Genomic DNA, 72,089 nt, shown 5'->3' with positions numbered 1-72,089 from the left:
ATCCTGAGACACTTCCTATAGCATGAGATGTTTCTCACTGCTTATAACAAACCTGAGACCCTTCCTATAGCATGAGATGTGATATCCAATCCTTCCCATTCCAATCCTGAGACCCTTCCTATAGCATGAGATGTGATATCTCAATGCTTCTAATATCAAACTTGAGACCCTCCCTATAGCATATGTGATATCCAAGTCCTTCCCATTCCAATCCTGAGACACTTCCTAATGCATGAGATGTGATATCTCAATGCTTCTAATACCAAACCTGAGACTCTTCCTATAACATGAGATGGGATATCCAACTCCTTCCCATTCCAATCCTGAGACCCTTTCGATTGCAAAGATGTGATATCTCAATGCTTATACCAAACCTGAGACCCTTCCTACGGCATGAGATGTCATATACAACTCCTTCCCATTCCAATCCTGAGACCCTTCCGATAGCATGAGATGTGATATCTCAATGCTTCTAATACCAAATCTGAGATGCTTCCTATAGCATGAGATGTGATATCCAACTTCTTCCCATTCCAATCCTGAGACCCTTCCTATAGCATGAGATGTGATATCTCAATGCTTATACCAAACCTGAGACCCTTCCTATAGCATGAGATGTGATATCCAACTTCTTCCCATTCCAATCTTGAGACCCTTCCTATAACATGAGATGTGATGTCTCAATGCTTCTAATACCAAACCTGAGATCTTTCCTATAACATGAGATATGATATCCAACTCCTTCCCATTCCAATTATAAGACCCTTCCTATAGCATGAGATATGATATCCAAGTCCTTCCCATTCCAATCCTGAGACCCTTCCTATAACATGAGATGGGATATCCAACTCCTTCCAAATCCAATACTGATACCCTTCCGATAGCATGAGATGTGATATCCCAATGCTTCTACCAAACCTGAGACCCATACTATGGCATGAGATGTGATATCAAACTCCTTCCCATTCCAATCCTGAGACCCTTCCTATAGCTTGAGATGTGATATCCAACTCCTTCCCATTCCAATCCTGAAACCCTTCCTATAACATGAGATGTGATATCCAACTCCTTCCCATTCCAACCTGAGACCCTTCCTTTAGCATGAGATGGGATATCCAACTCCTTCCAAATCCAATACTGATACCCTTCCGATAGCATGAGATGTGATATCCCAATGCTTCTACCAAACCTGAGACCCATACTATGGCATGAGATGTGATATCAAACTCCTTCCCATTCCAATCCTGAGACCCGTCCTATAACATGAGATGTGATATCCAAATCCTTCCCATTCCAATCCTGAGACCCTTCCGATATCATGAGATGTGATATCTCAATGCTTCTAATATCAAACTTGAGACCCTCCCTATAGCATGAGATGTGATATCCAAGTCCTTCCCATTCCAATCCTGAGACCCTTCCTATAGCATGAGAAGTGATATCTCAATGCTTCTAATACAAAACCTTAGACCCTTCCTTTATCATGAGATGTGATATCCAACTCCTTCCCATTCCAATCCTGAGACCCTTCCGATATCATGAGATGTGATATCTCAATGCTTCTAATATCAAACTTGAGACCCTCCCTATAGCATGAGATGTGATATCCAAATACTTCCCATTCCAATCCTGAGACCCTCCCTATAGCATGAGAAGTGATATCTCAATGCTTCTAATACCAAACCTGAGATCCTTCCTATAACATGAGATGTGATATCCAACTCCTTCCCATTCCAATCCTGAGATACTTCCTATAGCATGAGATGTGCTATCCAACTCCTTCCCATTCCAATCCTGAGACTCTTATGATAGCATGAGATGTGATATCTCAATGCCTCTAATACCAAACCTGAGATACTTCCGATAGCATGAGATGTGATATCTCAATGCTTCTAATACCAAACCTGAGATCCTTCCTATAACATGAGATGTGATATCCAAATCCTTCCCTTTCCAAACCTGAGACCCTCCCTTTAGCATGAGATGTGATATCCAACTCCTTCCCATTCCAATCCTGAGACCCTTCTGATAGCATGAGATGTGATATCTCAATGCCTCTTATACCAAACCTGAGTTCCTACCTCTAACATGAAATGTGATATCCAACTCCTTCCCTTTCCAAACCTGAGACCCTGCCTATAGCATGAGATGTGATATCCAAGTCCTTCCCATTCCAATCCCGAGACCCTGCCTATAGCATGAGATGTGATATCCAAGTCCTTCCCATTCCAATCCCGAGACCCTTCCTATAACATGAGATGTGATGTCTCAATGCTTCTAATACCAAACCTGAGATCTTTCCTATAACATGAGATATGATATCCAACTCCTTCCCATTCCAATTATAAGACCCTTCCTATAGCATGAGATATGATATCCAAGTCCTTCCCATTCCAATCCTGAGACCCTTCCTATAACATGAGATGGGATATCCAACTCCTTCCAAATCCAATACTGATACCCTTCCGATAGCATGAGATGTGATATCCCAATGCTTCTACCAAACCTGAGACCCATACTATGGCATGAGATGTGATATCAAACTCCTTCCCATTCCAATCCTGAGACCCTTCCTATAGCTTGAGATGTGATATCCAACTCCTTCCCATTCCAATCCTGAAACCCTTCCTATAACATGAGATGTGATATCCAACTCCTTCCCATTCCAACCTGAGACCCTTCCTTTAGCATGAGATGGGATATCCAACTCCTTCCAAATCCAATACTGATACCCTTCCGATAGCATGAGATGTGATATCCCAATGCTTCTACCAAACCTGAGACCCATACTATGGCATGAGATGTGATATCAAACTCCTTCCCATTCCAATCCTGAGACCCGTCCTATAACATGAGATGTGATATCCAAATCCTTCCCATTCCAATCCTGAGACCCTTCCGATATCATGAGATGTGATATCTCAATGCTTCTAATATCAAACTTGAGACCCTCCCTATAGCATGAGATGTGATATCCAAGTCCTTCCCATTCCAATCCTGAGACCCTTCCTATAGCATGAGAAGTGATATCTCAATGCTTCTAATACAAAACCTTAGACCCTTCCTTTATCATGAGATGTGATATCCAACTCCTTCCCATTCCAATCCTGAGACCCTTCCGATATCATGAGATGTGATATCTCAATGCTTCTAATATCAAACTTGAGACCCTCCCTATAGCATGAGATGTGATATCCAAATACTTCCCATTCCAATCCTGAGACCCTCCCTATAGCATGAGAAGTGATATCTCAATGCTTCTAATACCAAACCTGAGATCCTTCCTATAACATGAGATGTGATATCCAACTCCTTCCCATTCCAATCCTGAGATACTTCCTATAGCATGAGATGTGCTATCCAACTCCTTCCCATTCCAATCCTGAGACTCTTATGATAGCATGAGATGTGATATCTCAATGCCTCTAATACCAAACCTGAGATACTTCCGATAGCATGAGATGTGATATCTCAATGCTTCTAATACCAAACCTGAGATCCTTCCTATAACATGAGATGTGATATCCAAATCCTTCCCTTTCCAAACCTGAGACCCTCCCTTTAGCATGAGATGTGATATCCAACTCCTTCCCATTCCAATCCTGAGACCCTTCTGATAGCATGAGATGTGATATCTCAATGCCTCTTATACCAAACCTGAGATCCTACCTCTAACATGAAATGTGATATCCAACTCCTTCCCTTTCCAAACCTGAGACCCTGCCTATAGCATGAGATGTGATATCCAAGTCCTTCCCATTCCAATCCCGAGACCCTTCCTATAGCATGTGATGTGATATCTCAATGCTTATACCAAACCTGAGACCCTTCCTATGGCATGAGATGTCATATACAACTCCTTTCCATTCCAATCCTGAGACCCTTCCTATAGCATGAGATGTGATATCTCAATGCTTATACCAAACCTGAGACCCTTCCTATAGCATGAGATGTGATATCCAACTTCTTCCCATTCCAATCCTGAGACCCTTCCTATAACATGAGATTTGATGTCTCAATGCTTCTAATACCAAACCTGAGATCTTTCCTATAACATGAGATGTGATATCCAACTCCTTCCCATTCCAATTCTGAGACCCTTCCTATAGCATGAGATGTGATATCTCAATGCTTATACCAAACCTGAGACTCTTCCTATAGCTTGAGATGTGATATCCAACTCCTTCCCATTCCAAACCTGAGACCCTTCCTATAGCTTGAGGTGTGATATCCAACTCCTTCCCCTTCCAAACCTGAGAGCCTTCCCATAGCATGAGATATGATATCCAAGTCCTTCCCATTCCAATCCTGAGACCCTTCCTATAACATGAGATGTGATATCCAACTCCTTCCCATTCCAACCTGAGGCCCTTCCTATAGCATGATGGGATATCCAACTCCTTCCAAATCCAATACTGATACCCTTCCGATAGCATGAGATGTGATATCCCAATGCTTCTACCAAACCTGAGACCCATTCTATGGCATGAGATGTGATATCAAACTTCTTCCCATTCCAATCCTGAGACCCTTCCTATAGCTTGAGATGTGTTATCCAACTCCTTCCCATTCCAATGCTGAGACCCTTCCTATACCATGAGACTAGATATCTCAATGCTTCTAATACCAAACCTGAGACCCGTCCTATAACATGAGATGTGATATCCAAATCCTTCCCCTTCCAAACCTTAGACCCTTCCTATATCATGAGATGTGATATCCAACTCCTTCCCATTCCAATCCTGAGACCCTTCCGATATCATGAGATTTGTTATCTCAATGCTTCTAATATCAAACTTGAGACCCTCCCTATAGCATGAGATGTGACATCCAAGTCCTTCCCATTCCAATCCTGAGACCCTTCCGATAGCAGAGATGTGATATCTCAATGCTTATACCAAACCTGAGACCCTTCCTATAGCCTGAGATGTCATATACAACTCCTTCCAATTCCAATCCTGAGACCCTTCCTATAGCATGAGATGTGATATCTCAATGCTTATACCAAATCAGAGACCCTTCCTATAGCATGAGATGTGATATCCAACTCCTTCCCATTCCAATCCTGAGACCCTTCCTATAGCATGAGAAGTGATATCTCCATGTCTATACCAAACCTGAGACCCTTGCTATAGCATGAGATGTGATATCCAAATCCGTCCAATTCCAATCCTGAGACCCTTCCTATACCATGAGATGTGATATCTCAATGCTTATACCAAACCTGAGAGCCTACCTATAGCAAGAGATGTGATGTCCAAGTCCATCCCATTCCAATCCTTAGACCCTTCCTACAGCATGCGATGTGATATCTCAATGATTCTAATACCAAACCAGAGACCCGTCCTATAACATGGGATGGGATATCCAACTTCTTCCCATTCCAATCCTGAGACCCTTCCTATAGCATGAGATGTGATATCTCAATGCTACCAAACCTGAGACCCTTCCTATAGCATGAGATGTGATATCCAACTCCTTCCCATTCCAATCCTGAGACACTTCCTATAGCATGAGATGTATCTCACTGCTTATAACAAACCTGAGACCCTTCCTATAGCATGAGATGTGATATCCAATCCTTCCCATTCCAATCCTGAGACCCTTCCTATAGCATGAGATGTGATATCTCAATGCTTCTAATATCAAACTTGAGACCCTCCCTATAGCATATGTGATATCCAAGTCCTTCCCATTCCAATCCTGAGACACTTCCTATAGCATGAGATGTGATATCTCAACGCTTCTAATACCAAACCTGAGACTCTTCCTATAACATGAGATGGGATATCCAACTCCTTCCCATTCCAATCCTGAGACCCTTTCGATTGCAAAGATGTGATATCTCAATTCTTATACCAAACCTGATACCCTTCCTACGGCATGAGATGTCATATACAACTCCTTCCCATTCCAATCCTGAGACCCTTCCGATAGCATGAGATGTGATATCTCAATGCTTCTAATACCAAATCTGAGATGCTTCCTATAGCATGAGATGTGATATCCAACTTCTTCCCATTCCAATCCTGAGACCCTTCCTATAGCATGAGATGTGATATCTCAATGCTTATACCAAACCTGAGACCCTTCCTATAGCATGAGATGTGATATCCAACTTCTTCCCATTCCAATCCTGAGACCCTTCCTATAACATGAGATGTGATGTCTCAATGCTTCTAATACCAAACCTGAGATATTTCCTATAACATGAGATGTGATATCCAACTCCTTCCCATTCCAATTATGAGACCCTTCCTATAGCATGAGATATGATATCCAAGTCCTTCCCATTCCAATCCTGAGACCCTTCCTATAACATGAGATGTGATATCCAACTCCTTCCCATTCCAACCTGACACCCTTCCTATAGCATGAAATGGGATATCCAACTCCTTCCAAATCCAATACTGATACCCTTCCGATAGCATGAGATGTGATATCCCAATGCTTCTACCAAACCTGAGACCCATACTATGGCATGAGATGTGATATCAAACTCCTTCCCATTCCAATCCTGAGACCCTTCCTATAGCTTGAGATGTGATATCCAACTCCTTCCCATTCCAATTCTGAGACCCTTCCTATACCATGAGACTTGATATCTCAATGCTTCTAATACCAAACCTGAGATCTTTCCTATAACATGAGATGTGATATCCAACTCCTTCCCATTCCAATTATGAGACCCTTCCTATAGCATGAGATATGATATCCAAGTCCTTCCCATTCCAATCCTGAGACCCTTCCTATAACATGAGATGTGATATCCAACTCCTTCCCATTCCAACCTGACACCCTTCCTATAGCATGAAATGGGATATCCAACTCCTTCCAAATCCAATACTGATACCCTTCCGATAGCATGAGATGTGATATCCCAATGCTTCTACCAAACCTGAGACCCATACTATGGCATGAGATGTGATATCAAACTCCTTCCCATTCCAATCCTGAGACCCTTCCTATAGCTTGAGATGTGATATCCAACTCCTTCCCATTCCAATTCTGAGACCCTTCCTACACCATGAGACTTGATATCTCAATGCTTCTAATACCAAACCTGAGACCCGTCCTATAACATGAGATGTGATATCCAAATCCTTCCCATTCCAATCCTGAGACCCTTCCGATATCATGAGATGTGATATCTCAATGCTTCTAATATCAAACTTGAGACCCTCCCTATAGCATGAGATGTGATATCCAAGACCTTCCCATTCCAATCCTGAGACCCTTCCTATAGCATGAGAAGTGATATCTCAATGCTTCTAATACCAAACCTTAGACCCTTCCTTTATCATGAGATGTGATATCCAGCTCCTTCCCATTCCAATCCTGAGACCCTTCCGATATCATGAGATGTGATATCTCACTGCTTATAACAAACCTGAGACCCTTCCTATAGCATGAGATGTGATATCCAACTTCTTCCCATTCCAATCCTGAGACCCTTCCTATAACATGAGATGTGATGTCTCAATGCTTCTAATACCAAACCTGAGACCCGTCCTATAACATGAGATGTGATATCCAAATCCTTCCCATTCCAATCCTGAGACCCTTCCGATATCATGAGATGTGATATCTCAATGCTTCTAATATCAAACTTGAGACCCTCCCTATAGCATGAGATGTGATATCCAAGTCCTTCCCATTCCAATCCTGAGACCCTTCCTATAGCATGAGAAGTGATATCTCAATGCTTCTAATACCAAACCTTAGACCCTTCCTTTATCATGAGATGTGATATCCAATTTCTTCCCATTCCAATCCTGAGACCCTTCCTATAGCATGAGATGTGATATCTCAAAGCTTATACCAAACCTGAGACCCTTCCTATAGCATGAGATGTGATATCCAACTTCTTCCCATTCCAATCCTGAGACCCTTCCTATAACATGAGATGTGATGTCTCAATGCTTCTAATACCAAACCTGAGATCTTTCCTATAACATGAGATGACATCCAACTCCTTCCCATTCCAATTCTGAGACCCTTCCTATAGCATTAGATATGATATCCAAGTCCTTCCCATTCCAATCCTGAGCCCCTTCCTATAACATGAGATGTGATATCCAACTCCTTCCCATTCCAACCTGAGACCCTTCCTATAGCATGAGATGGGATATCCAACTCCTTCCAAATCCAATACTGATACCCTTCCGATAGCATGAGATGTGATATCCCAATGCTTCTACCAAACCTGAGACCCATACTATGGCATGAGATGTGATATCAAACTCCTTCCCATTCCAATCCTGAGACCCTTCCTATAGCTTGAGATGTGATATCCAACTCCTTCCCATTCCAATTCTGAGACCCTTCCTATACCATGAGACTTGATATCTCAATGCTTCTAATACCAAATCTGAGATCCTTCCTATAGCATGAGATGTGATATCCAACTTCTTCCCATTCCAATCCTGAGACCCTTCCTATAGCATGAGATGTGATATCTCAATGCTACCAAACCTGAGACCCTTCCTATAGCATGAGATGTGATATCCAACTCCTTCCCATTCCAATCCTGAGACACTTCCTATAGCATGAGATGTTTCTCACTGCTTATAACAAACCTGAGACCCTTCCTATAGCATGAGATGTGATATCCAATCCTTCCCATTCCAATCCTGAGACCCTTCCTATAGCATGAGATGTGATATCTCAATGCTTCTGATATCAAACTTGAGACCCTCCCTATAGCATATGTGATATCCAAGTCCTTCCCATTCCAATCCTGAGACACTTCTAATACCATGTGATAGCATGTGATATCTCAATGCTTCTAATACCAAACCTGAGACTCTTCCTATAACATGAGATGGGATATCCAACTCCTTCCCATTCCAATCCTGAGACCCTTTCGATTGCAAAGATGTGATATCTCAATGCTTATACCAAACCTGAGACCCTTCCTACGGCATGAGATGTCATATACAACTCCTTCCCATTCCAATCCTGAGACCCTTCCGATAGCATGAGATGTGATATCTCAATGCTTCTAATACCAAATCTGAGATGCTTCCTATAGCATGAGATGTGATATCCAACTTCTTCCCATTCCAATCCTGAGACCCTTCCTATAGCATGAGATGTGATATCTCAATGCTTATACCAAACCTGAGACCCTTCCTATAGCATGAGATGTGATATCCAACTTCTTCCCATTCCAATCCTGAGACCCTTCCTATAACATGAGATGTGATGTCTCAATGCTTCTAATACCAAACCTGAGATCTTTCCTATAACATGAGATGTGATATCCAACTCCTTCCCATTCCAATTATGAGACCCTTCCTATAGCATGAGATATGATATCCAAGTCCTTCCCATTCCAATCCTGAGACCCTTCCTATAACATGAGATGGGATATCCAACTCCTTCCAAATCCAATACTGATACCCTTCCGATAGCATGAGATGTGATATCCCAATGCTTCTACCAAACCTGAGACCCATACTATGGCATGAGATCTGATATCAAACTCCTTCCCATTCCAATCCTGAGACCCTTCCTATAGCTTGAGATGTGATATCCAACTCCTTCCCATTCCAATTCTGAGACCCTTCCTATACCATGAGACTTGATAACTCAATGCTTCTAATACCAAACCTGAGACCCGTCCTATAACATGAGATGTGATATCCAAATCCTTCCCATTCCAATCCTGAGACCCTTCCGATATCATGAGATGTGATATCTCAATGCTTCTAATATCAAACTTGAGACCCTCCCTATAGCATGAGATGTGATATCCAAGTCCTTCCCATTCCAATCCTGAGACCCTTCCTATAGCATGAGAAGTGATATCTCAATGCTTCTAATACCAAACCTTAGACCCTTCCTATAGCATTAGATATGATATCCAAGTCCTTCCCATTCCAATCCTGAGACCCTTCCTATAACATGAGATGTGATATCCAACTCCTTCCCATTCCAACCTGAGACCCTTCCTATAGCATGAGATGGGATATCCAACTCCTTCCAAATCCAATACTGATACCCTTCCGATAGCATGAGATGTGATATCCCAATGCTTCTACCAAACCTGAGACCCATACTATGGCATGAGATGTGATATCAAACTCCTTCCCATTCCAATCCTGAGACCCTTCCTATAGCTTGAGATGTGATATCCAACTCCTTCCCATTCCAATTCTGAGACCCTTCCTATACCATGAGACTTGATATCTCAATGCTTCTAATACCAAATCTGAGATCCTTCCTATAGCATGAGATGTGATATCCAACTTCTTCCCATTCCAATCCTGAGACCCTTCCTATAGCATGAGATGTGATATCTCAATGCTACCAAACCTGAGACCCTTCCTATAGCATGAGATGTGATATCCAACTCCTTCCCATTCCAATCCTGAGACACTTCCTATAGCATGAGATGTTTCTCACTGCTTATAACAAACCTGAGACCCTTCCTATAGCATGAGATGTGATATCCAATCCTTCCCATTCCAATCCTGAGACCCTTCCTATAGCATGAGATGTGATATCTCAATGCTTCTAATATCAAACTTGAGACCCTCCCTATAGCATATGTGATATCCAAGTCCTTCCCATTCCAATCCTGAGACACTTCCTAATGCATGAGATGTGATATCTCAATGCTTCTAATACCAAACCTGAGACTCTTCCTATAACATGAGATGGGATATCCAACTCCTTCCCATTCCAATCCTGAGACCCTTTCGATTGCAAAGATGTGATATCTCAATGCTTATACCAAACCTGAGACCCTTCCTACGGCATGAGATGTCATATACAACTCCTTCCCATTCCAATCCTGAGACCCTTCCGATAGCATGAGATGTGATATCTCAATGCTTCTAATACCAAATCTGAGATGCTTCCTATAGCATGAGATGTGATATCCAACTTCTTCCCATTCCAATCCTGAGACCCTTCCTATAGCATGAGATGTGATATCTCAATGCTTATACCAAACCTGAGACCCTTCCTATAGCATGAGATGTGATATCCAACTTCTTCCCATTCCAATCTTGAGACCCTTCCTATAACATGAGATGTGATGTCTCAATGCTTCTAATACCAAACCTGAGATCTTTCCTATAACATGAGATATGATATCCAACTCCTTCCCATTCCAATTATAAGACCCTTCCTATAGCATGAGATATGATATCCAAGTCCTTCCCATTCCAATCCTGAGACCCTTCCTATAACATGAGATGGGATATCCAACTCCTTCCAAATCCAATACTGATACCCTTCCGATAGCATGAGATGTGATATCCCAATGCTTCTACCAAACCTGAGACCCATACTATGGCATGAGATGTGATATCAAACTCCTTCCCATTCCAATCCTGAGACCCTTCCTATAGCTTGAGATGTGATATCCAACTCCTTCCCATTCCAATCCTGAAACCCTTCCTATAACATGAGATGTGATATCCAACTCCTTCCCATTCCAACCTGAGACCCTTCCTTTAGCATGAGATGGGATATCCAACTCCTTCCAAATCCAATACTGATACCCTTCCGATAGCATGAGATGTGATATCCCAATGCTTCTACCAAACCTGAGACCCATACTATGGCATGAGATGTGATATCAAACTCCTTCCCATTCCAATCCTGAGACCCTTCCTATAGCTTGAGATGTGATATCCAACTCCTTCCCATTCCAATCCTGAAACCCTTCCTATAACATGAGATGTGATATCCAACTCCTTCCCATTCCAACCTGAGACCCTTCCTTTAGCATGAGATGGGATATCCAACTCCTTCCAAATCCAATACTGATACCCTTCCGATAGCATGAGATGTGATATCCCAATGCTTCTACCAAACCTGAGACCCATACTATGGCATGAGATGTGATATCAAACTCCTTCCCATTCCAATCCTGAGACCCGTCCTATAACATGAGATGTGATATCCAAATCCTTCCCATTCCAATCCTGAGACCCTTCCGATATCATGAGATGTGATATCTCAATGCTTCTAATATCAAACTTGAGACCCTCCCTATAGCATGAGATGTGATATCCAAGTCCTTCCCATTCCAATCCTGAGACCCTTCCTATAGCATGAGAAGTGATATCTCAATGCTTCTAATACAAAACCTTAGACCCTTCCTTTATCATGAGATGTGATATCCAACTCCTTCCCATTCCAATCCTGAGACCCTTCCGATATCATGAGATGTGATATCTCAATGCTTCTAATATCAAACTTGAGACCCTCCCTATAGCATGAGATGTGATATCCAAATACTTCCCATTCCAATCCTGAGACCCTCCCTATAGCATGAGAAGTGATATCTCAATGCTTCTAATACCAAACCTGAGATCCTTCCTATAACATGAGATGTAATATCCAACTCCTTCCCATTCCAATCCTGAGATACTTCCTATAGCATGAGATGTGCTATCCAACTCCTTCCCATTCCAATCCTGAGACTCTTATGATAGCATGAGATGTGATATCTCAATGCCTCTAATACCAAACCTGAGATACTTCCGATAGCATGAGATGTGATATCTCAATGCTTCTAATACCAAACCTGAGATCCTTCCTATAACATGAGATGTGATATCCAAATCCTTCCCTTTCCAAACCTGAGACCCTCCCTTTAGCATGAGATGTGATATCCAACTCCTTCCCATTCCAATCCTGAGACCCTTCTGATAGCATGAGATGTGATATCTCAATGCCTCTTATACCAAACCTGAGTTCCTACCTCTAACATGAAATGTGATATCCAACTCCTTCCCTTTCCAAACCTGAGACCCTGCCTATAGCATGAGATGTGATATCCAAGTCCTTCCCATTCCAATCCCGAGACCCTGCCTATAGCATGAGATGTGATATCCAAGTCCTTCCCATTCCAATCCCGAGACCCTTCCTATAACATGAGATGTGATGTCTCAATGCTTCTAATACCAAACCTGAGATCTTTCCTATAACATGAGATATGATATCCAACTCCTTCCCATTCCAATTATAAGACCCTTCCTATAGCATGAGATATGATATCCAAGTCCTTCCCATTCCAATCCTGAGACCCTTCCTATAACATGAGATGGGATATCCAACTCCTTCCAAATCCAATACTGATACCCTTCCGATAGCATGAGATGTGATATCCCAATGCTTCTACCAAACCTGAGACCCATACTATGGCATGAGATGTGATATCAAACTCCTTCCCATTCCAATCCTGAGACCCTTCCTATAGCTTGAGATGTGATATCCAACTCCTTCCCATTCCAATCCTGAAACCCTTCCTATAACATGAGATGTGATATCCAACTCCTTCCCATTCCAACCTGAGACCCTTCCTTTAGCATGAGATGGGATATCCAACTCCTTCCAAATCCAATACTGATACCCTTCCGATAGCATGAGATGTGATATCCCAATGCTTCTACCAAACCTGAGACCCATACTATGGCATGAGATGTGATATCAAACTCCTTCCCATTTCAATCCTGAGACCCGTCCTATAACATGAGATGTGATATCCAAATCCTTCCCATTCCAATCCTGAGACCCTTCCGATATCATGAGATGTGATATCTCAATGCTTCTAATATCAAACTTGAGACCCTCCCTATAGCATGAGATGTGATATCCAAGTCCTTCCCATTCCAATCCTGAGACCCTTCCTATAGCATGAGAAGTGATATCTCAATGCTTCTAATACAAAACCTTAGACCCTTCCTTTATCATGAGATGTGATATCCAACTCCTTCCCATTCCAATCCTGAGACCCTTCCGATATCATGAGATGTGATATCTCAATGCTTCTAATATCAAACTTGAGACCCTCCCTATAGCATGAGATGTGATATCCAAATACTTCCCATTCCAATCCTGAGACCCTCCCTATAGCATGAGAAGTGATATCTCAATGCTTCTAATACCAAACCTGAGATCCTTCCTATAACATGAGATGTGATATCCAACTCCTTCCCATTCCAATCCTGAGATACTTCCTATAGCATGAGATGTGCTATCCAACTCCTTCCCATTCCAATCCTGAGACTCTTATGATAGCATGAGATGTGATATCTCAATGCCTCTAATACCAAACCTGAGATACTTCCGATAGCATGAGATGTGATATCTCAATGCTTCTAATACCAAACCTGAGATCCTTCCTATAACATGAGATGTGATATCCAAATCCTTCCCTTTCCAAACCTGAGACCCTCCCTTTAGCATGAGATGTGATATCCAACTCCTTCCCATTCCAATCCTGAGACCCTTCTGATAGCATGAGATGTGATATCTCAATGCCTCTTATACCAAACCTGAGATCCTACCTCTAACATGAAATGTGATATCCAACTCCTTCCCTTTCCAAACCTGAGACCCTGCCTATAGCATGAGATGTGATATCCAAGTCCTTCCCATTCCAATCCCGAGACCCTTCCTATAGCATGTGATGTGATATCTCAATGCTTATACCAAACCTGAGACCCTTCCTATGGCATGAGATGTCATATACAACTCCTTCCCATTCCAATCCTGAGACCCTTCCTATAGCATGAGATGTGATATCTCAATGCTTATACCAAACCTGAGACCCTTCCTATAGCATGAGATGTGATATCCAACTTCTTCCCATTCCAATCCTGAGACCCTTCCTATAACATGAGATTTGATGTCTCAATGCTTCTAATACCAAACCTGAGATCTTTCCTATAACATGAGATGTGATATCCAACTCCTTCCCATTCCAATTCTGAGACCCTTCCTATAGCATGAGATGTGATATCTCAATGCTTATACCAAACCTGAGACTCTTCCTATAGCTTGAGATGTGATATCCAACTCCTTCCCATTCCAAACCTGAGACCCTTCCTATAGCTTGAGGTGTGATATCCAACTCCTTCCCCTTCCAAACCTGAGAGCCTTCCCATAGCATGAGATATGATATCCAAGTCCTTCCCATTCCAATCCTGAGACCCTTCCTATAACATGAGATGTGATATCCAACTCCTTCCCATTCCAACCTGAGGCCCTTCCTATAGCATGATGGGATATCCAACTCCTTCCAAATCCAATACTGATACCCTTCCGATAGCATGAGATGTGATATCCCAATGCTTCTACCAAACCTGAGACCCATTCTATGGCATGAGATGTGATATCAAACTTCTTCCCATTCCAATCCTGAGACCCTTCCTATAGCTTGAGATGTGTTATCCAACTCCTTCCCATTCCAATGCTGAGACCCTTCCTATACCATGAGACTAGATATCTCAATGCTTCTAATACCAAACCTGAGACCCGTCCTATAACATGAGATGTGATATCCAAATCCTTCCCCTTCCAAACCTTAGACCCTTCCTATATCATGAGATGTGATATCCAACTCCTTCCCATTCCAATCCTGAGACCCTTCCGATATCATGAGATTTGTTATCTCAATGCTTCTAATATCAAACTTGAGACCCTCCCTATAGCATGAGATGTGACATCCAAGTCCTTCCCATTCCAATCCTGAGACCCTTCCGATAGCAGAGATGTGATATCTCAATGCTTATACCAAACCTGAGACCCTTCCTATAGCCTGAGATGTCATATACAACTCCTTCCAATTCCAATCCTGAGACCCTTCCTATAGCATGAGATGTGATATCTCAATGCTTATACCAAATCAGAGACCCTTCCTATAGCATGAGATGTGATATCCAACTCCTTCCCATTCCAATCCTGAGACCCTTCCTATAGCATGAGAAGTGATATCTCCATGTGTATACCAAACCTGAGACCCTTGCTATAGCATGAGATGTGATATCCAAATCCGTCCAATTCCAATCCTGAGACCCTTCCTATACCATGAGATGTGATATCTCAATGCTTATACCAAACCTGAGAGCCTACCTATAGCAAGAGATGTGATGTCCAAGTCCATCCCATTCCAATCCTTAGACCCTTCCTACAGCATGCGATGTGATATCTCAATGATTCTAATACCAAACCAGAGACCCGTCCTATAACATGGGATGGGATATCCAACTTCTTCCCATTCCAATCCTGAGACCCTTCCTATAGCATGAGATGTGATATTTCAATGCTACCAAACCTGAGACCCTTCCTATAGCATGAGATGTGATATCCAACTCCTTCCCATTCCAATCCTGAGACACTTCCTATAGCATGAGATGTATCTCACTGCTTATAACAAACCTGAGACCCTTCCTATAGCATGAGATGTGATATCCAATCCTTCCCATTCCAATCCTGAGACCCTTCCTATTGCATGAGATGTGATATCTCAATGCTTCTAATATCAAACTTGAGACCCTCCCTATAGCATATGTGATATCCAAGTCCTTCCCATTCCAATCCTGAGACACTTCCTATAGCATGAGATGTGATATCTCAACGCTTCTAATACCAAACCTGAGACTCTTCCTATAACATGAGATGGGATATCCAACTCCTTCCCATTCCAATCCTGAGACCCTTTCGATTGCAAAGATGTGATATCTCAATTCTTATACCAAACCTGATACCCTTCCTACGGCATGAGATGTCATATACAACTCCTTCCCATTCCAATCCTGAGACCCTTCCGATAGCATGAGATGTGATATCTCAATGCTTCTAATACCAAATCTGAGATGCTTCCTATAGCATGAGATGTGATATCCAACTTCTTCCCATTCCAATCCTGAGACCCTTCCTATAGCATGAGATGTGATATCTCAATGCTTATACCAAACCTGAGACCCTTCCTATAGCATGAGATGTGATATCCAACTTCTTCCCATTCCAATCCTGAGACCCTTCCTATAACATGAGATGTGATGTCTCAATGCTTCTAATACCAAACCTGAGATATTTCCTATAACATGAGATGTGATATCCAACTCCTTCCCATTCCAATTATGAGACCCTTCCTATAGCATGAGATATGATATCCAAGTCCTTCCCATTCCAATCCTGAGACCCTTCCTATAACATGAGATGTGATATCCAACTCCTTCCCATTCCAACCTGACACCCTTCCTATAGCATGAAATGGGATATCCAACTCCTTCCAAATCCAATACTGATACCCTTCCGATAGCATGAGATGTGATATCCCAATGCTTCTACCAAACCTGAGACCCATACTATGGCATGAGATGTGATATCAAACTCCTTCCCATTCCAATCCTGAGACCCTTCCTATAGCTTGAGATGTGATATCCAACTCCTTCCCATTCCAATTCTGAGACCCTTCCTATACCATGAGACTTGATATCTCAATGCTTCTAATACCAAACCTGAGATCTTTCCTATAACATGAGATGTGATATCCAACTCCTTCCCATTCCAATTATGAGACCCTTCCTATAGCATGAGATATGATATCCAAGTCCTTCCCATTCCAATCCTGAGACCCTTCCTATAACATGAGATGTGATATCCAACTCCTTCCCATTCCAACCTGACACCCTTCCTATAGCATGAAATGGGATATCCAACTCCTTCCAAATCCAATACTGATACCCTTCCGATAGCATGAGATGTGATATCCCAATGCTTCTACCAAACCTGAGACCCATACTATGGCATGAGATGTGATATCAAACTCCTTCCCATTCCAATCCTGAGACCCTTCCTATAGCTTGAGATGTGATATCCAACTCCTTCCCATTCCAATTCTGAGACCCTTCCTATACCATGAGACTTGATATCTCAATGCTTCTAATACCAAACCTGAGACCCGTCCTATAACATGAGATGTGATATCCAAATCCTTCCCATTCCAATCCTGAGACCCTTCCGATATCATGAGATGTGATATCTCAATGCTTCTAATATCAAACTTGAGACCCTCCCTATAGCATGAGATGTGATATCCAAGACCTTCCCATTCCAATCCTGAGACCCTTCCTATAGCATGAGAAGTGATATCTCAATGCTTCTAATACCAAACCTTAGACCCTTCCTTTATCATGAGATGTGATATCCAGCTCCTTCCCATTCCAATCCTGAGACCCTTCCGATATCATGAGATGTGATATCTCACTGCTTATAACAAACCTGAGACCCTTCCTATAGCATGAGATGTGATATCCAACTTCTTCCCATTCCAATCCTGAGACCCTTCCTATAACATGAGATGTGATGTCTCAATGCTTCTAATACCAAACCTGAGACCCGTCCTATAACATGAGATGTGATATCCAAATCCTTCCCATTCCAATCCTGAGACCCTTCCGATATCATGAGATGTGATATCTCAATGCTTCTAATATCAAACTTGAGACCCTCCCTATAGCATGAGATGTGATATCCAAGTCCTTCCCATTCCAATCCTGAGACCCTTCCTATAGCATGAGAAGTGATATCTCAATGCTTCTAATACCAAACCTTAGACCCTTCCTTTATCATGAGATGTGATATCCAATTTCTTCCCATTCCAATCCTGAGACCCTTCCTATAGCATGAGATGTGATATCTCAAAGCTTATACCAAACCTGAGACCCTTCCTATAGCATGAGATGTGATATCCAACTTCTTCCCATTCCAATCCTGAGACCCTTCCTATAACATGAGATGTGATGTCTCAATGCTTCTAATACCAAACCTGAGATCTTTCCTATAACATGAGATGACATCCAACTCCTTCCCATTCCAATTCTGAGACCCTTCCTATAGCATTAGATATGATATCCAAGTCCTTCCCATTCCAATCCTGAGCCCCTTCCTATAACATGAGATGTGATATCCAACTCCTTCCCATTCCAACCTGAGACCCTTCCTATAGCATGAGATGGGATATCCAACTCCTTCCAAATCCAATACTGATACCCTTCCGATAGCATGAGATGTGATATCCCAATGCTTCTACCAAACCTGAGACCCATACTATGGCATGAGATGTGATATCAAACTCCTTCCCATTCCAATCCTGAGACCCTTCCTATACCATGAGACTTGATATCTCAATGCTTCTAATACCAAATCTGAGATCCTTCCTATAGCATGAGATGTGATATCCAACTTCTTCCCATTCCAATCCTGAGACCCTTCCTATAGCATGAGATGTGATATCTCAATGCTACCAAACCTGAGACCCTTCCTATAGCATGAGATGTGATATCCAACTCCTTCCCATTCCAATCCTGAGACACTTCCTATAGCATGAGATGTTTCTCACTGCTTATAACAAACCTGAGACCCTTCCTATAGCATGAGATGTGATATCCAATCCTTCCCATTCCAATCCTGAGACCCTTCCTATAGCATGAGATGTGATATCTCAATGCTTCTGATATCAAACTTGAGACCCTCCCTATAGCATATGTGATATCCAAGTCCTTCCCATTCCAATCCTGAGACACTTCTAATACCATGTGATAGCATGTGATATCTCAATGCTTCTAATACCAAACCTGAGACTCTTCCTATAACATGAGATGGGATATCCAACTCCTTCCCATTCCAATCCTGAGACCCTTTCGATTGCAAAGATGTGATATCTCAATGCTTATACCAAACCTGAGACCCTTCCTACGGCATGAGATGTCATATACAACTCCTTCCCATTCCAATCCTGAGACCCTTCCGATAGCATGAGATGTGATATCTCAATGCTTCTAATACCAAATCTGAGATGCTTCCTATAGCATGAGATGTGATATCCAACTTCTTCCCATTCCAATCCTGAGACCCTTCCTATAGCATGAGATGTGATATCTCAATGCTTATACCAAACCTGAGACCCTTCCTATAGCATGAGATGTGATATCCAACTTCTTCCCATTCCAATCCTGAGACCCTTCCTATAACATGAGATGTGATGTCTCAATGCTTCTAATACCAAACCTGAGATCTTTCCTATAACATGAGATGTGATATCCAACTCCTTCCCATTCCAATTATGAGACCCTTCCTATAGCATGAGAAATGATATCCAAGTCCTTCCCATTCCAATCCTGAGACCCTTCCTATAACATGAGATGGGATATCCAACTCCTTCCAAATCCAATACTGATACCCTTCCGATAGCATGAGATGTGATATCCCAATGCTTCTACCAAACCTGAGACCCATACTATGGCATGAGATCTGATATCAAACTCCTTCCCATTCCAATCCTGAGACCCTTCCTATAGCTTGAGATGTGATATCCAACTCCTTCCCATTCCAATTCTGAGACCCTTCCTATACCATGAGACTTGATAACTCAATGCTTCTAATACCAAACCTGAGACCCGTCCTATAACATGAGATGTGATATCCAAATCCTTCCCATTCCAATCCTGAGACCCTTCCGATATCATGAGATGTGATATCTCAATGCTTCTAATATCAAACTTGAGACCCTCCCTATAGCATGAGATGTGATATCCAAGTCCTTCCCATTCCAATCCTGAGACCCTTCCTATAGCATGAGAAGTGATATCTCAATGCTTCTAATACCAAACCTTAGACCCTTCCTTTATCATGAGATGTGATATCCAGCTCCTTCCCATTCCAATCCTGAGACCCTTCCGATATCATGAGATGTGATATCTCACTGCTTATAACAAACCTGAGACCCTTCCTATAGCATGAGATGTGATATCCAATCCTTCCCATTCCAATCCTGAGACCCTTCCTATAGCATGAGATGTGATATCCCAATGCTTCTAATATCAAACTTGAGACCCTCCCTATAGCATATGTGATATCCAAGTCCTTCCCATTCCAATCCTGAGACACCTCCTATAGCATGAGATGTGATATCTCAATGCTTCTAATATCAAACTTGAGACCCTCCCTATGCATATGTGATATCCAAGTCCTTCCCATTCCAATCCTGAGACACCTCCTATAGCATGAGATGTGATATCTCAATGCTTCTAATACCAAACCTGAGACTCTTCCTATAACATGAGATGGGATATCCAACTCCTTCCCATTCCAATCCTCTGACCCTTCCTATAGCATGAGCTGTGATATCTCAATGCTTATACCAAACCTGAGACTCTTCCTATAGCATGAGATGTGATATCTCAATGCTTCTAATACCAAACCTGAGATCCTTCCTATAACGAGATGTGATATCCAACTCCTTCCATTCCAATCCAGAGACCCTTCCTATAGCATGAGATGTGATATCTCAATGCTTATACCAAACCTGAGACCCTTCCTATAGCATGGGATGTGATATCTCAACGCCTCTAATACCAAACCTGAGATCCTTCCTCTAACATGAAATGTGATATCCAACTCCTTCCCTTTCCAAACCTGAGAGCCTATCTATAGCATGAGATGTGATATCCAAGTCCTTCCCATTCCAATCCTTAGACCCTTCCTACAGCATGCAATATGATATCTCAATGATTCTAATAACAAACCTGAGACCCGTCATATAATATGAGATGGGATATCCAACTCCTTCCCATTCCAATCCTGAGACACTTCCGATAGCAGAGATATGATATCTCAATGCTTATACCAAACCTGAGACCCTTCCTATATCATGAGATGTGATATCCAACTCCTTCCCGTTCCAAAGCTGAGACCTTTCCTATAGCATATGTGATATCCAACTCATTCCCATTCCAAACATGAGACCCTTACTATAGCAAGAATGTAATATCCAACTCCTTCCCATTCCAATCCTGAGACCATTCCTATAGCATGAGATGTGATATCTCAATGCTTCTAATACCAAATCTGAGATGCTTCCTATAGCATGAGATGTGATATCCAACTTCTTCCCATTCCAATCCTGAGACCCTTCCTATAGCATGAGATGTGATATCTCAATGCTTATACCAAACCTGAGACCCTTCCTATAGCATGAGATGTGATATTCAACTTCTTCCCATTCCAATCCTGAGACCCTTCCTATAACATGAGATGTGATGTCTCAATGTTTCTAATACCAAACCTGAGATCTTTCCTATAACATGAGATGTGATATCCAACTCCTTCCCATTCCAATTATGAGACCCTTCCTATAGCATGAGATATGATATCCAAGTCCTTCCCATTCCAATCCTGAGACCGTTCCTATAACATGAGATGTGATATCCAACTCCTTCCCATTCCAACCTGAGACCCTTCCTATAGCATGAAATGGGATATCCAACTCCTTCCAAATCCAATACTGATACCCTTCCGATAGCATGAGATGTGATATCCCAATGCTTCTACCAAACCTGAGACCCATACTATGGCATGAGATGTGATATCAAACTCCTTCCCATTCCAATCCTGAGACCCTTCCTATAGCTTGAGATGTGATATCCAACTCCTTCCCATTCCAATTCTGAGACCCTTCCTATACCATGAGACTTGATATCTCAATGCTTCTAATACCAAACCTGAGACCCGTCCTATAACATGAGATGTGATATCCAAATCCTTCCCATTCCAATCCTGAGACCCTTCCGATATCATAAGATGTGATATCTCAATGCTTCTAATATCAAACTTGAGACCCTCCCTATAGCATGAGATGTGATATCCAAGTCCTTCCCATTCCAATCCTGAGACCCTTCCTATAGCATGAGAAGTGATATCTCAATGCTTCTAATACCAAACCTTAGACCCTTCCTTTATCATGAGATGTGATATCCAGCTCCTTCCCATTCCAATCCTGAGACCCTTCCGATATCATGAGATGTGATATCTCACTGCTTATAACAAACCTGAGACCCTTCCTATAGCATGAGATGTGATATCCAATCCTTCCCATTCCAATCCTGAGACCCTTCCCATAGCATGAGATGTGATATCTCAATGCTTCTAATATCAAACTTGAGACCCTCCCTATAGCATATGTGATATCCAAGTCCTTCCCATTCCAATCCTGAGACACCTCCTATAGCATGAGATGTGATATCTCAATGCTTCTAATATCAAACTTGAGACCCTCCCTATAGCATATGTGATATCCAAGTCCTTCCCATTCCAATCCTGAGACACCTCCTATAGCATGAGATGTGATATCTCAATGCTTCTAATACCAAACCTGAGACTCTTCCTATAACATGAGATGGGATATCCAACTCCTTCCCATTCCAATCCTGAGACCCTTACGATTGCAAAGATGTGACATCTCAATGCTTATACCAAACCTGAGACCCTTCCTACGGCATGAGATGTCATATTCAACTCCTTCCCATTCCAATCCTGAGACCCTTCCTATAGCATGAGATGTGATATCTCAATGCTTATACCAAACCTGAGACCCTTCCTATAGCATGAGATGTGATATCTCAATGCTTCTAATACCAAACCTGAGATCCTTCCTATAACGAGATGTGATATCCAACTCCTTCCATTCCAATCCAGAGACCCTTCCTATAGCATGAGATGTGATCTCTCAATGCTTATACCAAACCTGAGACCCTTCCTATAGCATGAGATGTGATATCTCAATGCCTCTAATACCAAACCTGAGATCCTTCCTCTAACATGAAATGTGATATCCAACTCCTTCCCTTTCCAAACCTGAGAGCCTATCTATAGCATGAGATGTGATATCCAAGTCCTTACCATTCCAATCCTTAGACCCTTCCTACAGCATGCAATATGATATCTCAATGATTCTAATAACAAACCTGAGACCCGTCATATAACATGAGATGGGATATCCAACTCCTTCCCATTCCAATCCTGAGACACTTCCGATAGCAGAGATATGATATCTCAATGCTTATACCAAACCTGAGACCCTTCCTATATCATGAGATGTGATATCCAACTCCTTCCCGTTCCAAAGCTGAGACCTTTCCTATAGCATATGTGATATCCAACTCATTCCCATTCCAAACATGAGACCCTTCCTATAGCAAGAATGTAATATCCAACTCCTTCCCATTCCAATCCTGAGACCATTCCTATAGCATGAGATGTGATATCTCAATGCTTCTAATACCAAACCTGAGACCAGTCCTATAACATGAGATGGGATATCCAACTGCTTCCCCTTCCAAACCTGAGACCCTTCCTATAGCATGAGATGTGATATCCAACTCCTTCCCATTCCAATCCTGAGACACTTCCTATAGCATGAGATGTTTCTCCCTGCTTATAACAAACCTGAGACCCTTCCTATAGCATGAGATGTGATATCCAATCCTTCCCATTCCAATCCTGAGACCCTTCCTATAGCAAGAATGTAATATCCAACTCCTTCCCATTCCAAACCTGAGACCCTTCCTACAGCATGCAATGTGATATCTCAATGCTTCTAATACCAAACCTGAGACCAGTCCTATAACATGAGATGGGATATCCAACTCCTTCCCATTCCAATCCTGAGACCCTTCCGATAGCATGAGATGTGATATCTCAATGCTTCTAATACCAAACCTGAGATCCTTCCTATAACATGTGATGTGATATCCAAATCCTTCCCCTTCCAAACCTGAGACCCTCCCTTTAGCATGAGATGTGCTATCCAACTCCTTCCCATTCCAATCCTGAGACCCTTATGATAGCATGAGATGTGATATCTCAATGCCTCTAATACCAAACCTGAGATACTTCCGATAGCATGAGATGTGATATCTCAATGCTTCTAATACCAAACCTGAGATCCTTCCTATAACATGAGATGTGATATCCAAATCATTCACATTCCAATCCTGAGACCTTTCCGATAGCATGAGATGTGATATCCAACTCCTACCCATTCCAATCCTGAGACCATTCCTATAGCATGAGATGTGATACCTCAATACTTATACCAAACCTGAGACCCTTCCTATAGCATGAGATGTGATATTCAACTACTTCCCATTCCAATCCTGAGACCCTTCCTATAACATGAGATGTGATGTCTCATTGCTTCTAATACCAAACCTGAGATCTTTCCTATAACATATGTGATATCCAACTCCTTTGCATTCCAATTCTGACACCCTTCCATGAGATATTATATCCAATGCCTTCCCATTCCAATCCTGAGACCCTTCCTATAACATGAGAAGTGATATCCAACTCCTTCCCATTCCAACCTGAGACCTTTCCTATAGCACGAGATGGGATATCCAACTCCTTCCAAATCCAATACTGATACCCTTCTGATAGCATGAGATGTCATATTCCAAATCTTCTACCAAACCTGAGACCCATACTATGGCATGAGATGTGATATCAATCTCCTTCCCATTCCAATCCTGAGACCCTTCCTATAGCTTGAGATGTGATATCTGTTAAGACGGATTTCTGAACTCTGTCCTGGTGGCGCAGAGGTTCAGAAGGCCAACCTAATTACTTGGAACAGGGTAACCTCTGGACAAGCCAGACCAATCAAGGTAGCGATCGCGGCGGTCAAGACTAGGTCTCAAGAGGGGTGAGGGTGACTGAAAGCCCGCAATGAGCACACAAAGCAAGAGCGCTTACAAACTACTCCAAACAGTTGTTTATATCAAAAATAGATACACATTTATTATAAGGCCTTGAAACTAATAACCACAGTAAAAGCAGCAATATACAACGATATTAAACCAACACATACACTATCCACCCAATATATATACAGAATACACAGTTTCACAGCATTAGCAGCACGAAATATGTTATCCACCTGCAGGGGAAGGAAAACAGGCAGTGCGAACCAATGCGAGTGATATGTCCGCCTTCTGAGGCCCCTAACTGGATGGTAGTCCAATCCCTACGAAGAGTGGAGCCTAGCGCTCAAAAGTACCTGCACACGCCGGTGCCAATGGGCAGAAGGTGAAGCTCTTCGGAGGACGTTGAACAGCTCTGTAGGGAGCTCTAATGAAGGAGAACACGGTCCGCGACTCTAGCGCAGCCTCCACTGTGAGGCAGAAGCAGGGCGCGAGTACGGACAAGGGGTGCTGTATTTACAGCGGGGAAAAGCAAGAGGCACTGCAGGAGGGCGACCAGATCCTAGCTAATCTACTCACCGGTCCCCGAAGCAAGCAGGCCCGAGCTTCTCCTCGATAGATGCAGCTTCTGGCAGGTTCTGAAGAGCAGGGAACGTCTCGTCGTCGTGCAGAGTAAAAAGACGTCCCGATCGAAGAAACAAGCACAGTTTTGTCGCCACAGCAGGGCAACGGAACGGCCGGGTGTATTCAAGCCAAACGAGCACTGCTCACCTCTAGCTTAGGACTGCTAAGCAAACGAAGCGTGTGAGCATGCCCCGGACTCAGAATACCACCCAACCTGTCGGCGATTACAGAGCAGGCCTCCTTAGTAAGCTGGTCAGTCAACTGGATGGCCCAGAGACACTTCCGAAGGCTTACAGCAGGAGTTGATGAAGGTGCCGGGAATAGCTGGTCCTGCTATTCCAATAGGTCGAAGCGCCAGTACAGGCCTTCTTGTTCGATCTTAGGTGGAAAGGGCTTCACCGGACGACAGCAATGAGGAGCAGAAGTTCTTCAGGGGGTCACCAGTGATTCCTCGGTCCAGCCTCGTGTTCGCAGGATACTTGGCTCCTGTATCCCTGGGTTCGTAAGAACTCAGGAGATCGACATGGTAGTGGTGTTTCCAGCTCCCTCTTATCCACGGTTCCCTTCGCGCCAAAACGGAGGGGAGCCAATGGGAGATCCGCTCATCAACACACATACCATACGTGGACCAATCACGGACCACGGTGGTCCCAGGCATTCACACCACCCTAGACTCTCTGGCACCCAGGATGTGTATTGGGACCAGACAGCCCATCCTACATCCTGGGGGCACTCAAACGACATGTAGAAGCCCGCGAAAGCAACCGTTGTTTCGCGGGAAACTACATGCCCAAATAAGGAAGGCCCCGGGTCGCCTGACCCGGGGGAAGGTAAAGGGAGCAAGACGGACAGTGGACGAGACAAAGGAGCCTCGTGGTCCGGCCATTTTGGGTAGCCGGGCCACCCTTTTGTCTCCGCGGCAAAAAGGTGCTCAGAACGGCAAAAGGAGCTCAAAATAAACCAAATGATCGCTGCCACCAGCCCAGTCCCTGAATGACTTGCACCGATCCAAAAACCATCCTACAAGAGTGTCTAGGGTCTGTAGAAGGCTAGAGACCCAAGAGAGCTGTAACTTAGCTTACAGTGCCCTCTTGTGTCGTGTTGCACTAAAATGGCGACACGATAAAAGAAACTACGGGAAACAGCGTTCCCCGGTACTGACTGTCTTAAGGGCATGTCAGTTTCCCCGTAAGAAAGGAGCGAAAGCCCAGAGGAGTACGGCAGAAGGCTGCACTTCTCTGGCAAAGTCAAGAAAACAGGTTGAAAACAATAGCAAAAAGTTTAGGGGTTGCCACATGGAAGGAAAGTTCCCTACAATAACGAAATCTTTCCTAACACTCGCCCCTCCCAGACTATGGACAGGGGGAACTAATCCACCCCTGGATGAGTCTCTTGTTCAGGTCGGTAAAACATTCTGGACAACCCATCAGCATTGCTATGTTGGACACCTGGCCTATGCTCAATAGTGAAGTCGAAGCCTTGTAGACTTATGGACCACCTAAGCAACTTTGGATTCTCCCCCTTCATGTTCATTAGCCACTTTAACGGCTTATGGTCAGTCTGCACAGTGAAGTGGGTCCCATAGAGGTAGGGCCGCAGCTTCCTTAGGGCCCACACAACAGAGAAACATTCTTTCTCTACCGTGGACCATCTGAGCTCTCTGTCCTTAAGCTGGCGACTAATAAAACCGATAGGGTGTTCCTTACCCTTCTCATCTACTTGTGATAGTACAGCTCCTATCCCAGTGTCAGAGGCATCCGTCTGCACGATAAAAGGTCTTTGATAATCAGGGGCCCTGAGCACAGGGGCCTGGCACAAGGAGTCTTTCAAGCCATTGAAGGCCTTCTCACACTCGTCAGTCCAAGTTACCTTCTTGGGTTTCTTCGGAGTTGTGAGGGCAGTCAGAGGAGCAGCTATGGTGCCATAGTCTGCCACAAAATTGCGGTAATAACCCGTGAGTCCTAAGAAGGCTCTCACTTGGGTTTGCGTAGTGGGGGTAGGCCAGTCTTGTACCGCTGGTACCTTACTGGATAGAGGCTGTCTCCTCCCTCCACCTACTTCATGTCCAAGGCAAACCACTGAGCCTTGTCCATTTTGGTGAGGGGCCACTCGGACACCCTCAAAAGAGCTTTCTGAAGGACTGCTTTGGAACAGGTCAGGGAGAGGTTCAGACTCCTCTTCCTCAACGTCTGAAGCCAATAGCAGTGCTGCGATTTCGCCGCTTGGGACGAAAGCCTTCAGCCTATTCACGTGAAACACTTTTAGAGCCTGTCCAGGCCTTCCAAGGTCCACTGAATAGCTAACCTCACCCAGGGGCTCCACCACTGGGTAAGGGCCTGACCATTTGTCCTGTAAAGCTCGAGGCCTTATGGGATTCACGATCAGGACTTGCTGGCCATGTGTAAAGTTGATGAGGGAAGCTTTCTGGTCGTACCAATGTTTCACCAGCGCTTGCCCTGCCTTCAATTTAGCACTAGCCAAGCCCATCAGAAGTACCATCCGTTTTCTGAGCCCTAGCACATAATCAACTACATTGGTAGTAACAGGGGGAGTGGGCATCTCCCATCCCTCCTTGACAATGGCTAAGGGTCCCCGTACGGGATGACCGAACAGAAGTTCGAAGGGGCTGAAGCCAACACCCTCCTGTGGTACCTCTCGGTAGGCAAACGGTAAGCATGAAACAAGAAGATCCCATTTTCTTCTCTGAGGCTCCTCCAGAGCCCCAATCATGCTTTTTAACGTCCTGTTAAGACGCCCCCCCAGACCATCGGTCTGGGGGCGGTATGCAGAAGAGAACCTGTAGGTGACCCCACATTCTTTCCACATAGCCTGCCTATACTTCGACATAAAGTTGCTGCCATGATCCGACACAACTTCTTTAGGGAAGCCAACCCTAGTAAACATGCCGAGTAAAGCTTCTGCAACTGGCTTGGCAGTTACAGTTGTAAATGGGACGGCCTCAGGATACCTGGTTGCATGGTCGACCAGCACCAGGATAAACCTATTGCCTGAGGATGTTTGCGGGTCAAGGGGACCAACCATGTCGATCCCTACCCTTTCAAATGGTACCCCCACAACTGGGAGCGGTACCAACGGAGCTTGGATTGTCGCGCCAACCTTACCAGACAACTGGCAGGAGGCACAACTCCTGCAGTGACTTTCTACTTGCACCCCCATCTTGGGCCAGTAGAAGTGCATGGATAACCTTTGCTTGGTCCTCCTCATACCAAGGTGACCAGCAAGGTGAACGACATGCGCCAACTGCAGGAGGAAGGGCCTAACAGCAAGGGAAACCACCAACCTCCTATGGTCTCCTTCTGTAGACTCTGTGGGCTCACTATAAAGGAGTCCACCTTCCTGGTAAATCCTTTGCAACCCAGGAGGTTCACCCTCAAGCTGGGAGCAGGCCTGTCTCCTTAGGCCTTCCAGAGATGGGCACTCACGTTGGCCCTTACTGAAGTCGTCCCTATCAGGACCTCCTTCAACTAACAAGTCTTTTAGTTCAGGATGGTCGTTGGGGTCGAACACTTCAGGCATCGCCACCTCCTCGTCAGGCTCGGGCGATTGACCAACTCCCTCCACCGCAGTGGTAGGCGAGTTCGGGGGAATATTCTCTTTCCCCCGTCGGGACTTGTTGACTCCTTTCGCCTTGGGTTTCCCCTTCGGCTGGGGCGGCGTATTGGACTTGGCCAATGCTGCCCGTGCTTGAGACCGTGTGTAGGGTCTTTCGGCAGTGTCTCCTACGAGCCCTAGAGCTCTGAGATCATTGCCCAACAAGACCTTTCCCGGGACGTTTCTCTGAATGCTCACTGGAATCCTAACTGCTGTACCATTTAAAGTTAGATTAACAGGGATCACGGGAAACATACGGAGGGGGCCGTCAGCCAACTTAGTGGGCATCAGAGTAGCTCTGGCAACTTCCTCTGAGTCTACCAAGGTAGAATCCACTACAGTTCGACTGCACCCACTATCCCTAAGAGCTGGAGTATCCACTCCATTGATCAGCACACTGTCTTTAAAGTAGTGCTTGGTATTATCCGGAATCCTAGCATACGCCTCTGCGACTTTAGGCTCCCAGGAACCCAGGGACACTAAAACTACCTCAGCCTCTATTCCGCTGGGAAATGAGTCTGAGGAGAAGGATGCTCCTGTAATCTCTTCTTCCTCGTAGGAGGAGAAGGCCAGATTAGCGGAGTGGACCCCCAAAGGTCTAACCTTACAACGGGGATCCCCCTTCACATGGTCAGTTGCTCCACAAGAAAAACAAGCCCCATTGGGTCTGTTTACGTAGGGAGGCTTATTATAACCAGAGTTCTGTTTCGGAGGCGAACCTCCACTACCCTGTGAGTTCTCGGATGGCTTACCCTTATTTTTCTTTTTGTGGCCCTTATGGGAAGAAGATTTAGCAGATTCCCCACCCTCCACATCTTTGGACTTTTTCCCTTCCTCCTGCTTACCAGGATGAGTTTTGTCCTTATGGGACACTCGATGTGACACCCATAAATCTGCTGCAATGGCCAGCTTCTTAGGATCTATCTCCTTCGAATCGGCCAAATGCTGCTTAAGCTCCGGGGAAGAAGAAGCAAAAATGTGTTCCAGCATGACCAGATTGATCATGCCTTCGAAGGTAGAAACCTTATAACCTTCAACCCAGCCAGTCAAGTTTTTCAGGGACTCAGCTACATACGACACCCAAGTACCACCTTCCTTTTTCTTATACTCTCTAAACCTTTTCAAATATTGGGTCGGAGTCTTCCCAAACTTTAAAATGAGAGTCTGCTTCAACATTGCAAAATCAGCGCGCTCAGCCTTCGACATTTCCATAATGGCACTGCAACCAGAATGGGGCAGTCTGCTGAGTAACCATGCAATCTTATCCGCATTATCAACCTCCTGAACCTCGCATGCATACTCAAACGCATTTAACCAGTCCATAATGTCATTTCGTTCCTCATACACACTGAGCAGATCTTTTGGAAACCGTGGATGAGAGGAAGCCCCAGAACCATGTCCAGGACCCTTGGACCCATTTGCGAACTGAAGCTTGGCCAGTTCCAACTGGTGATCCCTGTCTTTTTGTTTTTCTGCCTGGTCGATTTTCAGTTTGGCTATGCTGAATTCAAGCTCCTGCTGCCTAAACCGCAGCTCTTGCTTCTTGAATTCAAGCATAGCCTCCCCATCAACACTGGCAGAGGAAACGTTAGACATTACATCCTCCCTGTCCTCGTGGTCGTGATGGATCAGTGCAGCGGCAGAACCGTTGGTTCTGCCAGTGAGAGCAGCCCCACCACCTTCTGCACTGTCCTCGGAAGTTATAGCGTCAAGCTGCGCTTCTTGCCACGCCACGATTCTCTGGATCATTTCCAATTTAGTGCCTTGAGAGGAAACCCCTCTCTCCGCACACATCTTCTTCAATGTTTCAGATTTCGAAGCATTTAAGGTTAATAAAGTATTCGTTTCCATACTGTTGATAGGACTATGGCCTTTTTAACGTTATATTGAATACTTTACTGCGTGTCCTGGTTGGAATAACCTGAAAACGCCTTAGCTCGTGCGCAACACTGGATACCTTCAGTCGTATCCCACCGCTGTACACCAATTTGTTAAGACGGATTTCTGAACTCTGTCCTGGTGGCGCAGAGGTTCAGAAGGCCAACCTAATTACTTGGAACAGGGTAACCTCTGGACAAGCCAGACCAATCAAGGTAGCGATCGCGGCGGTCAAGACTAGGTCTCAAGAGGGGTGAGGGTGACTGAAAGCCCGCAATGAGCACACAAAGCAAGAGCGCTTACAAACTACTCCAAACAGTTGTTTATATCAAAAATAGATACACATTTATTATAAGGCCTTGAAACTAATAACCACAGTAAAAGCAGCAATATACAACGATATTAAACCAACACATACACTATCCACCCAATATATATACAGAATACACAGTTTCACAGCATTAGCAGCACGAAATATGTTATCCACCTGCAGGGGAAGGAAAACAGGCAGTGCGAACCAATGCGAGTGATATGTCCGCCTTCTGAGGCCCCTAACTGGATGGTAGTCCAATCCCTACGAAGAGTGGAGCCTAGCGCTCAAAAGTACCTGCACACGCCGGTGCCAATGGGCAGAAGGTGAAGCTCTTCGGAGGACGTTGAACAGCTCTGTAGGGAGCTCTAATGAAGGAGAACACGGTCCGCGACTCTAGCGCAGCCTCCACTGTGAGGCAGAAGCAGGGCGCGAGTACGGACAAGGGGTGCTGTATTTACAGCGGGGAAAAGCAAGAGGCACTGCAGGAGGGCGACCAGATCCTAGCTAATCTACTCACCGGTCCCCGAAGCAAGCAGGCCCGAGCTTCTCCTCGATAGATGCAGCTTCTGGCAGGTTCTGAAGAGCAGGGAACGTCTCGTCGTCGTGCAGAGTAAAAAGACGTCCCGATCGAAGAAACAAGCACAGTTTTGTCGCCACAGCAGGGCAACGGAACGGCCGGGTGTATTCAAGCCAAACGAGCACTGCTCACCTCTAGCTTAGGACTGCTAAGCAAACGAAGCGTGTGAGCATGCCCCGGACTCAGAATACCACCCAACCTGTCGGCGATTACAGAGCAGGCCTCCTTAGTAAGCTGGTCAGTCAACTGGATGGCCCAGAGACACTTCCGAAGGCTTACAGCAGGAGTTGATGAAGGTGCCGGGAATAGCTGGTCCTGCTATTCCAATAGGTCGAAGCGCCAGTACAGGCCTTCTTGTTCGATCTTAGGTGGAAAGGGCTTCACCGGACGACAGCAATGAGGAGCAGAAGTTCTTCAGGGGGTCACCAGTGATTCCTCGGTCCAGCCTCGTGTTCGCAGGATACTTGGCTCCTGTATCCCTGGGTTCGTAAGAACTCAGGAGATCGACATGGTAGTGGTGTTTCCAGCTCCCTCTTATCCACGGTTCCCTTCGCGCCAAAACGGAGGGGAGCCAATGGGAGATCCGCTCATCAACACACATACCATACGTGGACCAATCACGGACCACGGTGGTCCCAGGCATTCACACCACCCTAGACTCTCTGGCACCCAGGATGTGTATTGGGACCAGACAGCCCATCCTACATCCTGGGGGCACTCAAACGACATGTAGAAGCCCGCGAAAGCAACCGTTGTTTCGCGGGAAACTACATGCCCAAATAAGGAAGGCCCCGGGTCGCCTGACCCGGGGGAAGGTAAAGGGAGCAAGACGGACAGTGGACGAGACAAAGGAGCCTCGTGGTCCGGCCATTTTGGGTAGCCGGGCCACCCTTTTGTCTCCGCGGCAAAAAGGTGCTCAGAACGGCAAAAGGAGCTCAAAATAAACCAAATGATCGCTGCCACCAGCCCAGTCCCTGAATGACTTGCACCGATCCAAAAACCATCCTACAAGAGTGTCTAGGGTCTGTAGAAGGCTAGAGACCCAAGAGAGCTGTAACTTAGCTTACAGTGCCCTCTTGTGTCGTGTTGCACTAAAATGGCGACACGATAAAAGAAACTACGGGAAACAGCGTTCCCCGGTACTGACTGTCTTAAGGGCATGTCAGTTTCCCCGTAAGAAAGGAGCGAAAGCCCAGAGGAGTACGGCAGAAGGCTGCACTTCTCTGGCAAAGTCAAGAAAACAGGTTGAAAACAATAGCAAAAAGTTTAGGGGTTGCCACATGGAAGGAAAGTTCCCTACAATAACGAAATCTTTCCTAACAATATCCATCTCCTTCCCATTCCAATTCTGAGACCCTTCCTATACCATGAGACTTGATATCTCAATGCTTGTAATATCAAACTTGAGACCCTCCCTATAGCATGAGATGTAACATCCAAGTTCTTCCCATTACAATCCTGAGACCCTTCCTATAGCATGAGATGTGATATCTCAATGCTTCTAATAACAAACCTGAGACCCTTCCTATAACATGAGATGGGATATCCAACTCATTCCCATTCCAATCCTGAGACCCATCCGATAGCAGAGATGTGATATCTCAATGCTTATACCAAACCTGAGACCCTTCCTATGGCCCGAGATGTCATATACAATTCCTTCCCATTCCAATCCTGAGGCCCTTCCTATAGCATGAGATGTGATATCTCAATGCTTATACCAAATCTGAGACCCTTCCTATAGCATGAGATGTGATATCCAACTCATTCCCATTCCAATCCTGAGACCCTTCCTATAGCTTGAGATGTGATATCAAACTCCTTCCCATTCCAATCCTGAGATAGCTTGAGATGTGATATCCAACTCCTTCCCATTCCAATCCCGAGACCCTTATTATACCATATGTGATATCTCAATGCTTCTAAAACCAAACCTGAGACCCGTCCTAAAACATGAGATGTGAGATCCAAATCATTTCCCTTCCAAACCTGAGACCTTTCCTTTAGCATGAGATGTGATATCCAACTCCTTCCCATTCCAATCCTGAGACCCTTCCGATAGCATGAGATGTGACATCTCAATGCTTCTAATATCAAACCTGAGAACCTCCCTATAGCATGAGATGTGATATCCCAATGCTTCTAATACCAATCCTGAGACCCTTCCTATAGCATGACATGTGATATCGAACTTCCCATTTCAATCCTGAGACTCAGACCTCCCCGTCTAACCTTCTCACCACTCCTAGCTCCCGGATTGATCATGCACTCCTGCTGTCTCTTCTCTCCCTTCTTCTGCTTCCTTTCCTCTCTCCTTCCTCATCTGCTCTAGGTCAGGCTCCTTCTACACCTCTGCAGGGATTACTGATTTGTACCCCTACCCACTCTCAACTCTCACTCAGTGTCAAACACTCATCTGACATCTGCCATTTCCTGGAAGAACCCGACCTTGATGTCCTTGGTCTACCCGAGACATGGTTGACGGCCAGCGCGGTCTCGAGCTTTGACACTTTCCTCCCTGATGACAAGTTCCTCTCCATGCCCAGATCCAACCGTTCTTGAGGGGGAGTATCCTTGATTCCTGTAGTAAATTGCTTTCCTTTGCAGGCCGACTCCTCTCACGATTGCTTTGTCTGCATGCATGCTCTCTTTCCTGGCAATTCTCTCACCCTGGCTATTTGCCTACCCGCTTCCTCTCTCAGTGGATGGACTTCTCCATCCTAGCCTCCTACCACTCAACTCCGCCTACTTGGAGAATTCAACATGAACCTGTATGCTTCCTGACCCGGACTTTTACGAGATCTGCAACTCATGTCGCTGGCCCTACACACTGCAGGGAATACTCATGATTTTCTGATCTCAGACCTCCCCCTCTGTAACCCTCTCAACAATCCTCTCCCGTGGTAATCAATTTCTCATCTCCAAAGAAGGCTAACTACCAGCTGTTCCTCCTCAGAGGAGTTCTCCCTTTCGGTCCCAGCTCCCTGCACCGTTTCGCGTTGCAAGCACTCGTTTCCCAGCTCTCTGGTTTAGACGCGTGTTTCCTGCCTTCTCTCCTCTTCCCGCTGCCTTCAAATCAACAAATGAGCTTCAAAAGATACACGGTGCTCAGAATGCTTTATAACACCCATTATTCAAGATATAGCTGTAACTCGCTAGACATATTGAAAAGTGCTAAAAACTAGCAAAAATAGCTAGAAAATGTCCTTTCCTCGCGTATTGGTAAATGCGAATTCTGGTGGGTTCCCATGTTGTATGTACTGTGGCCGCGCGTTTGTTGTCGAATCCTGAAGTTTTTAACCACTGTTCTCCCATACTAGCGGGTGGGGGGTCAACATCTACTGTTCACAGGCTGAATGTATACGGCTGAAATCTTCACTGCACTACCAGCTTTCCTGACTGTTTTGGAACGTGTATTTGCCATCTGTTAATACAGTCGGCCTGTGTTCATCGTCCCTTCTAGTTTACAGGCTGCACTCCCCTGGTGATCACATTCTCCTCTCCAGAGCAGGCTAACTACCGGCTGCTCCTCATAGGCGTTCATCCTTTCTTTCCCTGCTCCCTGCACCGTTTCGCGTTGCATGTACTCGCTTCCCAGCTCTCGTTTAGATGCATGTTCCCTGCCTTCTCTCCTCTTCCTATAGCCTTCCAATGAGCTCCACAAGATACAGTGTTCAGAATGCTTTATAACACCCATTATTCAACATATAGCTGTAAACCGCTAGACGTATTGAAACGTGCTAAAAACTAGCAAAAACAGCTAGAAAATGTACTTCCCTGCGTTTTGGTATATGCAGGGTACACGCGTCTAAACCAGAGAGCAGGGAAGTGAGCATTTCAGTAGTATACATTCCGCCTGTGAACAACACATTTTAATCCTCCCTTGTATGGGAGAAGAGTGGTTCAAAAGAACAGGATTCGACTGAACAAACGCACGAACAGAGTACAAAATGGGAATCCACCAGAATTCGCATTTACCTAAACGCGAGGAAAGTACATTTTCTAGCTGTTTTTGCTAGTTTTTAGCACGTTTCAATACGTCTAGCTGATTACGGCTATATTTTGAATAATGGGTGTTATATAAAGCATTCTGAACACTATCTTGTGGAGCTCATTGGAAGGCTGTATGAAGAGGAGAGAACTGAGGGAACACGCATCTAAACCAGAGAGCTGGGAAGCGAGTACATGCAACGCGAAACTGTGCAGGGAGCAGGGACAGAAAGGATGAACGCCTAGGAAGAGGAGCAGCTGGTAGTTAGCCTGCTCTGGAAAGGAGAATGTGATCACCAGGGGAGTGCAGCCTGTAAACTAGAAGGGACGATGAACACAGGGCGACTGCATTAAGAGATGGCAAATACACGTTCCAAAACAGTCAGGAAAGCTGATAATGCAGTGAAGATTTCAGCCGTATACATTCAGCCTGTGAACAGTAGATGTTGACCCCCCACCCCCTAGTATGGGTGAACAACTTCAGGATTCGACAACAAACGCACGGACACAGTACATACAACATGGGAACCCACCAGAATTCGCATTTACAAAAACGCGAGGGAAGTACATTTTCTAGCTATTTTTGCTAGTTTTTAGCACGTTTCAATACGTCTAGCGTGTTACAGCTATATGTTGAATAATGGGGTTATAAAGCATTCTGAACACTATCTTGTGGAGCTCTTTGGAAGGCTGTAGGTAGAGGAGAGAAGGCAGGGAACACGCTTCTAAACCAGAGATCTGGGAAGCGAGTACATGCATAGCGAAATGGTGCAGGGAGCAGGGACAGAAAGGAGGAACGCCTCTGAGGAGTAGCAGCTGGTAGCCTGCTCTGGAGAGGAGAATGTGATCACCAGGGGAGTGCAGCCTGTAAACTAAAAGGGACGATGACCACAGGGCGACTGCATTAACAGATGGCAAATATACGTTCCAAAACAGTCAGGAAAGCTGATAATGCCTTGAAGATTTCAGCCGTATACATTCAGCCTGTGAACAGTAGATTTTGACGCCCCCCTAGTATGGGAGAACAGTGATTAAAACATTCAGTATTCGACAACAAACGCACGGACACAGTTCATACATGGGAACGCATCAGAATTCGCATTTACAAAAACGAGAGGTTGCTAGCTGTTTTTGCTAGTTTACAGCACGTTACGTCTAGCGGGTTACGGCTATATGTTGAATAATGGGTGTTATAAAGCATTCTGAGCACTGTGTATCTTGTGGAGCTCATTTGTTGATTTGAAGGCAGCGGGAAGAGGAGAGAAGGCTTGGAACACGCTTCTAAACCAGAGCTGGGAAGCGAGTATTTGCAACGCGAAACTGCAGGCAGCAGGGACAGAAAAGAACGCCTCTGAGGAGGAACCGCGCCTAGACCAGAGAGCTGGGAAGCGAGTGTTTGCAACGCGAAACGGTGCTGGGGACAGGGACAGAAAGGAAGAGGCCTCTGAGAAGGAAAAGCGTCTAAACCAGAGAGCAGGGAAACGAGTGTTTGCAATGCGAAACGGTGCAGGGAGCAGGGACAGAAAGGGAGAACTCCTCTGAGGAGGAACAGCTGGTAGTTAGCCTTCTTTGGAGATGAGAACTTGATCACCACGGGAGAGGATTGTTGAGAGGGTTACAGAGGGGGAGGTCTGAGATCAGAAAATCCTGAGTATTCCCTGCAATGTGTAGGGCCAGCGACATGAACAGTTGCAGATTTCGTAAAAGTCCAGGTCAGGTAGCATACAGGTTCATGTTAAATTCTACAAGTAGGCGGAGTTGAGTGGTAGGAGGCTGGGATGGAGAAGTCCATCCACTAAGATAGGAAGGGGGTAGGCAAATAGCCACGGTGAGAGAATGGCCAGGAAAGAGAGAATGCATGCAGAGAAGGCATTCGTGAGAGGAGGCGGCCTGTAAAGGAAAGCAATTTACGACAGGAATCAAGGATACTCCCCCTCAAGAACGGTTGGATCTGGGCATGGAGAGGAACTTGTCATCAGGGAGGAAAGTGTCTAAGCTCAAGACAGCGCTGGCCGTCAACCATGTCTCGGTTAGACCAAGGACATCCAGGTCGGGTTCTTCCAGGAAATGGCAGATGAGTGTTTGAAACTGAGTGAGAGTTGAGAGTGGGGAGGGGTACAAATCAGTAATCCCTGCGGAGGTGTAGAAGGAGCCTGACCTAGGGCAGATGAGGAAGGAGAGAGGAAAGGAAGCAGAAGAAGGGAGAGAAGAGACAGCAGGAATGCATGATCAATCCGGGAGCTAGGAGTGGTGAGAAGGTTAAACGGGGAGGTCTGAGTCTCAGGATTGGAATGGGAAGTTCGATATCACATGTCGTGCTATAGGAAGGGTCTCAGGATTGGTATTAGAAGCATTGGGATATCACATCTCATGCTATCGGAAGAGTCTCAGTATTGGAATGGGAAGGAGTTGGATATATCTCTTGTTATACGGAGGGTCTCAGGTTTGGCATTAGAAGCACGGAGAAATCAAATCACATCCTTTAGGAAGGGACTCGAGTTTGCTATTTTAAGGAGTGAGATAGTAAATCTCATCCTATCGGAAGGGTCTCGGGTTTGGTATTGGTAGAAATGAGATTACAAATCTCAGGCTGTGGGAATGGTCTCGGGTTTGGTATTGGAAGGGGTGAGAAATCACATTTCATGCTACAGGAAGGGTCACAGGTTTGGAATGGGAAGGAGTTGGATATCACATATACTACGGGAAGGGCCTCAGGTTTGCTATTAGAAGCATAGAGATATCACATCTCATGTTATAGGAATAGTCTCAGGATTGGAATGGGAAGGAGTTGGATATCACATCTCATGCTATAGGGAGGGTCTCAGTTTTGATATTAGAAGCATTGAGATATCACATATGCTATTGGAAGGGTCTCAGTATTGGAATTGGAAGGAGTTGGATATCACATCTCATGCTATAGGGAGGTTCTCAGGTTTGATATTAGAAGCATTGAGATATCACATCTCATGCTATCAGAAGGGTCTCAGGATTGGAATGGGAAGGAGTTGGATATCACATCTCATGCTAAAGGAAAGGTGACAGGTTTGGAAGGGGAAGGATTTGGATCTCACATCTCATGTTTTAGGACGGGTCTCAGGTTTGGTATTAGAAGCATTGAGATATCACATCTCAAGCTATAAGAAGGGTCTCAGATTTGGGAAGGGAAGGATTTGGATTTCACATCTCATGTTATAGGATGGTTCTCATGTTTGGTTTTAGAAGCATTGAGATATCACATATGCTATAGGAAGGGTCTCAGGATTGGAATGTGAAGGATTTGGATATCACATCTCATGCTAAAGGAAGAGTCTCAGGTTTAATAGACGCATTGAGATATCACATCTCATGCTATACGAAGGGTCTCAGGATTGGAATGGGAAGGAGTTGGATATCACATCTCATGCCATAGGAAGGGTCTCAGGTTTGTTATAAGCATTGAGATATCACATCTCTGCTATTGGAAGGGTCTCAGGATTGGATTGGGAAGGAGTTGGATATCCCTTCTCATGCTATAGGAAGGATCGCAGGTTGGAATGGGAAGGAGTTGGATATCACATCTCATGCTAAAGGAAGGGTCTCAGGTTTGGAAGGGGAAGGATTTGGATATCATATCTCATGCTATATGACTGGTCCCATGTTTGGTATTAGAAGAATTGAGATCACATCTCATGCTACAGGAAGAGTCTCAGGATTGGAATGGGAAGGAGTTGGATATCACATCTCATGTTATAGGAAGGGTCTCAGGATTGGAATGGGAAGCAGTTGGATATCACATCTCATGCCATAGGAAGGGTCATCAGGTTTGGTATAAGCATTGAGATATCACATCTCTGCTCTCGGAAGGGTCTCAGGATAGGAATGGGAAGGACTTAGATATCACATCTCATACTATAGGGAGGGTCTCAGTTTTGATATTAGAAGCATTGAGATATCACATCTCATGCTATCGGAAGGGTCTCAGGATTGGAATGGGGTGGAGTTGGATATCACATCTCAAGCTATCTCAGGATTGGAATGGGAAGAAGTTTGATATCACATCTCAAGCTATAGGAACGGTCTCAGGATTGGAAACGGAAGGATCTGGATTTCACATCTAATGTTATAGGATGGTTCTCATGTTTGGTTTTAGAAGCATTGAGATATCACATATGCTATCGGAAGGGTCTCAGGTTTGGAAAGGGAAGGATTTGGATTTCACATGTTATATATAGGATGGTTGTCAGGTTTGGTTTTAGAAGCATTAAGATATAAAATCTCATGCTATAGGAAGGGTCTCGGGTTTGGAATGGGAAGGAGTTGGATATCACACCTCAAGCTATAGGAAGGGTCTCAGGTTTGGAAAGGGAAGGATCTGGATTTCACATCTCATGTTATAGGATGGTTCTCATGTTTGGTTTTCGAAGCATTGAGATATCACATCTCATGCTATCGGAAGGGTCTCAGGTTTAGAAAGGGAAGGATTTGGATTTCACATGTTATAGGATGGTTCTCAGGTTTGGTTTTAGAAGCATTAAGATATAACATCTCATGCTATAGGAAGGGCCTCAGGTTTGGAATGGGAAGGAGTTGGATATGACATCACATGTTAAAGGAAAGGTCTCAGGTTTGGAAGGGGAAGGATTTGGATCTCACATCTCATGTTTTAGGACGGGTCTCAGGTTTGGTATTAGAAGCATTGAGATATCACATCTCAAGGTATAGGAAGGGTCTCAGGATTGGAATGGGAAGGAGTTGGATATCACATTGAATGGGAAGGAGTTTGATATCACATCTGAAGCTATAGGAAGGGTCTCAGGTTTGGAAAGGGAATGATTTGGATTTCACATCTCATGTTATAGGATGGTTCTCATGTTTGGTTTAGAAGCATTGAGCTATCACATCTCATGCTATAGGAAGAGTCTCAGGATTGGAATGGGAAGGAGTTGGATATCACATCTCATGCTAAAGGAAGGGTCTCAGGTTTGATAGAAGCAAAGATTTGGAATGGGAAGGAGTTGGATATCACGTCTCATGTTATAGGAAGGGTCTCAGTATAGGAATGGGAAGGAGTTGGATATCACATCTCATGCTAAAGGAAGGGTCTCAGGTTTGATAGAAGCAAAGGTTTGGAATGGGAAGGAGTTGGATATCACGTCTCATGTTATAGGAAGGATCTCAGGTTTGGTATTAGAAGCATTGAGATATCACATCTCATGCTATATGAAGGGTCTCAGGATTGGAATGGGAAGGAGTTGGATATCACATCTCATGCTATAGGAAGGGTCTCAGGTTTGGTATATGCATTGAGATATCCCATCACATGCTATAGGAAGGGTCTCAGGATTGGAATGGGAAGGAGTTGTATATGACATCTCATGCCATAGGAAGGGTCACAGGTTTGGTATAAGCATTGAGATATCACATCTCTGCTATAGGAAGGCTCTCAGGTTTGGAAGGGGAAGGATTTGGATATCACATCTCATGTTATAGGACAGGTCTCAGGTTTGGTATTAGAAGCATTGAAATATCAAGTCTCATGGTATAGGACGTGTCTCAGAATTGGAATGGGAAGGAGTTGGATATCGCATCTCAAGCTATAGGAAGCGTCTCATGATTGGAATGGGAAGGAGTTTGATATCACATCTCATGCCATGGTATGGGTCTGAGGTTTTGTAGAGGCATTGGGATATCACATCTCATGCTATCGGAAGGGTATCAGGATTGGATTTGGAAGGAGTTGGATATCCCATCTCATGCTATAGGAAGGGTCTAAGGTTGGAATGGGAAGGAGTTGGATATCACATCTCATGTTATAGGAAGGGTCTCAGGATTGGAATGGGAATGACTTGGATATAACATCTCATTCTATAGGAAGGCTCTTAGGGCTGGAAGGGGAAGGAGTTGGATATCACATTTCATGTTAGAGGTAGGATCTCAGGTTTGGTATTAGAGGCATTGAGATGTCACATCTCATGCTATAGGAAGGGTCTCAGGATTGGAATGGGAAGGAGTTGGATATCACATCTCATGCTAAAGGGAGGGTCTAAGGTTTGGAAGGGGAAGGATTTGGATATCACATCTCATGTTATAGGAAGGGTCTCAGGTTTGGTATAAGCATTGAGATATCACATCTCTGCTATCGGAAGGGTCTCAGGATTGGAATGGGAAGGACTTGGATATTACAATTCATGTTATAGGAAAGGTCTCAGGTTTGGTATTAGAAGCATTGAGATATCACATCTCATGCTTTAGGAAGGGTTTCAGGATTGGAATGGGAAGGACTTGGATATCACATCTCATGTTATTGGAAGGGTCTCAGGTTTGGTATTAGAAGCATTGAGATATCACATCTCAGGCTATAGGAAGGGTCTCAGGAATGGCATGGGAAGGACTTGGATATCACATCTCATGGTAAAGGAAGGGTCTAAGGTTTGGAAGGGGAAGGATTTGGATATCACATCTCATGTTATTGGACCGGTCTCAGGTTTGGTATTAGAAGCATTGAGATATCAAGTCTCATGGTATAGGACGGGAGTTTGATATCACATCTCATGCCATGGTATGGGTCTCAGGTTTTGTAGAAGCATTGGGATATCACATCTCATGGAAGGGTATCAGGATTGGATTTGGAAGGAGTTGGATATCCCATCTCATGCTATAGGAAGGGTCTCAGGTTGGAATGGGAAGGAGTTGGATATCACATCTCATGCTATAGGAAGGGTCTCAGGATTGGAATGGGAAGGAGTTGGATATCACATCTGATGCTAAAGGAAGGGTGTCAGTTTTGGTAGAAGCATTGAGATATCACATCTCATGCTATAGGAAGGGTCTCAGGATTGGAATGGGAAGGAGTTGGATATCACATCTCATGCTAAAGGGAGGGTCTCAGGTTTGGAAGGGGAAGGATTTGGATATCACATCTCATGTTATAGGAAGGATCTCAGGTTTGGTTTTAGAAGCATTGAGATATCACATCTCATGCTATAGGAAGGGTCTCAGGATTGGAATGGGAAGGAGTTGGATATCGCATCTCATGTTATAGGAAGGATCTCAGGTTTGGTATTAGAAGCATTGAGATATCACATCTCATGCTATAGGAAGGGTCTCAGGATTGGAATGGGAAGGAGTTGGATATCACATCTGATGCTAAAGGAAGGGTCTCAGTTTTGGTAGAAGCATTGAGATATCACATCTCATGCTATAGGAAGGGTCTCAGGATTGGAATGGGAAGGAGTTGGATATCACATCTCATGCTATAGGAAGGGTCTCAGGTTTGGTATAAGCATTGAGATATCACTTCTCATGCTATAGGAAGGGTCTCAGGATTGGAATGGGAAGGACTTGGATATCACATCTCATGCTATAGGGAGGCTCTCAGGTTTGGGAAGGGAAGGATTTGGATTTCACATCTCATGTTATAGGATGGTTCTCATGTTTGGTTTTAGAAGCATTGAGATATCTCATCTCATGCTATCGGAAGGGTCTCAGGTTTGGAATGGGAAGGAGTTGGATATCACATCTCATGCCATAGGAAGGGTCATCAGGTTTGGTATAAGCATTGAGATATCACATCTCTGCTATCGGAAGGGTCTCAGGATAGGAATGGGAAGGACTTAGATATCACATCTCATACTATAGGGAGGGTCTCAGTTTTGATATTAGAAGCATTGAGATATCATATCACATGCTATCAGAAGAGTCTCAGGATTGGAATGGGATGGAGTTGGATATCACATCTCAAGCTATCTCAGGATTGGAATGGGAAGGAGTTTGATATCACATCTCAAGCTATAGGAATGGTCTCAGGTTTGGAAGGGGAAGGATTAGGATCTCACATCTCATGTTTTAGGACGGGTCTCAGGTTTGGTATTAGAAGCATTGAGATATCACATCTCATGCTATCGGAAGAGTCTCAGTATTGGAATGGGAAGGAGTTGGATATATCTCTTGTTATACGGAGGGTCTCAGGTTTGGCATTAGAAGCACTGAGAAATCAAATCACATCCTTTAGGAAGGGACTCGAGTTTGCTATTTTAAGGAGTGAGATAGTAAATCTCATCCTATCGGAAGGGTCTCGGGTTTGGTATTGGAAGAAATGAGATTACAAATCTCAGGCTGTGGGAATGGTCTCGGGTTTGGTATTGGAAGGGGTGAGAAATCGCATTTCATGCTACAGGAAGGGTCACAGGTTTGGAATGGGAAGGAGTTGGATATCACATATACTACGGGAAGGGCCTCATGTTTGCTATTAGAAGCATAGAGATATCACATCTCATGTTATAGGAATAGTCTCAGGATTGGAATGGGAAGGAGTTGGATATCACATCTCATGCTATAGGGAGGGTCTCAGTTTTGATATTAGAAGCATTGAGATATCACATATGCTATTGGAAGGGTCTCAGTATTGGAATTGGAAGGAGTTGGATATCACATCTCATGCTATAGGGAGGTTCTCAGGTTTGATATTAGAAGCATTGAGATATCACATCTCATGCTATCAGTAGGGTCTCAGGATTGGAATGGGGAGGAGTTGGATATCACATCTCATGCTAAAGGAAAGGTGACAGGTTTGGAAGGGGAAGGATTTGGATCTCACATCTCATGTTTTAGGACGGGTCTCAGGTTTGGTATTAGAAGCATTGAGATATCACATCTCAAGCTATAAGAAGGGTCTCAGATTTGGGAAGGGAAGGATTTGGATTTCACATCTCATGTTATAGGATGGTTCTCATGTTTGGTTTTAGAAGCATTGAGATATCACATATGCTATAGGAAGGGTCTCAGGATCGGAATGTGAAGGATTTGGATATCACATCTCATGCTAAAGGAAGAGTCTCAGGTTTAATAGACGCATTGAGATATCACATCTCATGCTATAGGAAGGGTCTCAGGATTGGAATGGGAAGGAGTTGGATATCACATCTCATGCCATAGGAAGGGTCTCAGGTTTGATATAAGCATTGAGATATCACATCTCTGCTATTGGAAGGGTCTCAGGATTGGATTGGGAAGGAGTTGGATATCCCTTCTCATGCTATAGGAAGGATCGCAGGTTGGAATGGGAAGGAGTTGGATATCACATCTCATGCTAAAGGAAGGGTCTCAGGTTTGGAAGGGGAAGGATTTGGATATCATATCTCATGCTATATGACTGGTCCCATGTTTGGTATTAGAAGCATTGAGATATCACATCTCATGCTACAGGAAGAGTCTCAGGATTGGAATGGGAAGGAGTTGGATATCACATCTCATGTTATAGGAAGGGTCTCAGGATTGGAATGGGAAGCAGTTGGATATCACATCTCATGCCATAGGAAGGGTCATCAGGTTTGGTATAAGCATTGAGATATCACATCTCTGCTCTCGGAAGGGTCTCAGGATAGGAATGGGAAGGACTTAGATATCACATCTCATACTATAGGGAGGGTCTCAGTTTTGATATTAGAAGCATTGAGATATCACATCTCATGCTATCGGAAGGGTCTCAGGATTGGAATGGGATGGAGTTGGATATCACATCTCAAGCTATCTCAGGATTGGAATGGGAAGAAGTTTGATATCACATCTCAAGCTATAGGAACGGTCTCAGGATTGGAAACGGAAGGATCTGGATTTCACATCTAATGTTATAGGATGGTTCTCATGTTTGGTTTTAGAAGCATTGAGATATCACATATGCTATCGGAAGGGTCTCAGGTTTGGAAAGGGAAGGATTTGGATTTCACATGTTATAGGATGGTTGTCAGGTTTGGTTTTAGAAGCATTAAGATATAAAATCTCATGCTATAGGAAGGGTCTCGGGTTTGGAATGGGAAGGAGTTGGATATCACATCTCATGCTAAAGGAAAGGTCTCAGGTTTGGAAGGGGAAGGATTTGTATCTCACATCTCATGTTTTAGGACGGGTCTCAGGTTTCGTATTAGAAGCATTGAGATATCACATCTCTGCTATCGGAAGGGTCTCAGGATTGGATTGGGAAGGAGTTGGATATCCCTTCTCATGCTATAGGAAGGATCTCAGGTTGGAATGGGAAGGAGTTGGATATCACATCTCATGTTATAGGAAGTGTCTCAAGATTGGAATGGGAAGGATTTGGATATTACATCTCTTGCTATAGGAAGGGTCTCGAGTTTTTTATTAGAAACATTGAGATATCACATCTCATGCTATAGGAAGGGTTTGAGGATTGGAATGGGAAGGATTTGGATATCACATCTCATGCTAAAGGAAGGGTCTCAGGTTTGGAAGGGGAAGGATTTGGATATCATATCTCATGTTATAGGACGGGTCCCAGGTTTGGTATTAGCAGCATTGAGATATCACATCTCATGGTATAGGAAGGGTCTCAGGATTGGAATGGGAAGGAGTTGGATATCCCTTCTCATGCTATAGGAAGGGTCTCAGGTTGGAATGGGAAAGAGTTGGATATCACATCTCATTATAGGAATGGTCTCAGGATTTGACTGGGAAGGATTTGGATATCACATCTCTTGCTATAGGAAGGTCTCAGGTTTTTTATTAGAAACATTGAGATATCACATCTCATGCTATAGGAAGGGTTTCAGGATTGGATTGGGAAGGATTTGGATATCACATCTCATGCTAAAGGAAGGGTCTCAGGTTTGGAAGGGGAAGGATTTGGATATCACATCTCATGCTATAGGAAGAGTCTCAGGATTGGAATGGGAAGGAGTTTGATATCACTTCTCATGTTATAGGAAGGAACTCAGGATTGAAATGGGAAGGAGTTGGATATCACATCTCATGCAATAGGAAGGGTCATCAGGTTTGGTATAAGCATTGAGATATCACATCTCTGCTATCGGAAGGGTCTCAGGATAGGAATGGGAAGGACTTAGATATCACATCTCATACTATAGGGAGGGTCTCAGTTTTTATATTAGAAGCATTGAGATATCATATCTCATGCTATCGGAAGGGTCTCAGGATTGGAATGGGATGGAGTTGGATATCACATCTCAAGCTATCTCAGGATTGGAATGGGAAGGAGTTTGATATCACATCTCAAGCTATAGGAAAGGTCTCAGGTTTGGAAGGGGAAGGATTAGGATCTCACATCTCATGTTTTAGGATGGGTCTCAGGTTTGGTATTAGAAGCATTGAGATATCACATCTCATGATATAGGAAGGGTCTCAGGATTGGAATCGGAAGGAGTTGGATATCACATCTCAAGCTATCTCAGGATTGGAATGGGAAGGAGTTTGATATCACACCTCAAGCTATAGGAAGGGTCTCAGGTTTGGAAAGGGAAGGATCTGGATTTCACATCTCATGTTATAGGATGGTTCTCATGTTTGGTTTTCGAATCATTGAGATATCACATCTCATGCTATCGGAAGGGTCTCAGGTTTAGAAAGGGAAGGATTTGGATTTCACATGTTATAGGATGGTTCTCAGGTTTGGTTTTAGAAGCATTAAGATATAACATCTCATGCTATAGGAAGGGCCTCAGGTTTGGAATGGGAAGGAGTTGGATATGACATCTCATGTTAAAGGAAAGGTCTCAGGTTTGGAAGGGGAAGGATTTGGATCTCACATCTCATGTTTTAGGACGGGTCTCAGGTTTGGTATTAGAAGCATTGAGATATCACATCTCAAGGTATAGGAAGGGTCTCAGGATTGGAATGGGAAGGAGTTGGATATCACATTGAATGGGAAGGAGTTTGATATCACATCTGAAGCTATAGGAAGGGTCTCAGGTTTGGAAAGGGAATGATTTGGATTTCACATCTCATGTTATAGGATGGTTCTCGTGTTTGGTTTTAGAAGCATTGAGCTATCACATCTCATGCTATAGGAAGAGTCTCAGGATTGGAATGGGAAGGAGTTGGATATCACATCTCATGCTAAAGGAAGGGTCTCAGGTTTGATAGAAGCAAAGGTTTGGAATGGGAAGGAGTTGGATATCCCATCTCATGCTATAGGAAGGGTCTCAGGTTGGAATGGGAAGGAGTTGGATATCACATCTCATGCTATAGGAAGGGTCTCAGGATTGGAATGGGAAGGAGTTGGATATCAGATCTGATGCTAAAGGAAGGGTGTCAGTTTTGGTAGAAGCATTGAGATATCACATCTCATGCTATAGGAAGGGTCTCAGGATTGGAATGGGAAGGAGTTGGATATCACATCTCATGCTAAAGGGAGGGTCTCAGGTTTGGAAGGGGAAGGATTTGGATATCACATCTCATGTTATAGGAAGGATCTCAGGTTTGGTTTTAGAAGCATTGAGATATCACATCTCATGCTATAGGAAGGGTCTCAGGATTGGAATGGGAAGGAGTTGGATATCGCATCTCATGTTATAGGAAGGATCTCAGGTTTGGTATTAGAAGCATTGAGATATCACATCTCATGCTATAGGAAGGGTCTCAGGATTGGAATGGGAAGGAGTTGGATATCACATCTGATGCTAAAGGAAGGGTCTCAGTTTTGGTAGAAGCATTGAGATATCACATCTCATGCTATAGGAAGGGTCTCAGGATTGGAATGGGAAGGAGTTGGATATCACATCTCATGCTATAGGAAGAGTCTCAGGTTTGGTATAAGCATTGAGATATCACTTCTCATGCTATAGGAAGGGTCTCAGGATTGGAATGGGAAGGACTTGGATATCACATCTCATGCTATAGGGAGGCTCTCAGGTTTGGGAAGGGAAGGATTTGGATTTCACATCTCATGTTATAGGATGGTTCTCATGTTTGGTTTTAGAAGCATTGAGATATCTCATCTCATGCTATCGGAAGGGTCTCAGGTTTGGAATGGGAAGGAGTTGGATATCACATCTCATGCCATAGGAAGGGTCATCAGGTTTGGTATAAGCATTGAGATATCACATCTCTGCTATCGGAAGGGTCTCAGGATAGGAATGGGAAGGACTTAGATATCACATCTCATACTATAGGGAGGGTCTCAGTTTTGATATTAGAAGCATTGAGATATCATATCACATGCTATCAGAAGAGTCTCAGGATTGGAATGGGATGGAGTTGGATATCACATCTCAAGCTATCTCAGGATTGGAATGGGAAGGAGTTTGATATCACATCTCAAGCTATAGGAATGGTCTCAGGTTTGGAAGGGGAAGGATTAGGATCTCACATCTCATGTTTTAGGACGGGTCTCAGGTTTGGTATTAGAAGCATTGAGATATCACATCTCATGCTATCGGAAGAGTCTCAGTATTGGAATGGGAAGGAGTTGGATATATCTCTTGTTATACGGAGGGTCTCAGGTTTGGCATTAGAAGCACTGAGAAATCAAATCACATCCTTTAGGAAGGGACTCGAGTTTGCTATTTTAAGGAGTGAGATAGTAAATCTCATCCTATCGGAAGGGTCTCGGGTTTGGTATTGGAAGAAATGAGATTACAAATCTCAGGCTGTGGGAATGGTCTCGGGTTTGGTATTGGAAGGGGTGAGAAATCGCATTTCATGCTACAGGAAGGGTCACAGGTTTGGAATGGGAAGGAGTTGGATATCACATATACTACGGGAAGGGCCTCATGTTTGCTATTAGAAGCATAGAGATATCACATCTCATGTTATAGGAATAGTCTCAGGATTGGAATGGGAAGGAGTTGGATATCACATCTCATGCTATAGGGAGGGTCTCAGTTTTGATATTAGAAGCATTGAGATATCACATATGCTATTGGAAGGGTCTCAGTATTGGAATTGGAAGGAGTTGGATATCACATCTCATGCTATAGGGAGGTTCTCAGGTTTGATATTAGAAGCATTGAGATATCACATCTCATGCTATCAGTAGGGTCTCAGGATTGGAATGGGGAGGAGTTGGATATCACATCTCATGCTAAAGGAAAGGTGACAGGTTTGGAAGGGGAAGGATTTGGATCTCACATCTCATGTTTTAGGACGGGTCTCAGGTTTGGTATTAGAAGCATTGAGATATCACATCTCAAGCTATAAGAAGGGTCTCAGATTTGGGAAGGGAAGGATTTGGATTTCACATCTCATGTTATAGGATGGTTCTCATGTTTGGTTTTAGAAGCATTGAGATATCACATATGCTATAGGAAGGGTCTCAGGATCGGAATGTGAAGGATTTGGATATCACATCTCATGCTAAAGGAAGAGTCTCAGGTTTAATAGACGCATTGAGATATCACATCTCATGCTATAGGAAGGGTCTCAGGATTGGAATGGGAAGGAGTTGGATATCACATCTCATGCCATAGGAAGGGTCTCAGGTTTGATATAAGCATTGAGATATCACATCTCTGCTATTGGAAGGGTCTCAGGATTGGATTGGGAAGGAGTTGGATATCCCTTCTCATGCTATAGGAAGGATCGCAGGTTGGAATGGGAAGGAGTTGGATATCACATCTCATGCTAAAGGAAGGGTCTCAGGTTTGGAAGGGGAAGGATTTGGATATCATATCTCATGCTATATGACTGGTCCCATGTTTGGTATTAGAAGCATTGAGATATCACATCTCATGCTACAGGAAGAGTCTCAGGATTGGAATGGGAAGGAGTTGGATATCACATCTCATGTTATAGGAAGGGTCTCAGGATTGGAATGGGAAGCAGTTGGATATCACATCTCATGCCATAGGAAGGGTCATCAGGTTTGGTATAAGCATTGAGATATCACATCTCTGCTCTCGGAAGGGTCTCAGGATAGGAATGGGAAGGACTTAGATATCACATCTCATACTATAGGGAGGGTCTCAGTTTTGATATTAGAAGCATTGAGATATCACATCTCATGCTATCGGAAGGGTCTCAGGATTGGAATGGGATGGAGTTGGATATCACATCTCAAGCTATCTCAGGATTGGAATGGGAAGAAGTTTGATATCACATCTCAAGCTATAGGAACGGTCTCAGGATTGGAAACGGAAGGATCTGGATTTCACATCTAATGTTATAGGATGGTTCTCATGTTTGGTTTTAGAAGCATTGAGATATCACATATGCTATCGGAAGGGTCTCAGGTTTGGAAAGGGAAGGATTTGGATTTCACATGTTATAGGATGGTTGTCAGGTTTGGTTTTAGAAGCATTAAGATATAAAATCTCATGCTATAGGAAGGGTCTCGGGTTTGGAATGGGAAGGAGTTGGATATCACATCTCATGCTAAAGGAAAGGTCTCAGGTTTGGAAGGGGAAGGATTTGTATCTCACATCTCATGTTTTAGGACGGGTCTCAGGTTTCGTATTAGAAGCATTGAGATATCACATCTCTGCTATCGGAAGGGTCTCAGGATTGGATTGGGAAGGAGTTGGATATCCCTTCTCATGCTATAGGAAGGATCTCAGGTTGGAATGGGAAGGAGTTGGATATCACATCTCATGTTATAGGAAGTGTCTCAAGATTGGAATGGGAAGGATTTGGATATTACATCTCTTGCTATAGGAAGGGTCTCGAGTTTTTTATTAGAAACATTGAGATATCACATCTCATGCTATAGGAAGGGTTTGAGGATTGGAATGGGAAGGATTTGGATATCACATCTCATGCTAAAGGAAGGGTCTCAGGTTTGGAAGGGGAAGGATTTGGATATCATATCTCATGTTATAGGACGGGTCCCAGGTTTGGTATTAGCAGCATTGAGATATCACATCTCATGGTATAGGAAGGGTCTCAGGATTGGAATGGGAAGGAGTTGGATATCCCTTCTCATGCTATAGGAAGGGTCTCAGGTTGGAATGGGAAAGAGTTGGATATCACATCTCATTATAGGAATGGTCTCAGGATTTGACTGGGAAGGATTTGGATATCACATCTCTTGCTATAGGAAGGTCTCAGGTTTTTTATTAGAAACATTGAGATATCACATCTCATGCTATAGGAAGGGTTTCAGGATTGGATTGGGAAGGATTTGGATATCACATCTCATGCTAAAGGAAGGGTCTCAGGTTTGGAAGGGGAAGGATTTGGATATCACATCTCATGCTATAGGAAGAGTCTCAGGATTGGAATGGGAAGGAGTTTGATATCACTTCTCATGTTATAGGAAGGAACTCAGGATTGAAATGGGAAGGAGTTGGATATCACATCTCATGCAATAGGAAGGGTCATCAGGTTTGGTATAAGCATTGAGATATCACATCTCTGCTATCGGAAGGGTCTCAGGATAGGAATGGGAAGGACTTAGATATCACATCTCATACTATAGGGAGGGTCTCAGTTTTTATATTAGAAGCATTGAGATATCATATCTCATGCTATCGGAAGGGTCTCAGGATTGGAATGGGATGGAGTTGGATATCACATCTCAAGCTATCTCAGGATTGGAATGGGAAGGAGTTTGATATCACATCTCAAGCTATAGGAAAGGTCTCAGGTTTGGAAGGGGAAGGATTAGGATCTCACATCTCATGTTTTAGGATGGGTCTCAGGTTTGGTATTAGAAGCATTGAGATATCACATCTCATGATATAGGAAGGGTCTCAGGATTGGAATCGGAAGGAGTTGGATATCACATCTCAAGCTATCTCAGGATTGGAATGGGAAGGAGTTTGATATCACACCTCAAGCTATAGGAAGGGTCTCAGGTTTGGAAAGGGAAGGATCTGGATTTCACATCTCATGTTATAGGATGGTTCTCATGTTTGGTTTTCGAATCATTGAGATATCACATCTCATGCTATCGGAAGGGTCTCAGGTTTAGAAAGGGAAGGATTTGGATTTCACATGTTATAGGATGGTTCTCAGGTTTGGTTTTAGAAGCATTAAGATATAACATCTCATGCTATAGGAAGGGCCTCAGGTTTGGAATGGGAAGGAGTTGGATATGACATCTCATGTTAAAGGAAAGGTCTCAGGTTTGGAAGGGGAAGGATTTGGATCTCACATCTCATGTTTTAGGACGGGTCTCAGGTTTGGTATTAGAAGCATTGAGATATCACATCTCAAGGTATAGGAAGGGTCTCAGGATTGGAATGGGAAGGAGTTGGATATCACATTGAATGGGAAGGAGTTTGATATCACATCTGAAGCTATAGGAAGGGTCTCAGGTTTGGAAAGGGAATGATTTGGATTTCACATCTCATGTTATAGGATGGTTCTCGTGTTTGGTTTTAGAAGCATTGAGCTATCACATCTCATGCTATAGGAAGAGTCTCAGGATTGGAATGGGAAGGAGTTGGATATCACATCTCATGCTAAAGGAAGGGTCTCAGGTTTGATAGAAGCAAAGGTTTGGAATGGGAAGGAGTTGGATATCCCATCTCATGCTATAGGAAGGGTCTCAGGTTGGAATGGGAAGGAGTTGGATATCACATCTCATGCTATAGGAAGGGTCTCAGGATTGGAATGGGAAGGAGTTGGATATCAGATCTGATGCTAAAGGAAGGGTGTCAGTTTTGGTAGAAGCATTGAGATATCACATCTCATGCTATAGGAAGGGTCTCAGGATTGGAATGGGAAGGAGTTGGATATCACATCTCATGCTAAAGGGAGGGTCTCAGGTTTGGAAGGGGAAGGATTTGGATATCACATCTCATGTTATAGGAAGGATCTCAGGTTTGGTTTTAGAAGCATTGAGATATCACATCTCATGCTATAGGAAGGGTCTCAGGATTGGAATGGGAAGGAGTTGGATATCGCATCTCATGTTATAGGAAGGATCTCAGGTTTGGTATTAGAAGCATTGAGATATCACATCTCATGCTATAGGAAGGGTCTCAGGATTGGAATGGGAAGGAGTTGGATATCACATCTGATGCTAAAGGAAGGGTCTCAGTTTTGGTAGAAGCATTGAGATATCACATCTCATGCTATAGGAAGGGTCTCAGGATTGGAATGGGAAGGAGTTGGATATCACATCTCATGCTATAGGAAGAGTCTCAGGTTTGGTATAAGCATTGAGATATCACTTCTCATGCTATAGGAAGGGTCTCAGGATTGGAATGGGAAGGACTTGGATATCACATCTCATGCTATAGGGAGGCTCTCAGGTTTGGGAAGGGAAGGATTTGGATTTCACATCTCATGTTATAGGATGGTTCTCATGTTTGGTTTTAGAAGCATTGAGATATCTCATCTCATGCTATCGGAAGGGTCTCAGGTTTGGAATGGGAAGGAGTTGGATATCACATCTCATGCCATAGGAAGGGTCATCAGGTTTGGTATAAGCATTGAGATATCACATCTCTGCTATCGGAAGGGTCTCAGGATAGGAATGGGAAGGACTTAGATATCACATCTCATACTATAGGGAGGGTCTCAGTTTTGATATTAGAAGCATTGAGATATCATATCTCATGCTATCAGAAGAGTCTCAGGATTGGAATGGGATGGAGTTGGATATCACATCTCAAGCTATCTCAGGATTGGAATGGGAAGGAGTTTGATATCACATCTCAAGCTATAGGAATGGTCTCAGGTTTGGAAGGGGAAGGATTAGGATCTCACATCTCATGTTTTAGGACGGGTCTCAGGTTTGGTATTAGAAGCATTGAGATATCACATCTCATGCTATCGGAAGAGTCTCAGTATTGGAATGGGAAGGAGTTGGATATATCTCTTGTTATACGGAGGGTCTCAGGTTTGGCATTAGAAGCACTGAGAAATCAAATCACATCCTTTAGGAAGGGACTCGAGTTTGCTATTTTAAGGAGTGAGATAGTAAATCTCATCCTATCGGAAGGGTCTCAGGTTTGGTATTGGAAGAAATGAGATTACAAATCTCAGGCTGTGGGAATGGTCTCGGGTTTGGTATTGGAAGGGGTGAGAAATCACATTTCATGCTACAGGAAGGGTCACAGGTTTGGAATGGGAAGGAGTTGGATATCACATATACTACGGGAAGGGCCTCATGTTTGCTATTAGAAGCATAGAGATATCACATCTCATGTTATAGGAATAGTCTCAGGATTGGAATGGGAAGGAGTTGGATATCACATCTCATGCTATAGGGAGGGTCTCAGTTTTGATATTAGAAGCATTGAGATATCACATATGCTATTGGAAGGGTCTCAGTATTGGAATGGGAAGGAGTTGGATATCACATCTGATGCTAAAGGAAGGGTCTCAGTTTTGGTAGAAGCATTGAGATATCACATCTCATGCTATAGGAAGGGTCTCAGGATTGGAATGGGAAGGAGTTGGATATCACATCTCATGCTATAGGAAGGGTCTCAGGTTTGGTATAAGCATTGAGATATCACTTCTCATGCTATAGGAAGGGTCTCAGGATTGGAATGGGAAGGACTTGGATATCACATCTCATGCTATAGGGAGGCTCTCAGGTTTGGGAAGGGAAGGATTTGGATTTCACATCTCATGTTATAGGATGGTTCTCATGTTTGGTTTTAGAAGCATTGAGATATCTCATCTCATGCTATCGGAAGGGTCTCAGGTTTGGAATGGGAAGGAGTTGGATATCGCATCTCATGTTATAGGAAGGATCTCAGGTTTGGTATTAGAAGCATTGAGATATCACATCTCATGCTATAGGAAGGGTCTCAGGATTGGAATGGGAAGGAGTTGGATATCACATCTGATGCTAAAGGAAGGGTCTCAGTTTTGGTAGAAGCATTGAGATATCACATCTCATGCTATAGGAAGGGTCTCAGGATTGGAATGGGAAGGAGTTGGATATCACATCTCATGCTATAGGAAGGGTCTCAGGTTTGGTATAAGCATTGAGATATCACTTCTCATGCTATAGGAAGGGTCTCAGGATTGGAATGGGAAGGACTTGGATATCACATCTCATGCTATAGGGAGGCTCTCAGGTTTGGGAAGGGAAGGATTTGGATTTCACATCTCATGTTATAGGATGGTTCTCATGTTTGGTTTTAGAAGCATTGAGATATCTCATCTCATGCTATCGGAAGGGTCTCAGGTTTGGAATGGGAAGGAGTTGGATATCACATCTCATGCCATAGGAAGGGTCATCAGGTTTGGTATAAGCATTGAGATATCACATCTCTGCTATCGGAAGGGTCTCAGGATAGGAATGGGAAGGACTTAGATATCACATCTCATACTATAGGGAGGGTCTCAGTTTTGATATTAGAAGCATTGATATATCATATCTCATGCTATCAGAAGAGTCTCAGGATTGGAATGGGATGGAGTTGGATATCACATCTCAAGCTATCTCAGGATTGGAATGGGAAGGAGTTTGATATCACATCTCAAGCTATAGGAATGGTCTCAGGTTTGGAAGGGGAAGGATTAGGATCTCACATCTCATGTTTTAGGACGGGTCTCAGGTTTGGTATTAGAAGCATTGAGATATCACATCTCATGCTATCGGAAGAGTCTCAGTATTGGAATGGGAAGGAGTTGGATATATCTCTTGTTATACGGAGGGTCTCAGGTTTGGCATTAGAAGCACTGAGAAATCAAATCACATCCTTTAGGAAGGGACTCGAGTTTGCTATTTTAAGGAGTGAGATAGTAAATCTCATCCTATCGGAAGGGTCTCAGGTTTGGTATTGGAAGAAATGAGATTACAAATCTCAGGCTGTGGGAATGGTCTCGGGTTTGGTATTGGAAGGGGTGAGAAATCACATTTCATGCTACAGGAAGGGTCACAGGTTTGGAATGGGAAGGAGTTGGATATCACATATACTACGGGAAGGGCCTCATGTTTGCTATTAGAAGCATAGAGATATCACATCTCATGTTATAGGAATAGTCTCAGGATTGGAATGGGAAGGAGTTGGATATCACATCTCATGCTATAGGGAGGGTCTCAGTTTTGATATTAGAAGCATTGAGATATCACATATGCTATTGGAAGGGTCTCAGTATTGGAATTGGAAGGAGTTGGATATCACATCTCATGCTATAGGGAGGTTCTCAGGTTTGATATTAGAAGCATTGAGATATCACATCTCATGCTATCAGTAGGGTCTCAGGATTGGAATGGGGAGGAGTTGGATATCACATCTCATGCTAAAGGAAAGGTGACAGGTTTGGAAGGGGAAGGATTTGGATCTCACATCTCATGTTTTAGGACGGGTCTCAGGTTTGGTATTAGAAGCATTGAGATATCACATCTCAAGCTATAAGAAGGGTCTCAGATTTGGGAAGGGAAGGATTTGGATTTCACATCTCATGTTATAGGATGGTTCTCATGTTTGGTTTTAGAAGCATTGAGATATCACATATGCTATAGGAAGGGTCTCAGGATTGGAATGTGAAGGATTTGGATATCACATCTCATGCTAAAGGAAGAGTCTCAAGTTTAATAGACGCATTGAGATATCACATCTCATGCTATAGGAAGGGTCTCAGGATTGGAATGGGAAGGAGTTGGATATCACATCTCATGCCATAGGAAGGGTCTCAGGTTTGGTATAAGCATTGAGATATCACATCTCTGCTATTGGAAGGGTCTCAAGATTGGATTGGGAAGGAGTTGGATATCCCTTCTCATGCTATAGGAAGGATCGCAGGTTGGAATGGGAAGGAGTTGGATATCACATCTCATGCTAAAGGAAGGGTCTCAGGTTTGGAAGGGGAAGGATTTGGATATCATATCTCATGCTATATGACTGGTCCCATGTTTGGTATTAGAAGCATTGAGATATCACATCTCATGCTACAGGAAGAGTCTCAGGATTGGAATGGGAAGGAGTTGGATATCACATCTCATGTTATAGGAAGGGTCTCAGGATTGGAATGGGAAGCAGTTGGATATCACATCTCATGCCATAGGAAGGGTCATCAGGTTTGGTATAAGCATTAAGATATCACATCTCTGCTCTCGGAAGGGTCTCAGGATAGGAATGGGAAGGACTTAGATATCACATCTCATACTATAGGGAGGGTCTCAGTTTTGATATTAGAAGCATTGAGATATCACATCTCATGCTATCGGAAGGGTCTCAGGATTGGAATGGGATGGAGTTGGATATCACATCTCAAGCTATCTCAGGATTGGAATGGGAAGAAGTTTGATATCACATCTCAAGCTATAGGAACGGTCTCAGGATTGGAAACGGAAGGATCTGGATTTCACATCTAATGTTATAGGATGGTTCTCATGTTTGGTTTTAGAAGCATTGAGATATCACATATGCTATCGGAAGGGTCTCAGGTTTGGAAAGGGAAGGATTTGGATTTCACATGTTATAGGATGGTTGTCAGGTTTGGTTTTAGAAGCATTAAGATATAAAATCTCATGCTATAGGAAGGGTCTCGGGTTTGGAATGGGAAGGAGTTGGATATCACATCTCATGCTAAAGGAAAGGTCTCAGGTTTGGAAGGGGAAGGATTTGTATCTCACATCTCATGTTTTAGGACGGGTCTCAGGTTTCGTATTAGAAGCATTGAGATATCACATCTCTGCTATCGGAAGGGTCTCAGGATTGGATTGGGAAGGAGTTGGATATCCCTTCTCATGCTATAGGAAGGATCTCAGGTTGGAATGGGAAGGAGTTGGATATCACATCTCATGTTATAGGAAGTGTCTCAAGATTGGAATGGGAAGGATTTGGATATTACATCTCTTGCTATAGGAAGGGTCTCGAGTTTTTTATTAGAAACATTGAGATATCACATCTCATGCTATAGGAAGGGTTTGAGGATTGGAATGGGAAGGATTTGGATATCACATCTCATGCTAAAGGAAGGGTCTCAGGTTTGGAAGGGGAAGGATTTGGATATCATATCTCATGTTATAGGACGGGTCCCAGGTTTGGTATTAGCAGCATTGAGATATCACATCTCATGGTATAGGAAGGGTCTCAGGATTGGAATGGGAAGGAGTTGGATATCCCTTCTCATGCTATAGGAAGGGTCTCAGGTTGGAATGGGAAAGAGTTGGATATCACATCTCATTATAGGAATGGTCTCAGGATTTGACTGGGAAGGATTTGGATATCACATCTCTTGCTATAGGAAGGTCTCAGGTTTTTTATTAGAAACATTGAGATATCACATCTCATGCTATAGGAAGGGTTTCAGGATTGGATTGGGAAGGATTTGGATATCACATCTCATGCTAAAGGAAGGGTCTCAGGTTTGGAAGGGGAAGGATTTGGATATCACATCTCATGCTATAGGAAGAGTCTCAGGATTGGAATGGGAAGGAGTTTGATATCACTTCTCATGTTATAGGAAGGAACTCAGGATTGAAATGGGAAGGAGTTGGATATCACATCTCATGCAATAGGAAGGGTCATCAGGTTTGGTATAAGCATTGAGATATCACATCTCTGCTATCGGAAGGGTCTCAGGATAGGAAAGGGAAGGACTTAGATATCACATCTCATACTATAGGGAGGGTCTCAGTTTTTATATTAGAAGCATTGAGATATCATATCTCATGCTATCGGAAGGGTCTCAGGATTGGAATGGGATGGAGTTGGATATCACATCTCAAGCTATCTCAGGATTGGAATGGGAAGGAGTTTGATATCACATCTCAAGCTATAGGAAAGGTCTCAGGTTTGGAAGGGGAAGGATTAGGATCTCACATCTCATGTTTTAGGACGGGTCTCAGGTTTGGTATTAGAAGCATTGAGATATCACATCTCATGATATAGGAAGGGTCTCAGGATTGGAATCGGAAGGAGTTGGATATCACATCTCAAGCTATCTCAGGATTGGAATGGGAAGGAGTTTGATATTACACCTCAAGCTATAGGAAGGGTCTCAGGTTTGGAAAGGGAAGGATCTGGATTTCACATCTCATGTTATAGGATGGTTCTCATGTTTGGTTTTCGAATCATTGAGATATCACATCTCATGCTATCGGAAGGGTCTCAGGTTTAGAAAGGGAAGGATTTGGATTTCACATGTTATAGGATGGTTCTCAGGTTTGGTTTTAGAAGCATTAAGATATAACATCTCATGCTATAGGAAGGGCCTCAGGTTTGGAATGGGAAGGAGTTGGATATGACATCTCATGTTAAAGGAAAGGTCTCAGGTTTGGAAGGGGAAGGATTTGGATCTCACATCTCATGTTTTAGGACGGGTCTCAGGTTTGGTATTAGAAGCATTGAGATATCACATCTCAAGGTATAGGAAGGGTCTCAGGATTGGAATGGGAAGGAGTTGGATATCACATTGAATGGGAAGGAGTTTGATATCACATCTGAAGCTATAGGAAGGGTCTCAGGTTTGGAAAGGGAATGATTTGGATTTCACATCTCATGTTATAGGATGGTTCTCATGTTTGGTTTTAGAAGCATTGAGCTATCACATCTCATGCTATAGGAAGAGTCTCAGGATTGGAATGGGAAGGAGTTGGATATCACATCTCATGCTAAAGGAAGGGTCTCAGGTTTGATAGAAGCAAAGGTTTGGAATGGGAAGGAGTTGGATATCCCATCTCATGCTATAGGAAGGGTCTCAGGTTGGAATGGGAAGGAGTTGGATATCACATCTCATGCTATAGGAAGGGTCTCAGGATTGGAATGGGAAGGAGTTGGATATCACATCTGATGCTAAAGGAAGGGTGTCAGTTTTGGTAGAAGCATTGAGATATCACATCTCATGCTATAGGAAGGGTCTCAGGATTGGAATGGGAAGGAGTTGGATATCACATCTCATGCTAAAGGGAGGGTCTCAGGTTTGGAAGGGGAAGGATTTGGATATCACATCTCATGTTATAGGAAGGATCTCAGGTTTGGTTTTAGAAGCATTGAGATATCACATCTCATGCTATAGGAAGGGTCTCAGGATTGGAATGGGAAGGAGTTGGATATCACATCTCATGTTATAGGAAGGGTCTCAGGATTGGAGTGGGAAGCAGTTGGATATCACATCTCATGCCATAGGAAGGGTCATCAGGTTTGGTATAAGCATTGAGATATCACATCTCTGCTCTCGGAAGGGTCTCAGGATAGGAATGGGAAGGACTTAGATATCACATCTCATACTATAGGGAGGGTCTCAGTTTTGATATTAGAAGCATTGAGATATCACATCTCATGCTATCGGAAGGGTCTCAGGATTGGAATGGGGTGGAGTTGGATATCACATCTCAAGCTATCTCAGGATTGGAATGGGAAGAAGTTTGATATCACATCTCAAGCTATAGGAACGGTCTCAGGATTGGAAACGGAAGGATCTGGATTTCACATCTAATGTTATAGGATGGTTCTCATGTTTGGTTTTAGAAGCATTGAGATATCACATATGCTATTGGAAGGGTCTCAGGTTTGGAAAGGGAAGGATTTGGATTTCACATGTTATATATAGGATGGTTGTCAGGTTTGGTTTTAGAAGCATTAAGATATAAAATCTCATGCTATAGGAAGGGTCTCGGGTTTGGAATGGGAAGGAGTTGGATATCACACCTCAAGCTATAGGAAGGGTCTCAGGTTTGGAAAGGGAAGGATCTGGATTTCACATCTCATGTTTTAGGACGGGTCTCAGGTTTGGAATGGGAAGGAGTTGGATATGACATCACATGTTAAAGGAAAGGTCTCAGGTTTGGAAGGGGAAGGATTTGGATCTCACATCTCATGTTTTAGGACGGGTCTCAGGTTTGGTATTAGAAGCATTGAGATATCACATCTCAAGGTATAGGAAGGGTCTCAGGATTGGAATGGGAAGGAGTTGGATATCACATTGAATGGGAAGGAGTTTGATATCACATCTGAAGCTATAGGAAGGGTCTCAGGTTTGGAAAGGGAATGATTTGGATTTCACATCTCATGTTATAGGATGGTTCTCATGTTTGGTTTTAGAAGCATTGAGCTATCACATCTCATGCTATAGGAAGAGTCTCAGGATTGGAATGGGAAGGAGTTGGATATCACATCTCATGCTAAAGGAAGGGTCTCAGGTTTGATAGAAGCAAAGGTTTGGAATGGGAAGGAGTTGGATATCACGTCTCATGTTATAGGAAGGGTCTCAGTATAGGAATGGGAAGGAGTTGGATATCACATCTCATGCTAAAGGAAGGGTCTCAGGTTTGATAGAAGCAAAGGTTTGGAATGGGAAGGAGTTGGATATCACGTCTCATGTTATAGGAAGGATCTCAGGTTTGGTATTAGAAGCATTGAGATATCACATCTCATGCTATATGAAGGGTCTCAGTATTGGAATGGGAAGGAGTTGGATATCACATCTCATGCTATAGGAAGGGTCTCAGGTTTGGTATATGCATTGAGATATCCCATCACATGCTATAGGAAGGGTCTCAGGATTGGAATGGGAAGGAGTTGTATATGACATCTCATGCCATAGGAAGGGTCACAGGTTTGGTATAAGCATTGAGATATCACATCTCTGCTATAGGAAGGCTCTCAGGTTTGGAAGGGGAAGGATTTGGATATCACATCTCATGTTATAGGACAGGTCTCAGGTTTGGTATTAGAAGCATTGAAATATCAAGTCTCATGGTATAGGACGTGTCTCAGAATTGGAATGGGAAGGAGTTGGATATCACATCTCAAGCTATAGGAAGCGTCTCATGATTGGAATGGGAAGGAGTTTGATATCACATCTCATGCCATGGTATGGGTCTGAGGTTTTGTAGAGGCATTGGGATATCACATCTCATGCTATCGGAAGGGTATCAGGATTGGATTTGGAAGGAGTTGGATATCCCATCTCATGCTATAGGAAGGGTCTAAGGTTGGAATGGGAAGGAGTTGGATATCACATCTCATGTTATAGGAAGGGTCTCAGGATTGGAATGGGAAGGACTTGGATATAACATCTCATTCTATAGGAAGGCTCTCAGGGTTGGAAGGGGAAGGAGTTGGATATCACATTTCATGTTAGAGGTAGGATCTCAGGTTTGGTATTAGAGGCATTGAGATGTCACATCTCATGCTATAGGAAGGGTCTCAGGATTGGAATGGGAAGGAGTTGGATATCACATCTCATGCTAAAGGGAGGGTCTAAGGTTTGGAAGGGGAAGGATTTGGATATCACATCTCATGTTATAGGAAGGGTCTCAGGTTTGGTATAAGCATTGAGATATCACATCTCTGCTATCGGAAGGGTCTCAGGATTGGAATGGGAAGGACTTGGATATTACAATTCATGTTATAGGAAAGGTCTCAGGTTTGGTATTAGAAGCATTGAGATATCACATCTCATGCTTTAGGAAGGGTTTCAGGATTGGAATGGGAAGGACTTGGATATCACATCTCATGTTATTGGAAGGGTCTCAGGTTTGGTATTAGAAGCATTGAGATATCACATCTCAGGCTATAGGAAGGGTCTCAGGAATGGCATGGGAAGGACTTGGATATCACATCTCATGGTAAAGGAAGGGTCTAAGGTTTGGAAGGGGAAGGATTTGGATATCACATCTCATGTTATTGGACCGGTCTCAGGTTTGGTATTAGAAGCATTGAGATATCAAGTCTCATGGTATAGGACGGGAGTTTGATATCACATCTCATGCCATGGTATGGGTCTCAGGTTTTGTAGAAGCATTGGGATATCACATCTCATGGAAGGGTATCAGGATTGGATTTGGAAGGAGTTGGATATCCCATCTCATGCTATAGGAAGGGTCTCAGGTTGGAATGGGAAGGAGTTGGATATCACATCTCATGCTATAGGAAGGGTCTCAGGATTGGAATGGGAAGGAGTTGGATATCACATCTGATGCCAAAGGAAGGGTGTCAGTTTTGGTAGAAGCATTGAGATATCACATCTCATGCTATAGGAAGGGTCTCAGGATTGGAATGGGAAGGAGTTGGATATCACATCTCATGCTAAAGGGAGGGTCTCAGGTTTGGAAGGGGAAGGATTTGGATATCACATCTCATGTTATAGGAAGGATCTCAGGTTTGGTTTTAGAAGCATTGAGATATCACATCTCATGCTATAGGAAGGGTCTCAGGTTTGGAATGGGAAGGAGTTGGATATCGCATCTCATGTTATAGGAAGGATCTCAGGTTTGGTATTAGAAGCATTGAGATATCACATCTCATGCTATAGGAAGGGTCTCAGGATTGGAATGGGAAGGAGTTGGATATCACATCTGATGCTAAAGGAAGGGTCTCAGTTTTGGTAGAAGCATTGAGATATCACATCTCATGCTATAGGAAGGGTCTCAGGATTGGAATGGGAAGGAGTTGGATATCACATCTCATGCTATAGGAAGGGTCTCAGGTTTGGTATAAGCATTGAGATATCACTTCTCATGCTATAGGAAGGGTCTCAGGATTGGAATGGGAAGGACTTGGATATCACATCTCATGCTATAGGGAGGCTCTCAGGTTTGGGAAGGGAAGGATTTGGATTTCACATCTCATGTTATAGGATGGTTCTCATGTTTGGTTTTAGAAGCATTGAGATATCTCATCTCATGCTATCGGAAGGGTCTCAGGTTTGGAATGGGAAGGAGTTGGATATCACATCTCATGCCATAGGAAGGGTCATCAGGTTTGGTATAAGCATTGAGATATCACATCTCTGCTATCGGAAGGGTCTCAGGATAGGAATGGGAAGGACTTAGATATCACATCTCATACTATAGGGAGGGTCTCAGTTTTGATATTAGAAGCATTGAGATATCATATCTCATGCTATCAGAAGAGTCTCAGGATTGGAATGGGATGGAGTTGGATATCACATCTCAAGCTATCTCAGGATTGGAATGGGAAGGAGTTTGATATCACATCTCAAGCTATAGGAATGGTCTCAGGTTTGGAAGGGGAAGGATTAGGATCTCACATCTCATGTTTTAGGACGGGTCTCAGGTTTGGTATTAGAAGCATTGAGATATCACATCTCATGCTATCGGAAGAGTCTCAGTATTGGAATGGGAAGGAGTTGGATATATCTCTTGTTATACGGAGGGTCTCAGGTTTGGCATTAGAAGCACTGAGAAATCAAATCACATCTTTTAGGAAGGGACTCGAGTTTGCTATTTTAAGGAGTGAGATAGTAAATCTCATCCTATCGGAAGGGTCTCGGGTTTGGTATTGGAAGAAATGAGATTACAAATCTCAGGCTGTGGGAATGGTCTCGGGTTTGGTATTGGAAGGGGTGAGAAATCACATTTCATGCTACAGGAAGGGTCACAGGTTTGGAATGGGAAGGAGTTGGATATCACATATACTACGGGAAGGGCCTCATGTTTGCTATTAGAAGCATAGAGATATCACATCTCATGTTATAGGAATAGTCTCAGGATTGGAATGGGAAGGAGTTGGATATCACATCTCATGCTATAGGGAGGGTCTCAGTTTTGATATTAGAAGCATTGAGATATCACATATGCTATTGGAAGGGTCTCAGTATTGGAATTGGAAGGAGTTGGATATCACATCTCATGCTATAGGGAGGTTCTCAGGTTTGATATTAGAAGCATTGAGATATCACATCTCATGCTATCAGTAGGGTCTCAGGATTGGAATGGGGAGGAGTTGGATATCACATCTCATGCTAAAGGAAAGGTGACAGGTTTGGAAGGGGAAGGATTTGGATCTCACATTTCATGTTTTAGGACGGGTCTCAGGTTTGGTATTAGAAGCATTGAGATATCACATCTCAAGCTATAAGAAGGGTCTCAGATTTGGGAAGGGAAGGATTTGGATTTCACATCTCATGTTATAGGATGGTTCTCATGTTTGGTTTTAGAAGCATTGAGATATCACATATGCTATAGGAAGGGTCTCAGGATTGGAATGTGAAGGATTTGGATATCACATCTCATGCTAAAGGAAGAGTCTCAGGTTTAATAGACGCATTGAGATATCACATCTCATGCTATAGGAAGGGTCTCAGGATTGGAATGGGAAGGAGTTGGATATCACATCTCATGCCATAGGAAGGGTCTCAGGTTTGATATAAGCATTGAGATATCACATCTCTGCTATTGGAAGGGTCTCAGGATTGGATTGGGAAGGAGTTGGATATCCCTTCTCATGCTATAGGAAGGATCGCAGGTTGGAATGGGAAGGAGTTGGATATCACATCTCATGCTAAAGGAAGGGTCTCAGGTTTGGAAGGGGAAGGATTTGGATATCATATCTCATGCTATATGACTGGTCCCATGTTTGGTATTAGAAGCATTGAGATATCACATCTCATGCTACAGGAAGAGTCTCAGGATTGGAATGGGAAGGAGTTGGATATCACATCTCATGTTATAGGAAGGGTCTCAGGATTGGAATGGGAAGCAGTTGGATATCACATCTCATGCCATAGGAAGGGTCATCAGGTTTGGTATAAGCATTGAGATATCACATCTCTGCTCTCGGAAGGGTCTCAGGATAGGAATGGGAAGGACTTAGATATCACATCTCATACTATAGGGAGGGTCTCAGTTTTGATATTAGAAGCATTGAGATATCACATCTCATGCTATCGGAAGGGTCTCAGGATTGGAATGGGATGGAGTTGGATATCACATCTCAAGCTATCTCAGGATTGGAATGGGAAGAAGTTTGATATCACATCTCAAGCTATAGGAACGGTCTCAGGATTGGAAACGGAAGGATCTGGATTTCACATCTAATGTTATAGGATGGTTCTCATGTTTGGTTTTAGAAGCATTGAGATATCACATATGCTATCGGAAGGGTCTCAGGTTTGGAAAGGGAAGGATTTGGATTTCACATGTTATAGGATGGTTGTCAGGTTTGGTTTTAGAAGCATTAAGATATAAAATCTCATGCTATAGGAAGGGTCTCGGGTTTGGAATGGGAAGGAGTTTGATATCACATCTCATGCTAAAGGAAAGGTCTCAGGTTTGGAAGGGGAAGGATTTGTATCTCACATCTCATGTTTTAGGACGGGTCTCAGGTTTCGTATTAGAAGCATTGAGATATCACATCTCTGCTATCGGAAGGGTCTCAGGATTGGATTGGGAAGGAGTTGGATATCCCTTCTCATGCTATAGGAAGGATCTCAGGTTGGAATGGGAAGGAGTTGGATATCACATCTCATGTTATAGGAAGTGTCTCAAGATTGGAATGGGAAGGATTTGGATATTACATCTCTTGCTATAGGAAGGGTCTCAAGTTTTTTATTAGAAACATTGAGATATCACATCTCATGCTATAGGAAGGGTTTGAGGATTGGAATGGGAAGGATTTGGATATCACATCTCATGCTAAAGGAAGGGTCTCAGGTTTGGAAGGGGAAGGATTTGGATATCATATCTCATGTTATAGGACGGGTCCCAGGTTTGGTATTAGCAGCATTGAGATATCACATCTCATGGTATAGGAAGGGTCTCAGGATTGGAATGGGAAGGAGTTGGATATCCCTTCTCATGCTATAGGAAGGGTCTCAGGTTGGAATGGGAAAGAGTTGGATATCACATCTCATTATAGGAATGGTCTCAGGATTTGACTGGGAAGGATTTGGATATCACATCTCTTGCTATAGGAAGGTCTCAGGTTTTTTATTAGAAACATTGAGATATCACATCTCATGCTATAGGAAGGGTTTCAGGATTGGATTGGGAAGGATTTGGATATCACATCTCATGCTAAAGGAAGGGTCTCAGGTTTGGAAGGGGAAGGATTTGGATATCACATCTCATGCTATAGGAAGAGTCTCAGGATTGGAATGGGAAGGAGTTTGATATCACTTCTCATGTTATAGGAAGGAACTCAGGATTGAAATGGGAAGGAGTTGGATATCACATCTCATGCAATAGGAAGGGTCATCAGGTTTGGTATAAGCATTGAGATATCACATCTCTGCTATCGGAAGGGTCTCAGGATAGGAATGGGAAGGACTTAGATATCACATCTCATACTATAGGGAGGGTCTCAGTTTTTATATTAGAAGCATTGAGATATCATATCTCATGCTATCGGAAGGGTCTCAGGATTGGAATGGGATGGAGTTGGATATCACATCTCAAGCTATCTCAGGATTGGAATGGGAAGGAGTTTGATATCACATCTCAAGCTATAGGAAAGGTCTCAGGTTTGGAAGGGGAAGGATTAGGATCTCACATCTCATGTTTTAGGACGGGTCTCAGGTTTGGTATTAGAAGCATTGAGATATCACATCTCATGATATAGGAAGGGTCTCAGGATTGGAATCGGAAGGAGTTGGATATCACATCTCAAGCTATCTCAGGATTGGAATGGGAAGGAGTTTGATATCACACCTCAAGCTATAGGAAGGGTCTCAGGTTTGGAAAGGGAAGGATCTGGATTTCACATCTCATGTTATAGGATGGTTCTCATGTTTGGTTTTCGAATCATTGAGATATCACATCTCATGCTATCGGAAGGGTCTCAGGTTTAGAAAGGGAAGGATTTGGATTTCACATGTTATAGGATGGTTCTCAGGTTTGGTTTTAGAAGCATTAAGATATAACATCTCATGCTATAGGAAGGGCCTCAGGTTTGGAATGGGAAGGAGTTGGATATGACATCTCATGTTAAAGGAAAGGTCTCAGGTTTGGAAGGGGAAGGATTTGGATCTCACATCTCATGTTTTAGGACGGGTCTCAGGTTTGGTATTAGAAGCATTGAGATATCACATCTCAAGGTATAGGAAGGGTCTCAGGATTGGAATGGGAAGGAGTTGGATATCACATTGAATGGGAAGGAGTTTGATATCACATCTGAAGCTATAGGAAGGGTCTCAGGTTTGGAAAGGGAATGATTTGGATTTCACATCTCATGTTATAGGATGGTTCTCATGTTTGGTTTTAGAAGCATTGAGCTATCACATCTCATGCTATAGGAAGAGTCTCAGGATTGGAATGGGAAGGAGTTGGATATCACATCTCATGCTAAAGGAAGGGTCTCAGGTTTGATAGAAGCAAAGGTTTGGAGTGGGAAGGAGTTGGATATCCCATCTCATGCTATAGGAAGGGTCTCAGGTTGGAATGGGAAGGAGTTGGATATCACATCTCATGCTATAGGAAGGGTCTCAGGATTGGAATGGGAAGGAGTTGGATATCACATCTGATGCTAAAGGAAGGGTGTCAGTTTTGGTAGAAGCATTGAGATATCACATCTCATGCTATAGGAAGGGTCTCAGGATTGGAATGGGAAGGAGTTGGATATCACATCTCATGCTAAAGGGAGGGTCTCAGGTTTGGAAGGGGAAGGATTTGGATATCACATCTCATGTTATAGGAAGGATCTCAGGTTTGGTTTTAGAAGCATTGAGATATCACATCTCATGCTATAGGAAGGGTCTCAGGATTGGAATGGGAAGGAGTTGGATATCGCATCTCATGTTATAGGAAGGATCTCAGGTTTGGTATTAGAAGCATTGAGATATCACATCTCATGCTATAGGAAGGGTCTCAGGATTGGAATGGGAAGGAGTTGGATATCACATCTGATGCTAAAGGAAGGGTCTCAGTTTTGGTAGAAGCATTGAGATATCACATCTCATGCTATAGGAAGGGTCTCAGGATTGGAATGGGAAGGAGTTGGATATCACATCTCATGCTATAGGAAGGGTCTCAGGTTTGGTATAAGCATTGAGATATCACTTCTCATGCTATAGGAAGGGTCTCAGGATTGGAATGGGAAGGACTTGGATATCACATCTCATGCTATAGGGAGGCTCTCAGGTTTGGGAAGGGAAGGATTTGGATTTCACATCTCATGTTATAGGATGGTTCTCATGTTTGGTTTTAGAAGCATTGAGATATCTCATCTCATGCTATCGGAAGGGTCTCAGGTTTGGAATGGGAAGGAGTTGGATATCACATCTCATGCCATAGGAAGGGTCATCAGGTTTGGTATAAGCATTGAGATATCACATCTCTGCTATCGGAAGGGTCTCAGGATAGGAATGGGAAGGACTTAGATATCACATCTCATACTATAGGGAGGGTCTCAGTTTTGATATTAGAAGCATTGAGATATCATATCTCATGCTATCAGAAGAGTCTCAGGATTGGAATGGGATGGAGTTGGATATCACATCTCAAGCTATCTCAGGATTGGAATGGGAAGGAGTTTGATATCACATCTCAAGCTATAGGAATGGTCTCAGGTTTGGAAGGGGAAGGATTAGGATCTCACATCTCATGTTTTAGGACGGGTCTCAGGTTTGGTATTAGAAGCATTGAGATATCACATCTCATGCTATCGGAAGAGTCTCAGTATTGGAATGGGAAGGAGTTGGATATATCTCTTGTTATACGGAGGGTCTCAGGTTTGGCATTAGAAGCACTGAGAAATCAAATCACATCCTTTAGGAAGGGACTCGAGTTTGCTATTTTAAGGAGTGAGATAGTAAATCTCATCCTATCGGAAGGGTCTCAGGTTTGGTATTGGAAGAAATGAGATTACAAATCTCAGGCTGTGGGAATGGTCTCGGGTTTGGTATTGGAAGGGGTGAGAAATCACATTTCATGCTACAGGAAGGGTCACAGGTTTGGAATGGGAAGGAGTTGGATATCACATATACTACGGGAAGGGCCTCATGTTTGCTATTAGAAGCATAGAGATATCACATCTCATGTTATAGGAATAGTCTCAGGATTGGAATGGGAAGGAGTTGGATATCACATCTCATGCTATAGGGAGGGTCTCAGTTTTGATATTAGAAGCATTGAGATATCACATATGCTATTGGAAGGGTCTCAGTATTGGAATGGGAAGGAGTTGGATATCACATCTGATGCTAAAGGAAGGGTCTCAGTTTTGGTAGAAGCATTGAGATATCACATCTCATGCTATAGGAAGGGTCTCAGGATTGGAATGGGAAGGAGTTGGATATCACATCTCATGCTATAGGAAGGGTCTCAGGTTTGGTATAAGCATTGAGATATCACTTCTCATGCTATAGGAAGGGTCTCAGGATTGGAATGGGAAGGACTTGGATATCACATCTCATGCTATAGGGAGGCTCTCAGGTTTGGGAAGGGAAGGATTTGGATTTCACATCTCATGTTATAGGATGGTTCTCATGTTTGGTTTTAGAAGCATTGAGATATCTCATCTCATGCTATCGGAAGGGTCTCAGGTTTGGAATGGGAAGGAGTTGGATATCGCATCTCATGTTATAGGAAGGATCTCAGGTTTGGTATTAGAAGCATTGAGATATCACATCTCATGCTATAGGAAGGGTCTCAGGATTGGAATGGGAAGGAGTTGGATATCACATCTGATGCTAAAGGATAGGTCTCAGTTTTGGTAGAAGCATTGAGATATCACATCTCATGCTATAGGAAGGGTCTCAGGATTGGAATGGGAAGGAGTTGGATATCACATCTCATGCTATAGGAAGGGTCTCAGGTTTGGTATAAGCATTGAGATATCACTTCTCATGCTATAGGAAGGGTCTCAGGATTGGAATGGGAAGGACTTGGATATCACATCTCATGCTATAGGGAGGCTCTCAGGTTTGGGAAGGGAAGGATTTGGATTTCACATCTCATGTTATAGGATGGTTCTCATGTTTGGTTTTAGAAGCATTGAGATATCTCATCTCATGCTATCGGAAGGGTCTCAGGTTTGGAATGGGAAGGAGTTGGATATCACATCTCATGCCATAGGAAGGGTCATCAGGTTTGGTATAAGCATTGAGATATCACATCTCTGCTATCGGAAGGGTCTCAGGATAGGAATGGGAAGGACTTAGATATCACATCTCATACTATAGGGAGGGTCTCAGTTTTGATATTAGAAGCATTGATATATCATATCTCATGCTATCAGAAGAGTCTCAGGATTGGAATGGGATGGAGTTGGATATCACATCTCAAGCTATCTCGGGATTGGAATGGGAAGGAGTTTGATATCACATCTCAAGCTATAGGAATGGTCTCAGGTTTGGAAGGGGAAGGATTAGGATCTCACATCTCATGTTTTAGGACGGGTCTCAGGTTTGGTATTAGAAGCATTGAGATATCACATCTCATGCTATCGGAAGAGTCTCAGTATTGGAATGGGAAGGAGTTGGATATATCTCTTGTTATACGGAGGGTCTCAGGTTTGGCATTAGAAGCACTGAG

The sequence above is a fragment of the Ambystoma mexicanum genome, chromosome 9, assembly GCF_040938575.1.
Source record: "Ambystoma mexicanum isolate Mex_15411 chromosome 9, UKY_AmexF1_1, whole genome shotgun sequence".
In the NCBI taxonomy this organism is placed as follows: domain Eukaryota; kingdom Metazoa; phylum Chordata; class Amphibia; order Caudata; family Ambystomatidae; genus Ambystoma; species Ambystoma mexicanum.
The sequence above is the reverse complement of the archived record's forward strand: the minus strand, read 5'-3'. Positions refer to the sequence as shown.